Source organism: Gastrolobium bilobum, unplaced genomic scaffold (genome assembly GCF_033153095.1).
Source record: "Gastrolobium bilobum isolate Gb01-03AN ecotype WA unplaced genomic scaffold, APGP_CSIRO_Gbil_v1 utg7354, whole genome shotgun sequence".
Taxonomy (NCBI): Eukaryota; Viridiplantae; Streptophyta; class Magnoliopsida; order Fabales; family Fabaceae; genus Gastrolobium; species Gastrolobium bilobum.
The window spans coordinates 92,262-164,350 of record NW_026897788.1 but is presented as its reverse complement, the minus strand read 5'-3'; the positions used below and the strand labels follow the sequence as shown (position 1 = coordinate 164,350).

Here is a 72,089-nt window from a genome sequence, read left to right as displayed (position 1 = left end):
TGGTTGTTGGGAGATTTAATCGACTAAATCTCCCTATTTAATCAATTAAATCTCCCAACAGGCAACAAAGGGAAACAAGTCCGTATGATTTTTTAATCGATTAAGTAGGGAGATTTAGTCGATTAAATCTCCCAACAACCATTTAATCGATTAAAAATGCAAGTTAATCGATTAAAGAGGGACAAATTGGTGGATAGTTTTGAATCAGGGGCAAAATGATTATTAATTAATTAATGAGGGACAAAATGGTCAAATAGCCCAATAATAGAACCATAAATATTTCTCATGTAGTGAAATTGGTTGATAATTCCTTTTTACCCTAATGGTCACCCAATACATGATAAAGTTTGTGAACAGCAATAGAATATAGCAAGGAGCAGTCTACCAAAAAAAAAATGGAGCAAGGGGCAGAGAAGAATCAAGATGTGACGAATAACAAACCATATACACATATGTTTATGAGTAATTATGACGAGTGATACTGCCTAAAATGTGAGATACATTAAGTTGTTTGTTTGTGAGCTGTTATTTTTAGTTTTCTTCTCCTTATAAACAAAAGTTTAACAAAACATAATTTTGCAAAAAAAATTATCTTAAAAAGAGCTTTTTTTTATAATGAAAAAAAACCCTAAAAATTAAAAACTCAGAAGCTTTTTTTAAGATATATGTCAGCTTTTTGAAATTCTTATATTTATTTTTCAATTATATCTTTATTCTAAACTTTTATTTATGAATTTTATCATTTACCCTTATAATTTACTCCATTAACAAATTATTTCATCTCTATCACTTTAAAATCCAATAACAACATTATACAATTATCAAATAAGTTTTTAACTTTTTTTTTACACTTTAACTTAAAAGTAACTTAAAATATGCCAAACATATTTTAGGTTAGTTCATTTCAACCCCGTACACAGTGTATAAGTTTTAACCCACTCTAAATTGGTAATTTTTCTTTGGGGACGGTTATACTTACCACCAGGTATGTTTACCACCCTTACAACCAATCTCATCACCGTTAAATTTGAATTAAATTTAACGGTTCATAATTATTCCTTATAATCCTAATTTTTACTCTCACATTCCCTCTTTCTCTCTCTAGGTTTGGGATATGCACACATCTCTCTCCAAATTCTTCTCTTTACAACACTCTATCGAAATTGAAATTGAAGGTGAGTCCCCATTAACATTATCATTCAGAACCATTATCATTCAAATATCAAACATGGATCAAACGGAAAATTAAAAAACCGATTCTATGGAAGGAGTCAGAAAAAGAGATCGAAATTGAATTTAATTTAACTTTTATCATGGATCCTAAATCGAAATGAAAAAGAATGGATCGAAATGAAAAAGAACTGATTGATTCTGTCGAGATTTGAATAGTGTAAATTCAATTTCGATCTCTTTTTCTGACTCCTTCCATAGAATCGGTTTTTTAATTTTCCGTTTGATCCATGTTTGATATCTGAATGATAATGGTTCTGAATGATAATGTTAATGGGAACTCACCTTCAATTTCGATTTCGATAGAGTGTTGCAAAGAGAAGAATTTGGAGAGAGATGTGTGCATATCCGAAACCTAGAGAGAGAAAGAGAGAATGTGAGAGTAAAAATTAGGATTATAAGAGATAATTATGAACCATTAGATTTAATTCAAATTTAACGGTGATGAGATTGGTTGTAAGGGTGGTAAACTTACCTGGTGATAAGTATAACCATCCCCTTTTCCTTTTGCCCAAATGGATGAATCAACCCACCTATCATCATAGATAGTGACTTCAAATGGTAGGTGGTTATTTTCACCCCTTTGGCTTCCACCCCTTCTTCCATAGGTTGTTATTTTCAAATGATAGGTAGTGAATTAGGGAACATCAACTGAAATTCAGTAACTTCAATAAAGAAAGTGAATTGGATGATTATACTTCAATCCTAACTACTTTTATATGTGGTATATATTTTGAATGGAAGGTAAGTTTTTGTGTACAGCTCTTCTTCTTTTCTTTTTCTTTTTTCTTCAATATTTGATCTAGTTTTTACACTTAAAAAGTTAAAATTAATGAGGTGTTTCATATACTAGTATTTCAAACTGTACGAATGTACGATATTTTGTATAATTCTCAAGTTGTCAAGGTTTGAGTTAAATAGGTAATTTAAGATTCTAATATTTACTGTCATAATCAAATTATCGTACAGTTATTGAAGTGTTCAGTAAGAAAATAAAATTAGTAATTAATAAAAATATCATGCTTTTTATTCGAGAATATGGGTTTTCATATGTCCTGTGAGAAGTCAGCCTTGAAAATTACTGAAATGAAGATATACAGGTTATAGAAAAACGGTGTCCATAATAATCTCATAATTAAATAAAAATAGGTATATTAATATAGAATAAAATATTAAATGCCCGGACGAGAAATACTTATTTACTGAAGACTTTCTATATATAGGATATGATTGTTCTACGAGATATTTTGTCACACGATTCAAAACTTCGATGTTGGAATTTACGGCCAAAAAAGATAGAAAAAGAAGCTTATTGGTACCTATTTGAAATATATAAATTCAGGAAGATGTGCCGCTGTACTTATTTACTTGCTCCTAATATTTAGATACTTGACTATTATTAATAAAAAAAGAATGCGTTTACTAGTAAATCTCAAACTTACATTACACACTAAGTTAAATCACCCTACTCCACTTATTATTTAGGTGTTAGGACCTCATATAAAAAATGAAAAACAAATAAATTAAGAGTTGATCATATTACTATTATTTTAAGCTTACTATTCTTACTACCTATTTGATTACCCATTATATCAACTTGAAATCAATGGTTGAAAAATAAAATAAAAATTAATTGCCGTTATTTTCAAATTGATCCAACAATAACTAAACAGATAATAAAAATGATAAGACTAAAATAATAATAAGTATAACCTTCCCCAATAAATTATACCTCCATTAGATTAAAACTTAGCAAGCAATGTGACCCGTTAGAGGTTCGTGAATAGTCTCATGGAGGGTGAAGTATGCCAATTTAGGGATGCTCATATTGACAACGGCAAAGACCAAAGCACTGTAGAGACTTCCTGTGGTGCTATACATCGAAGAGGGAGTGTGTGTGAAGATAGTTAAGGTGACTCTCCATTGTGGCAGAATAACAACATGAAAGTTGGATAGAGAAGAAGATGTCCCTTTAATGTGTGAAGAGAGAAGATGAAATGCTGTCACCTAACCAGCCCGGGTGCAGGGGCAACAGTGCATGGGAAAAAAGAAAGGAATCTTATGCTACCCTCTAAGGGGGCGTTTGATTCGGGTTTTCTTATGAGATACCCAGACATCAGTCATTGGCATTTTGTTTGACCACGTTTGGTTCAAGGTATTTAAATATTTAACAAGCAAACTTATTTGTCCATCCTTTATCAATTGTTTGGAAAATCAGACGAAAACACAGACTTAAAATGCCACTTCGAATGTGGTATTGTAAGATGACCTGCTAAATTGAGAAAAGAAAATGAAAGACGTGACTGAAATACCCTTTTCTAACCTAACCTCAGATTGCACATCTCTGCCAAGGTCATTTTCAATTTCTCCGCTGCGCAGAGGGTATCGAAGCTCGTTTTCCCTTCTTCGTTGCACACATCTGTGCATGTTGTAAATAACCCACTCTCTGTTGCGCATAAAGTTCCTTGATATTATCAGGTGCTCCAATGAATTTTACCTACCGTGATTTGCAAATCAAGACATGCAACTTTTCACAGCTTCTAGGAACAAGTAAGTGTATCCTATATTAAATTTTATAGTAAAGGATAAGTTGTAGGTAGAGGAGTTGATTTGGTTTAGTGTATACGGTTGTTAACTGTTCATATTTTGCTAGTGGATTTGGGAGTGTGTACAAAGGAAGCCTGGGAGATAGTACCTTAGTTGCACTGAAGAAACTTGAAAGGGTTTTACCCCATGAAGAGAAAGAATTTATCACTAAAGTAAACACCATTGGCTCAATGCATCATATGAATTTGGTTCGCCTATGCAACTATTGTTCAGAGGGGGATAACATCAGTATGCACTGTTTCTTGACCAGAAATTAAAAAGGAGTTTCTTTCGTAATTTTATACCATTTTTTTATTAATATTTTACCCTCAACCAAATATAGACTTACAAAAAATTTTTTACCAGCAAACTTACTTTACCAGCAACCAAATTTTTTTCAATTTTACCAGCAAACTTACTTTTCCACAATTTTTCCAATAATTATATTTACCTGATAAAAAAAAAAATTTTATCCTCTACCAAATGCTTTCCGAAAAGATTTAAAAGTTGACTTTTAAGAGTGGATCCGAATGAGCTTATGAATATGGGCCGGACAAAACACAATGGCTTCCTTGAAAGTCGAAAAACACATCTTAAAACGATGGCTAGTTTTACTATCACCATCTGTAATTAATTCATCGGAACTAGTCAAACAACAAAAAAGGGCAAGCCAGCTGCTCATTGATTCATGGCAAGTACAATTATAAGACATTGAACTCGGAACAAAAAGTGATGTTCAACAGAGGGGGGAAATCGCAAAGACTGCTTTGAAAGGAAAAAAAAAATGATTAGCCTGATATTAGAATGACATGTACGGATTATGACTTTTTATTTTTTATTTATTAATTTTTTGGAGATATATTTTTTATTTTTTTCTGTTAGGAGTCATAGTATTGTTTAAAATAGATAGCATTATTAGTGGAGGTTTTTTTTTAAAAAAAAAAAAAATTAGACTAGGGAGGGAGAAATAGAAAGGTTAATTGTGTACCAAAGGCCGAGTTGGGAGGGGGATAAAAAGTAATAACATACAATTTGGCATTTTCAACATCATAAACTGATCATAAAACCAAACAACTACTTTGTAATTGTAAGTTTACCCTGTGTCATTGCAACAAGTCTCTTGCCTCCTCCATTCCTCCAGACTCCACGAACTGGCAGCTGCCTAGGAGGCTCCTTATTTCCATTTGATCTTTCTTGTACATTACTGGAAACAGGATCGTAATCATCAAGGTCTGTAACGGCAGCATCATCATTGCCAAGACGTTTCCTTAGGAACTTTGGCATCTTCTGCTGCTGCTTGTTACCACCTGCTCCAGTCCCCAGGTTTTGTTTTGAACCACCACCAGCCCCAGCTGACTGAGAAACATTTTTGTTCCGTTTCTCCATCCTTGATGGTCTAGCAGAAGATGAATTGCCTATTTCATCTTCATCAACTGAAACCTTTGACTTTCCTTTGTCACAACAATAATCATGTTCTGATAAAACATTTACTTCCCTATCAGAAGGCTTACACTTCAACTGCAAATTACTCAAGCCATTTATAGAATTATCAATCAGATTAAAATTTGTCCCATCCTCTCCACATTTCTCCTTACCTTTTCTGGAGTTCTTTTGCTTTTTAGGCTGACCACTGTCATTGCACAAATGAACTTTATCGTGACAACTTCTCGCATTTAAGTAGTAAGTTTCAATGAGTTCTTTTTGCTTCTGAGCATCAGGACAGAGTCTAGCTAGCTCAAGAGTAAGATGGGACAAGCCAAATTCATGCACCTTGGCAAGGAATTCCCCAGAATTCATTGATCCTCGTCGAAAACCAGCAGATGCTTTCCTAAAATCAATTAACTTATTATCATCAAAACCTACAGTGGCACGAATTTTTTCCAAAAGCAACTTATTGGCTTTCTGAACATCTTCTCCCTTCAGCACCAGCTGACCACTTGACTGAACCTCGTTATTCAAAGTAACTGAAATGGGAGGCAATTTAGTAGATTTTCTCAAAGACCCTGTGTCTACCGGGTTTGAAGCAGAAGCAGAGTGGTTGGTCGTACTAGTGCTACTGAAATTTCTCAATGAACTAGCCACATCAACTGGCATGATTTTAACATCTGCAGTTAACGGAGCCTGAGAAGAGGCTGAAGGGCCAGATGAAATACATCCATTAACTGTTGCCGACTTGCTCCGGGAGAAACAGTGGAAATCAGAGAATGACAGAGATGCAGGATCAGCTGCCAGAGTTGACTGGTGAGAACTGCTGCCTGATGAGGTAGGTTGATAAATTGTTGTGTGCCAAGCCTGAGAACTAAGACCAGAAGAAGTTCTTTTGTTTTGGTGGCGAAGGCAAGCTGCCATTTTTTTCTCCCTCCTTTCTTCTGAACAATTGTTAAATTTATGTTTACTCCTTCTTGCAGCTGATGGAAGAGGAGGAAATGATGATTCTTCTAGCATTCCATTCCTAGAGGTTTGGCCTAAATCATGATTGCATCCTAGAGATGACTCAGATTGAAGTGCAGCTAATATGTCAAAAGAATTAACATCAGACTCAGTGTCACTCGCCTTTACTTTGTTAAATCTCTGCACACTTGATGAAGCATCACTGATGTTTTCTTCAATGACTGTCCGAAAACTGGGTTGAATAGCCCAAAAACGTTGATTGACCAATGAATCATGATTATAACTATGCTCTCTGCCTTGACAATCATTCCCATTGCCCTGATGATGGCAAAAGCTTGTTAGTATATGGAAACAAATACGGACAGAAGTAGCAATCTGCCAAACTGTCGCTGTAAGGAAATCTAGAATACAGATGAATAAGGGATTAAAGCAAAACACGATTTTAATTTTCAAAAAGTTGCAGTAGAGGGAAAATAAACAACTAAGATATAAAAATGAAATGCAAGAATCTGAAAGTGCATACAAACCTGATGAACAGCATTGCGCCTGAAGAGAGATGCACAGCCTGTGTGTTCTGCAGCATTATGTTTCTGCAATATCAGGTTTAAATTATATAGCATTCTCTATATAACATATGAAGCAAAGTTAATAATCTGACTACACTATAGTTAGAGTAAAAAATAATTTCATATATGTTTAGCCACAAGATTACCTTCATCTCAGTTTCAGTAGCAAACACAATAAATTTACTTTCAACGCAAGCCCCATTTTCACATAAGAAATGCTCTTGACGAAAATGTATCTGAGAATCATGAATTTCAACTGAGAAAAGAAATTCTTAAAAAGGATCACTGGAAAATCATGAAATATCGCCAGGTAAGAAAATATAGAACTAGCCTCTAAGTGATCATAATCTTTGTAGTATTCATACTGTCCAGTGTGCAGCCTGCATTAAACGAGACAGAGGGGACATAAGACAAAGTAAATCACTGAACTCACCTAATCTTTTGATCACAAAATGCAAAATAATGGTAAACAATAACATTTTACCTTTGGCATATGTGGCAAGTATAGTGCTCCCTAGACATATGTGAGTACAGTTCATTTTCTCCATAGAATGGGTTCTGGCAAAATTCACACATAGGATGCCCCATGAACCCACCTCTTTCATATTCATTGCCATCAATCACTGAGTCACCAGTCTTTAAATGTTGATTCAGTTGTGCCTTATTATACATCTTTTGCTCACATATAAATATCTGGGGAAAAGCTAGAGGTTAGTAAAGGCAAACTGAATAATTGACATTAAAATCTCTATACCAAATAACAGTTTTGAAGAATTTGTAGAGCAGAATTCATATAAAACTATCTTAGCAATCAACAACAATGTACGAAAAAAATTTCACAAGAAATTTCCTAACAGTATCTTTTGTCTGTTTACAAATAGAGAGAGAAAGAAAATCTACAAGGCAAACTAATTACATACTATGTGCCCCCCATTGGGACTAGTGACAACTTCTATGTCAGGAACCAACTGCCCAGAGGCACACGCTTGACAGATTTAGATGCTTGCTTATATGTTTAAAATAAAAAATTGAGTTCCTATCTAAATAAAGATTCCAGAACTTCCTTTTTCTCTGTCATTTGTCCACTTTCTTCATTTTGTCCTTTTGTATTTTTAGTTTCTCATGTTTGGACTTGGTCTTTTGCCTTTCCCACCAGTTCTTATTTTAGCATTATACCTCTCACATAATGTTGTCTGAGTGAATCTTGATGGTCACAGAGACCACCAAAAGGTTGCGAGAGACCAAAATATGTTGTTGTAAGTGTGTAAGTAACATTTCATTTGGTATAAACGGATCAGCATAACACTTAAAAAGACATATACAACACTGAATTGAGAACATGATTTCAACTAAACATATCTCACCTTCCGACCTTCCAAGCACAGACTACACATGAACAGCCTATGCCGATGGTACAGATGACTTTCCAGCTGTTCGATGCTATTGAACTCAGCTGTTATCTTTGTTCCTTTGCTTTCCTTGTCATTTATCTTATCACAAACTCCACATGAAAGCCTGCACATTGCCTTTATTGTCCTGTAGTGATCTACATCATCGAAATATGCTTGTGTTCCTTCATGATACCAATATGACCCAACTTTACCCTCTCTTGGATTGGTTGGAAATACTGAAAAGTCATTTATCATCCTTGTATAATCTCCTAAAGCCTGTAGGGGGAAAACAAATAGAAAGGGACAATAAAATTATGATAAGGAAAAAAAAAAAAAAAAAAAAAAATAGCCAGCACTAAATAACACAAGTATATTTCAAGTACAAAAGCCATAAACTTGCAGTGTTAGAAGATTATTTGATTAAAGCACAAAAATTAACATGGTTGAATCATTTAATCATATGGTAACAAAACATTTAGTTGGATCCATTAGGAGAGAAAATATTGTCCTTTGGCATCAAAGTTGTTCTTAAACCCAAACTATTGAACAGTAGTAACTAAAAGAAAAATGGTGAGGGCCAACCTTGGTGACAAAAATAATGTTGGAGATGGACTTGCAGATACAGCAATGATTATCAGTGCAGATGAAACGCAGACGAATAACACAGGTCGAGCAAACCTCCCTATGGCCACAGGGTCCATATGCAGTCCACTCCAGTGTCTCAGCACACACAGCACAGCTATCATCCATGTCTGAGGATTTAACAGAAAAAAAGAAAACACCAATTCATTATAAATTAATTTTATGCTTTAATGTTTTGAATCGTGACCAGTCTCACTTGTAACTTAGAGGATCCATTCAGATGCATGTATTATCATCTTCATGGATTATGTAAAGAAATATTTCAACTCAAAAACTCAAATTGTCAGGCCACAATATTTAATTATTTATTAATAGAATTGGGTGATCCAAATCTACGAAGCACCGATACGGCGTTTTCGATACGTTCTCGATGGTACAGGATGTCGATTACCATACAAAACGTGTCCGATACGTTTCGGATACGCGCGTATCTGATACTTTGAAAAAAAAATTAAGGAGTATCGGTGCTTCATCGATCCAAATCATGAGCAGTTGATGAGGAAAACTCTAATACATGTAAAGAATAATTTCAATCCGAAAACTTAAGCTGTTTGGCAAAGGTTAGGTTACGGTAAGGTTTTATATCATATCTCTATGACAGATTATATTGCAACTCAACCTCGTAGATGATATTCTTCGATCTTCAAGGTTAAAGATTAACTTAGGCAAAACAAGCAGCGTTCTAAGTTGGTTTTGATTTTAACAAAAAAATAAAATAAAAATAAAAATAAAAATTAGTGAAAATGTTGATGAATTTGAAGTTTGAAGGAGAGAGTGGTACCTTGAAAGTTATCAGGTCGTGAGATATAAGCAGTGATCCACTATATGTATGACTAAGACGCAGATCAGATCTGTAACTGTAACTGTACGGAAAGCAAGAATTTCAATCTCTAGAGACTTTGAATCAGAGAGTTCAAAGAATGATATATTCAAACTTGGAAATGTGCTGTAATTCCTTACATGATGATGATGATGAAGATGAAGATATGTGTTTCTTCCCTTTCAAAAACCCAAACGGTGAAGTTAAGTCAAACGTGATTCACCAAAAGGTTCCAAATACAAAACAGTTATGTCCATCACCTCTGTTCCCCGCGACGTCGACCCACAGGAATCGGAAAATGAAAACGTGATTCTTCGTTAGTTCCCGCAGCAACACCAACACGAGTACACGACAAGGAGCCGGTGTCGTTTCCTCATGAATGGTACCGTATAACGATGGACCACGATGCCCTTCTTTTTTTTTACGTCGTATGACCCATCTTGGAAATAAAAAATAAAAAATAAAAATTTAAAGAGGCATTTAGTACTAGATAATTTTTTTTTATCAAAAAAATTCAATTACTAGAAATTTGATAGAAAAATAAATTTGATAAGAAAGTTGAAAAAAAGTTATTTAATTGGCCAAAATTTTACCAGAAAAATTAGATTAAATTTACCGAGTCTATATTTAATCAGAAATAAAAAATTGATTGGAAAATAATTTCAAACTACGAAATAATCCTTGTGACAAATACTATTGCTTAATAGAGGATATTTTTGGCCATGAAATGGTCTTCTTTCTCCCATTAGCCTAAACAACTTAAAATGTCATCTTGCAAGAGGTAGTTTTCAACAATGTTCTTTTTTCAATTTCCCACACAAATATAAACAGGCAAAGCGGATATATGGCAAATTTTTTCAAAAACTTCGACCAAAGGAAATTCAAAAAAGACACGTTGAGAAACATGGCTAACTTCTTGAAAAATCCGAACCAAACACCCAAACGGAATTTGAGGAATGAGATTGGGATTTTGCTACGAGTGGGTTAATAGGTCTGCGTATTTTGAACGAGGTTATAAGTTAAAATCTGTTTAAAAGAAATACCTTCATCTTATTGCCAAAAGCTTGAACATGCTTCATCTTCTATTGTTTCATTTTTTTTCTTGTTCTTTTCCTTTGATGTCACTGTACATTCAGTGCAGAAAGTTTCACCTTAGGTTATAGCTAAGTGCTGCCAATAATTGTAACCAAAAAAAATTGTTGTCATCGCCAATATATTGATGTAAAATGGTGAAGTCTCATTGTCTTTTAGGCTACACTATTTCTTTGATGGTTACACAATTATTTTTTAGAAATTCGGAGATATTCTTGTTCAATCTCTTTCGGCTATCATGTCCTTGCAATACGACTTCAAATGTTACCTCTTTATTGGAACAACGAGTATATTAAATTATGTTACCGAAAGAGTAATGAACTAATTCTCTATCAAGAGAAACTTTTTCCCTCTGATCCACAAAGAATTCCAAGGATTTACCGTACCCAAATATCGAACCCTAAGCACTACAAACCCCTAGTGCTCAAACTCGCTAGTTGAGCTACCCCGCTCAAACCTTAGCCCACAATTTAAACGGTGAAGCAAATTGATTCGGTGGCTACACATTTTAAATGGTGGCTATGTTTATCTATAAATATATGGCTTATTCTTCATTTGAAATTATTCCAAAATTTAAGAGAAAATGTTTTCTTATCATCCCAACTTAGATAGAAAAACACAAGTGTCTCTTAGTGTTATTTTAAATGAGGTATATTCTCCTAATATAAAAGAGAATGATATTATTCTTTCATTGTATTTTTTTTATTTATTTAGTGAAAAAAAAAATTGATCTTGTTCGTGATTTTTCTCAATTGAATTTTTCACGTAGATTTTATGTCACTTCAATTGACGTATTTATTGATCTCTTCAGAATTAAGATAAAGTTAATTATATTATTAGTGTCTAAAAAATGAGCGATTACATTTGCATAGCTCAGAGAGACTCCCATTAAATTTATATTTACCTTGTCAATTGGTATGGTTAATCGTGTCTTGAAATTCCAATTTCTTTTAACTCTATTTTAAGCATGATACTCTATTATCAATTAATTTAGAATTTAGATGAGTGCGGAAATTTGTCATAACGCGGTTTAGCTGCTGCTCTCGGTTTAGGAACTAGTTAAGCCATGCATGATATGCAGTTCATATTCATGTTTCTATGCGACGTCATGTGACATAATCTCAAGCGGAAGCATTCAAACATACAAATATAATATTTCTAATTATTCATGAATATACTTACCATGTTGATCTTAAAATTTATGAATTTGTACAATTAGAAAAGATGAAAGCCATATCACCAAATTGGTTTCTCCGCAGTGGAGTCAGCTCTAAGACCGTCCTGGTCCTGGAACTCGCTATAAGAGAGTAACTGAAAATTTATTTAAAATGAAATAAATAAATGAAATTGTCACTAATTTTATTCTAATCGGGAAATTTTGAAAAACCTTTTTTGAAAAATTGAGATCAAGTACGGATCCTTTTAACAATGATTATATTAAATTAATTATATAAATTATTAATAAATTTAAAAATACTTTATAATAAATAAATAAATTATCTTTCACAATTACTATCCCAAAACGACTTCTTGATGATAAAAAAATTCTGGACAATATGAGAAAGGTCATCCAAGAAAGAAACAAAACTCATAAACACCATGTATTTTTTTTCCCAAACATAACAATATTATGTTAGGATTGCAGGAGATATCCTTATGACACGAAAAATATTTTTCACTTTTTAAAAACTACTTTATTCTTAAACATATTTTTTTTAGATTTTTTTAATTATTTAATCAAAAATATTCAAAATGAAAAAGCCTAAACTAACCTAGGAGACAAATTATTCTATTAATCAACCAAAATTAACTTGAGCCAACTCCAAATTCACAATCTTTCCTAAACATAAAGTATACTTCTTCTTTTTTACCAAAAATGCATAAACCCAGCCTATCAAAATTCAAAATTATCTGGCTATCAAAAAAAAAAAAAAAAAATTATCTCTTTTTTTCATTAACATACACTAACCCAAAGAAGAAGCCATAACCACAACCCATCCTAAACTAAACAAATATGGAGTTGAATAATTTTTTTTAATTTCTCCAGTTCATCAATTACCTTATTGGTTTGTTCAAGCCGAACAAAATCACAAGGTAACATAACTGTTTCTATCAAATTTTTAACATAACTCCTTATTAAAGACTCAAATTTGAGCTTACCAAAAAAAAAAAAAAAACTCAAATTTGAAACTACTAGTTAAGTTAGAACAATCTTTCCAATATTTTTTTTGGATATGATATATCGGTTCATCGATTATTCCATTAGTCCGATGCAAGTCGAGTAGGATTACATTGACAGTAAAATTTTTCCTATCAAATTTTTAACACAATTGTATTCCAAATGATTTGAACTCAAAACCACTAGTTAAGTTGAAAACAACCCTTAAAAATTAATCCACGTATTTGTTAGTTAGAAAAAACATTCATAACCAAAATGGAATGAATAAAAAAAACATAAAGAATGTAAGAATGTACCATGTCAAAACAGCATAGATAAGAATATTTTTTACTCACACCACCATCATTTTGGGTGTGCATGATAATGATGGGGAAGATTATATTTACAAATTTTTTGTTTACAGACTCTTATAAACTACATTATGTCTGACCGGTCATACTTCAATCAAGAGTGTATGACCGGTCAGACTTAGTGTAATTTGTAAAAGCAAATTGTAAACGGATCCTTCCTCAATAATCATTATGTTCTTTGACATTATTTTTGGATAATTTTTTTTAATTTCTGTGCCTAAAAAGAGTTGCTGGAAAAAAAAATCTTTGATAAGACCTTTTATTTTTATTCTTAGGAAACATGATTCCAATTTGTAACAATTACTTTTAAATGACCAAATTTGTCAATGTATATAAAAATTTGTCAATGTAACAATTACAAATTTGTCAAGATCTTTTAACCAACATTTCAAAAAAAATGTATTTAACAAACACAATTATCCAAAATATATATATATATATTGGATAAATGTTATCTCATGGAAATACTTAAAAATATATAAACATATTTTTTATATATTATTTTATTATTTTAATACTAAAGAAATAAGTAAATACACATATATCACATGAGCCAACTCATTTTTCATGATATCAAATCATGAAATTTAAAGCACAAATAATTAATGTTAAATATGCAATATGAGTCATGTTATATGTGCTAATGAATCATATATATAATGTTATGTGTACAAAAAATTTAAAGCACAGATAATTAATGTTACATCTTACCAATGTAATTTGAATACCTCATTATTCATATTGCTACAAAATCAAAATCATAGACATGTGTTAAATTCTTGTCTTGATTCTCTTTTTGTGCATGGAAAAAAATAATAAAAAAATTATTTTTTATTTTTTTCAATTTTTATTCATTAGCTACCAGCTCATTTCTTAGGATAGAATAATAAATTAAATTTATCAAATACTATTTTTAATTATTTCTGCTGAATGAAAATAAACAAATAAAATAAAAAAAAACTTGAAATATTAGCTTTCACTAGTAATTACAAAGTTTCTAACACAGTACAATTTCATATTGCATTGTTTACGTTACTGTTAATGTGTATACATCTTTACAAAACAAATATCTTACTATTCGATGAAAGATATGCATAATTGTGTTAACGATTTGAAAGAGGATTTCAATCACTCAAAATTATCTCTAATTCTGGACTAAGTTGGCTCGCACTCAAAATTTGAGTACAAGCCAACTTAGTACATAATTATTTCGATGACGTGAGAGGTGACCTCTATTTATTGCTATCCATGTTGGTGTTTAAGGTTGTGTAAAATTGAGGGGATCTTTGATGACAATACCCGCAAAAGCTTCCACCATTGGTTCAAAGGTCTACAAAATTGCAATTACGACACGAAGGATTTGGCCAATCACGATTTGAAAACTCTTCTTTTGAGCTCTCACGACTAGATGTTCCTCTGCTTCTATATGTACTCTCATTGCTCTCCTAGCTCCTCAAATATAATGATAGTATGCTATCTTTAAAGAATTCTAACAATGTGGTGCTCAAGATGGATAAGAGCGCTGCCACCTCTCAATCAAAGTTTCTCAGAGATCAAATTGGGCAGTGGTGGAGCCACATATAGTGTGGGTGTGGCTTTGACTCGGGCTAAGTTTCTCAGAGATCAAATTGGGCAGTTGTGGAGCCACATATAGTGTGGGTGTGGCTTTGGCTCGGGCTAAATTCTAATAAATTTTACTTATTGTATATAATTATATAATTAATTATAATTTGGCTCTGCCTGGACTACAATTTGTAAGTTGGCCCTATGCGAAACTTAAAATATTTTTTGTGAAAGATTTGGGTAAGTTGTATTAAGTTATGTGTCTAATTTCCAATTGTATAAAATAAATAAATTGTCTTTAGTAAAATTAAAAGATATTTAATAAAATTATACTCTTCTCAGGGCTATTTGCTCAGATGTTCTGTATTTAATATAATTTAAATATATTATAATATGAACTAACTAAAATTAAAAAAAATAAACATATAATTTTTTGACCCGGACTCAAATTGGAGCCCGGCTCTGCCACTGACGACGTGTGTACCTCAAAGCTCCAAAGCACGGACACGTTACTTTTTAAAAATTTTGCGTGTCGGACACGTGTCCGACACGAACACGCGGTCAACATTTGGAGACACGTGGTCAACTCTCTGACACGTTTTTTCGACTCGCAATCAACTTTCTCCGACACGCGGTCAACTCTCAGACACGCTCGGACACGTTTTTTTTTTTAAATCTTAATATTATTTTGTTAACTAAATATAAAAGAAATAATTTGTAAATTAATTTTTTTCTCTTATGAAATTTGACATGAAAAATTAACAAAGTACGAAAAATTATTTATATTTATATTTATGTTATGAAATTTAAATATTTGATTAGTTATATGACTTATTATGGATTCTTATATGTATTAAATATAAATTATATTATATATATTAAATTTTTTATTTAATATCAAAACGTGTCCCAACATGTCGAAATATGACATTTTTTAGAATTAACTTGTCGGCGTATCGTGTCGTGTCCCGTGTCCGTGTCCGTACATCATAGCCTCAAAGTTGCAAACAAGCGAGGGCTGGTTTCGAATTTCGCTGGGCAACACTTTGTGACAGATTCTCACTTCCAAGTTAGGATTAGTGTCACTTGTGTAGGCATACCTCATGCGAATTTGAGAGTTTTATTTCGTTAAAAGTATATGATATAACAAGAACTAAAAAAAACTTTTGAGAAAATTATTTCTCTAGTCACCGGAGATAAAATTAATTTTTAGTGAGCTCAAAACGATATCATTTTGGATTATAAGATTAAAAAATTATAATGACAAAGACTAATATAATCATGTAATATATTATAATTACAAAAACACCTTAATTTCCGTCCTAAAACGACGTCGTTTTGAGCTTACTGGGAAATAACTTGAAGAAATCTTTTACCCACAAACTTTTGTTCAATATAATGCAACAGGAATTAAAATATAAATAAAGTATTGTGTTTGAGTTATTAATCTGCTTCTTCGTAATCATAATTAAAATGATAATATAAATAAATTTTAGCATCCATGATAGAGGCTGACACTAAAATACAGCACAGCAAATAATGTCCCTGTAAGAACCAAAGCACAGACCAGACAAATAGAAACAGACACAATATCACAGCCGTCAGCCACCCATAACAGACCTAATACGCACATACACACAAATAAAAAAGGCAAACTAAAGCTTGAACAAGTTTGACTGCACTCTATAAGTACTAAATAGTAGCATACTGATCCCAAAGCCAGAAAGACTCCTTATTGTCCATACTTTCAACCTTAACAAGGCTAGCTTGTCTATGCATGAGGTGGTGACCCGCCAGCACCAGGGAAAGTGGGAAGGGTAGGGGTACAGCCACCAGGGAAAGTGCAAAAGCCTGATGGACCAAAGCCTGATGGACCAAAGCCAACACCATTGAAACCTGGGCTTGGAAATAGCCCACCAATTCCAGGAAAGTTCTGGGGTTGATCCACATTCTCCTCCTTGTCACCCTTGAGTAACCTTCCTCCTTCCACATCTGAAGCAAGAACCATTAGCACAATGGCCAAGATCAATGACACCTTACCCATTCTCTCCATTTCTTGTTTTTGATATCTTATCTCCTATCTCACCCGCTCTTTCCTTTGTATTTTGAGAGTAATATATTATTAGGTGTATATAGAGACAATGAATGATACTAGACATCCCCTCCCCTTTTATAGTACCAATCCTTCTGGCCTTTCCTTTCAATGTTGTTGTACCACGTAAACATCACACTAACGAACAAAAATAAGGTAAATATGTTATCAAAAAAAAAAATAAAAAAAATAAGGTAAATATATTACTCTCTTTTTTCCATATTTGATAAAGGATATATCAAATGATCGATATATCCGTACTTAAAATATTTTTCATACTAACACGATAAATTTGAAATGTAATACAGATTTCTTGTTGGAACAATTGCTACAAGATGTATAATTTAAGTTCCTTTATTGTCCTCAGTTCGGGATTACATGGCACGCTTCAATTGAGGGTAATGTTGTACATATTGTCAAAATTGTCGTGTCCATGGTGAAGCACAACACACATAAATTAACTTTTTAAGATCATTTACTATTACTGTTGGGGAATTAAAGAACGGCCCAACTAACCAAAGATGAAGTTCGTAGCGAGGGTCCTTAAAATCTTAGGACGGCTGACAGATAGAGGAATTAATAACATTTCCAAATTCTTGTGCTGAGCCTAACCAACTTGTACATCTACCCAACTTATAGTCTGATAAGTTTCCATAAGAAGGGATGGGAAATGCAGTAGCAGTAATGACTAGCATTTATCACGGTAAATCAAATCCTGTTGGTTTAGACACACACAAAAATGTGGTGGATGTGTCCATTATTACTATGGTTATTTTTACTTTTTTAGTATTATTGTAATAATTACAATACTCGAAAGGACTTTCTGGTTTGAACTTGACAGGGTGGTTTCTGCAGATTTCATAACTTCATGAGTGGCACTGGCTCAGACAATTCAATATTTCAATGGACAACTACCTAGTTTTGAATAATTGAAAAGTAACTAATTGGAAAGGTAGGTTTGGTTGCTTTATGATTTTATCCTCTTATATAGTTGACCTTTTGTAAAATAATCTGTATAACATATTTGCTCAAATTTTATATGGTAGCAACTTGAGTTCAATTCATAAGATTTCAAGTATAGGCTACACGATAGGCTCTTCAACGCTAATTTGGATAAAATATAATACGCCCAGAAACATACAGGCCCGATGAAATGCGTCATGTCTTCATTGCGTATAAAGACTCGAAGGCGCAATGGCCTCATCGCGTCTAACCACCTTATATGACTTAAGAACTACAGAAGAATCCTATAATAAATTAAGATCCACCGTGCTATAAGCCAATACACGAAAGACGGCTCCATCTTGCCACTACTCTAAGAAGGCAGCCCATTATATAGGAGTATAGCCATAAAGACACCAGCTGAGACAGATAAGTCTGCATCCCAGGAACAACTCAATCAGAAGGCGTACCGCCTACCAAAGGTGGCATAAGACTTGCTATATTAACAAAGGGTACACACCCAGGTATAACAATCTAATCCCAATAAGAATATAACATAAGCATAACATTGATACTGACTTGAGCATCGGAGTGTCATTGCAGGTATCCCAACCAGAGCCGCGAGCCAAGGGAGCTCAACATCAATTAACCACAAAGCAGACATCTTCAGTCCACGAAGCACTACACCTAACCCAAAGTCTTCACTCTTCAACCGTGTGTGATTTGGCCCAGTCCATATTGTACCCGCCCATTATGTCTAGCTAGAACTTTCACTGCAAATGCAATATCAGGCCTGATTGCAATTTGCAGAGTATAACAGAGTTCCTTATGATGCTTAAGATTAGGAACTTCAGGTCCTAATATTTTCTCATTGATTTCTTTTTGGTCTAAATGGATCTGTATTCACTTTTAGTGAATGGACCATCATTGGATCACTTATATATTAACATTGGTGAAATAACCATTTTGGAATATGCTCGATCTGCAGGTCGAGACAATAATATGTTTGAGACCATCATTTAATGATCTTTGCAGCTCGATGTTAAACATGCTGCGAATTTCATTCTTTTCCACATCTGATATAGGAAATCCTTCAGGGATAAATATCGCCATCAAATGAGCCATATATATATATTGTCAAAACATTCATAAAACGTGTTTCAAATCTTTCAAAGACTATTAGGCAAATTAGAAAAACGAATTTTAATTATATCCATCATAGGTGAATATGTCTCATCATAATCAATCTCGGGTCTCTGAGAAAACCTTTGGGTAATAAGTCAGACTTTATATTTTATAATCTCATTTTCTCATTTCGTTTTCGGACAAATACCCTTTTATATCCAACAAACTTTACATTGTTAGGAATTCAAGTTATAGAGAATCCTTCGGGGCAACGGCGGACGCATGTTAGTGCTAGTGCCTGCACTTGCAGACACAAAATTTGAGAAAAAAAAAATTTCACATGAGATGGGTGTTTAAGTCAAGTAAAAAAAAAAAGAAATAGGAAGATTAAAGAAAAAAGGTAAAAATATGCTCAACCCAACCAACCCCTACAATTAAAAGCTTAAAGCTTAAACCCTAGCCATTGCTTTGTCTTTTTTTTATATATATAAACCTTATTAGCTCCAAATCTTAATAAACATAACATTCTTGAAATTCAATCTTCATCAAGTAAAGGAGAATCTCACGGGATTTTTCACGTTTTTTTTGTGAAACAAAAGTGGCCAACTTTGGATCAATTAGACATCGACAAAGGTGAGTTTTTGATCGATTAACTCTTACAATTATACTATATTTTACAAATATCTTTTTGTGGTGTTTATTTTTTTTAATTATCATTATCTATTATTTCTTTAAAACTTTGGTTGATTTACCGAAGCTTTACTTTTGAAGTGAAAACAAAAATTGAATTATGATCATGATCTTTAAAATAAAAAATAAAAAATTGTGCAAACATAAAGAAAATGTCTTGGATCCGCCACTGCTTCGGGGATATAAATATTATCATCAAGTGTTCCTGCAATCACGACGTCCGTTAAATGTATACATCTTAGTTGACGGGAGAATAAACATCACAATTGATGTAGGGTCTCTGCGAAAACCCTTGTTCATTCTTAATTGCCTCATTCCATTCATTCTCATTTGAATGTTTCTGGTTTTGGCATTCTTGAATGGTTTACAGTTCTGGATCCAGATTATCTCTTGAGACAGCAAGACTTACTGAGAAGGCAATAATGTCGCCGACGACGAATGATATTGTCATATTTTCTCCCATACCACTATAGTGTATTTTAACTTTTATCTCAACCAAATCTTTGTCGTTTCCCATGACATTTAGATTTGGGCGTTCCTTATTCCCGGGATTATTGTGGTTAGCAGCGCTGCATTTATTTCACCGGGTTCGCTTTCTTCAGGAGGCACGATGAGTGACTTATTTTCATTTTTCGCGGATTTATGTCTTTAGTCTCATTCACGCTTTTGACGTTATCTAGACTCAAACAAATTTTATGTCATTAAATTCTCCACAACATGTGGCTCATTTTTGGCAGGGGCATGAGACTTAGTCACTCTTTTGTGACCAGTAAGCATTTTTATTGCTAATGATTGCAAGCTAATGATATTTTGAACTTCAAGTTCAATTATACTTGTACGTGGCCATAATAAATCATTTTGGATTTTCAAAAAAAAAAATGCATTCAATTACATATTCTCCTCAATACTCTTTATTTGCAATCAATTAAAAGAACATTTTTGAATAGATATTATACACAACATAAAACGGTTAAACTTATAACCTTTCATTTGAATGCGTTAAAAAAAACATAAATTGCTCCAATAGTTTCTCATTCATTCAAAATATCCTTTATTGAATATCTAATTAGTGAATCATGTATTACTCAAGTTTCCCATCAGGGGCTTTATATACTTTATTCCGTATTGAGTCTCAAAAACTCACATAAATGTCAAACATTCAGATGACATAAGGACATATATGATGCAACAAAAATGCGCAGATGGGAAACATTAGGTTCGCATTCACGTACAAGATCAAGAGGGGAGTATGTTTAAAAGCATATGAGGCTAGTGAACTTCAGGTTCACAATTATTTGGGCATGTAACTATATTAAATTAATTCATCGAAATAAATAATCAGCTCTTCTAGAGCTATTGCAAATATTGTTGTACATATCATGATTATGTAATTGTATTTCATTCACTTCAAGGAATGACATAGAAATTGGTCAAAATTCTGTAGAATCAAATGAATCTTTTTGCTACAAATATTTGACTTTAAAATCATCATAGAATTAATAAAGAAATATTATTTCATTACCATGCTCCTGCTGGACTCGTTCCTTGATTACTTCAAGGTAACATAATACAAGCTCTTCTAGAGCCTCCAATCAAGTTTATAGAACTTGATTTAGTCATATCTAGGATGATATGTTAGATTGGTTAGATCATAGTCTAAAGTTATAGTTCTTCAGGAACAATACCATGTATATTCATAATAAAAGTGACCAAGAAAAATCATTTATTTCATGCAACCCTTCCAGGATGTATATAATAAAGGTTATTTTCAATGGCATAAAATTCACCATTTAGTTAGCCATATTTATTTCATTAGTCACTTTTGTTTGGCTTATTTCCTTATCATGATTTGATCCAATTTTGGATTTTCTATTATCCCTTCAGGGATTATATCATTACTTGTGCTCATTGCTTCCGACAATACTTTTGAACAACGGATATAAAATAACAATTATTCTCACTCATTTCGGATATGAAAAAAATACTATAATAACTATATATTAAATGAATATTCACAATGATTCAAAACAGATTAATAAATTGCATAACTGACTAGATTGCATTCAATTATAAAAATCACAAATACTACAACGGTAATAATCATTATTGTCTCATTTAATACATACACACATAATCATATCAACTCACAAATTAAATTATTGAATAACATTTGTAACTTAATCATATATATATAACAATTGTAACCGTTGTTTAACGGTTAAATTTTAAATAAAAGGCAAACTAATAGTCATCAAGAATTAAAATGCAATAAAAATAATAATTATGACATTAATTTTGATTCTCAAAAAAATAATGCATTTATTTGTATATCATTATTACTTTTTATCTGCATTTAATTAAAAGAATATTACTGAATAAATGAAAATAAAATATTAGAAGCAGAGAGAAAAGAAAAAATAGAGAATTGGTAGAAGTGTATACATATTTTTACACTGTTCAAATTAATAGATGCACATTAACATTAAACTCTATTTTTATTTTATTTGTATAATAAAATATTTATTTAATGAGGAGGAAAAGACAAATCCAGTAAACAAATTAATCCAGCTAGTTGGCATATACAATGAATTAGGCTTACCAAGCCTTGTCAGGCCTGCTTACTAGATGTCACACATGGACCCAAAAAAAAAACTTACAAGGCTAGTCGAATTAAGATTCAATGAATTAGGCTGAGTAAGCATTTGGATGTCATATAAAGCCTTGAGTGAAGGAAGTTATTATCTTTTATTGCAGTTGATGGGAATTTATATTTGATCTTGATGATTACTTTTGTATTAAATATGCAATAACATTCACACTTTTTATGATGATAGACTAGCTATTAATTTTTCATTTAGTTTCTAATTGACGCTGGTTTGGCATATACAATATTGTAAGGCATTTGCAAATTACATACAAACAATATATATTATCATGTCTCATATTAAATGTCTCCCACCTCATTATTTTATAAGCTTCTCCAAATCGAACACCAAACTTATTATTTGGTAAATAATTTAAGAAAGAAAGTTCAGTAAATTCTGGTCATCAATATACTAAATATTGTTGCTGAACATAATCATAGTAATATTCGTGCTGAATATAATCATAGTTCAGTAAACCAGTCAACTTCAAGGTAAATAGGTGCAATCATGCTATAACAGTGAGATAGCAAGAGGTAGCTTGATTTTCGTTGAAATATATTAGACGCAGACATAAATTTCATCGATGTAAAATCAATCAGGGATTGCAAATTTAATAATTTGAGAAAGGAGAAAAAGAAAAGCTTACTAGTGAGATCAGCGAACAAAGCTGCATAAGTACCTTGAGTGGCGTTGATAGCCACATTGAGAATCCAAAACCCGATAACGAAGAAGGTTATGGCCCAAGGCCGGTTACTATGTGTCGCTAAGCCACCATCCGATGTTAGCGGCATAATCGATTATGAGATAGAATCGGCTGGCGTTGTTCCGTGTTTTTCGATGCCTCTCTTTATCTCTAGAATAGAGTTTGATACGGTAGAGTATCACGATGATAACGTGTTCTAAAATTAAAGAATTAAAGAGAAGTAAGAGAGAAGAGACACAAAAATAAGGCATAATAATGATTCTCATTCAACTCTATACTCTCCAATACAAGCATGTATATGGGGATACAATCATGAATGCTGAATTGATGCTCCATGAGTGTGGTGGTTACAGAATCATAAATCACGAATTACACTTTTACTCACCATTAGTATAGGAGTTACAATGAGAAGTCAAATAGTCATCTACATGAATATTTTGCAACACTTATGTACACTAATTCCCCCTTTATTTTTTTTCTCATCCCGTAATGAATATCAACATCAACAATATTTTTATCCTAAATTAATTAGGGTCGGTGCAAGATGAACCCAAATAAAAGATATAAAAAGGTTGAAAAAAATAAATAAATAGAATAGTGAAATATATATATATATATATATATATAAAAGTAAAAAAAGAAATGGAAAAGAAGAAGAGGGGGAAATGAAAGAAAAAAAGACTAAAAAAGGACCATATGAAACATAGGAATAACAACGGGTCTAACCCTTCTCTATTCCGTTCTAAGGCATACCGTCTGCCAATCTATATCCCACTACATTAAATATTGTTTTACTACATTTCTCCAAGTAAGTTTTGGTAGACACCTCTACTTTTTTTGTATTGAGCTCTTGGTAACTTCAGTTCTTACGAGAGCATCCAGAGACCTTCTCATTACGTGTCCAAACTATCTCAATCTATGTTCTCTCATCTTTTCAGCCACCGATAGTACTCCTACCTTTCGTCGAATATCTTCATTTCTTAACATCCTCATCCTCATCTCTGAATATATAATTTTTTTTGAAACATGGAATATATAAATTTAAAAAGAAAACTAAATGAATGGAAACTTTACTTACACCTAAGAATTAATTTCTTCATTTGTATAAGGGAAAAATGTGTGTCATTTTAAAGGATGTAAAGTTATATCATTATAAAAGAGAGAAAGAGATAGATAAAGGAGGAGAGAGAGTTGACAAAAAAATAAAGGTGTGGATCTCAGCTCTTTATGAGAGTGAAATGATATAAGTTGTGTCATTTAAAAAGATAAACATTTTTTCCCAATGTATAATGACTCGAAATTCACAAATAAAACGGATCAATTGATAATTTGAGTCAAATGGAATGCACATTATATTTTATAATATGTATCGTTCACAACACGACAGTTCCTCCTGGTCTCACCCTGATTAAAAATGCAGAAAACAAAAGAATGTCTAAGTGCCATACGCATCACAACCATTAAATAACGAACAATTTATAGTTTTGAAATGTACTTACATTTCGTTAGGGATAAATAGGTGTGCACCCAGGATTCAATTTATCATGAAAACGTAGACATATATACCATATGAAGCTGGTAAAACTTAGATACCAAAAAATATAATGAGTTAATTGGTTTATGCAAATTGCAAAATTAAAACCTTAAAAAAAATTATAATGTATTGTTTAAATCAAGTATTAAAATAGGGGAACATCAAATAAAACGGTCCCGTAGCTCAGTTGGTTAGAGCGTTGGTCTTATGAGCCGAAGGTCGCGGGTTCGAGCCCCGCCGGGACCACTTTTTTTGCCAACCCACTTCGGTGGGTGCAAACTTCAATCCCTTCACTATTTTTCAAGTGTGTTTACGAATAACATTAAAATATCGGGAGAAAAACTAATTCATTGAAACCATTTATCATATTATCGATTCGGTTTAAAATGCAAAATTGTTTGATATATTGATTTTTTGTCAGGATTCTTTTAATATATAAATCCGTCAAATTTATCAAGACATAATTATAAAATAATTAGAATACAATAAAATATTTTAAAATGCAAAATTGTTTGATATATTGATTTTTGGTCAGGATTTTTTTAATATATAAATCCGTCAAATTTATCAAGATACATAATTTTAAAATAATTAGAATACAATAAAATATAAATCCAATCATTAAAATACAAAGTCAAAATTTTGAATACAAATTTACAATACATGTCCAAAAATAATACACATAATGAGATAATGTGAGTTTTAAATATTTGATAGTGATTGTTAGAAAAAGATAGGCAAGAGCTAAGAAAACAAATTTACACCAAAAAAAAAATATGTTTGGCTTTTTTTTTTTTTTTTTTTTTGTAAATAAAGAGGGGCTAAGCCCCAGAAACAGAAAGAAATTACAAATCAGAAACTAACAAGCTAGACATATTTCTAGCATCAGCAACTATAAGTTCCATCAACTGAGGAGGAGGATCTTTAAAAATCTTGAAATGGAGATTATTAGTCTGCCCAGCTTTAGCTAACCAATAAGCACATTTGTTGTTTTCTCTCTTGGTATGAACAAGATGAATAGTCCAATCTGCTTTTAACCATAATCTCAATCTGCTAGTGACTTGAGAGTCCCTAGGATCTTCATGCTGCTCCTTTAACATCTGGATGGCTTGGCTAGAATCACATTCTAGCTCTATTCTTTTTAATCCTGTTCCCCAAAGCAGTTCCAAACCTTTCAGTAATCCCCATAATTCTGCATCAAGAGGATTGCAGGAACCTAAATTACAATAGAAGCTTCCCAAAAAGGATCCATTGTGATCTCTTAATATACCACCACAACTAGCTTTTTTCATGCCACTAGAAGAAGCTCCATCACAATTCAACTTAACCCACCCTTGCTTGGGGGCTGTCCAAACGCTATCGTTGGAATCACCACGGCGCTGATAAATTCGGGCTTGCAGAATCTGTTGGACAAACATCCAAATTGAAGCCTGTGATTGCTCATCATGACAGAAATGATCTTCATGGATCTCCAAATTTCTCCACTTCCACAAAAACCAACAAGTAGTAAAGAAAATATCCCTCCAGTCCTTCACTTTATTGGAGGACCACATGTTATCGATATTTAAAGTCAACCAATCCTGCAAATTCGAATTCATAAAGGAATTGAGTATCGAACCTGTAAACCAAGATTGCCAAATTTTCCTAGCATGTCTACAATCACGAAGATGATACTCTTATCTTACATGAGAGTAGTTCTCTCGTGTTACAGAGAGAAGTCATGTGGAGCCCACCATTAAAGAATTAAAAAAGAATTTAAACTTATTTAAACTCAAGTACTATGCAATCTGGTTGTGGAGGGGTTATAAGGGATTCAGCAGGAAATTAGATTGTGGGTTTCTGCAGGAATCTAGGATGAACTATGCGCTTGTTTAGTTGGCCTAAATCTCAGTTGGAACAAAAGATTTAAACTTATTTGGTTGGAAGGGGACTCATTGGTGACTCAACATCTCATTAGAAATGGTTGTAGCGAAACACACCCATCTTTTCCTTTGGTAAGAAGCATTCAAGAATTGGTGACCAGAAACTAGAAGTTGCACATCTCTCATATTCATCGTGAAGGAAACAGTATAGCTGATTGGCTTGTCTCCTATTCTTATGAGTTTAATAATTTTAATTGGCAAACTCAAGTATTTGATGATCCTCCACAAGGATGCCTTGAGAGATTATTCTGTGACTCTATAGGAATAGGGTGGCCCAGAATTTGTAGCTAGCTTTTTGGTTATTGTTTTTATCTTCATGTTAATTTCCAAAAGAAAAAAGAAAAAGGAAAAAAATGAGTGGAATTTTCGAAGAGAGATAACATGAAATAATATAAAATGAGAGTAATATTTTCCTTAGTATTAATAGTAAACTTTCAAAAAGTATTGGTAACATAATAATTTTTTATATAAAATATTATTTTAAAATATATATAAAACACCGGTTCAATTGGAAATGGATTAGTTTTTAAATTTAAAAAACTATCCTTATTTTTTTATTTCTTACTTTCGGCTTTTTTTCATATTAAGCTAATAAGTTCGGTTTTGAATACTAATAGTAATAACTGCTCTCAAATACAAAAACCAAAACTCTTAAAAACATAAACCAAAAATAAATAAACATATATCATTAGTATTACCAAAAATAAAAAACCGAAAAACTACTCTCAAATAAGATCTTTAGTACAATAACACATATAATATAATTATTCCTGAAGAGAAGTGAGAAGATAATATTGTTAACTTTCTTAGGGAGACCCTTTCAATTAAACAGATTAGAAACGGCCGTAATAATATCTTACAGCGTAATATCATCACTTCATCATCCAGGTGCATAAAAAATGTTATAGAAAGCACTGAAAACTGAAGGAAAAAAGAAAAAAGAAAAAAAGAGAGATGTACGTAAGGAACTATGAAGTGTGAATTAGACACAATCGGAGGCTTTATGTTAGTGAATTTTACATACTATTTCAAATGGCATTGAAATTTGAGATTACCTATCGATATGCCCCATTATTAGGTGTTTGAAATTCATTAGTCTCCTACTAAAAAAAATATAGAAAAACACTTGTGGGGGAAAAAAAAATAAAAAAGTGAGTATATTGACCTTGTGGCCATAACAAAATTAACATGAATTAGTCTACATTTATTTGTTCTAGGTAGACTGTAAATATTATTGTAAGAGTATGGGTTCAGAGATATCTATGAGAAAAATATTCAATTGGCTCAAGACCAATCTATCAATCACTGCGCACAATCAATACGCTTATAGCCGAATTGTAGGTGTATTCTCGATGTTGACTAGTGACGGACCCAGAAAATATTATTTATGTCCGCATATTTAGTGATAATTTTTTTTAAATAAAATTTTAAATGCATTAAAAAACAAAAAATATAAATAAGAAAAAAAACTTCAACTTAACATAAAAAATTATTCCCAACACCTTTTTTTTATCAAGCTAATTTATTGTATGACATCATAAAATATCCAATAAAATATATGTCATCCTATTTCATCCCACTGTATTCCATTCATTTTCATTCCATCCTTCATTATATATCCAAGCAAAGCCTAATCTAACCAACATCATACTTTACTATTATACTTAAAAAAAAAAATTCTGGAATTCATGTCTGCACTTGCAGACATGGGCTACCAAACAGGTCCGCCTCTGGTGTTGAGTATTTAGGTTCAAGAAGTGTGTACCTGAGAGACTTCCACCCTTTATTTATAAGGGGGGTTACTTGTAGGTTTAGAGTCCTAATAGGAATGTGATTCCTTGATCCTTCATTATCTAGAATATTGTTTGGATAAGTCTTATCCTTATTGGATAGGTTATTGAGATATGGATCCGGTCCATAATAGTTGCCTCTCAGTCCAGCAGTACGAAAGCTCGGACTGCTAGGATGTAGAAATATTAGCTCGACATCAACCTTACCAGGGTGGTTTATCAAGACCTCAACGCAGGAACAGTCATGTATTTAATGCGCTGGGGCGAGGTACTCATCCGACGTATAAAAATTTCCTGAAATTTGACCGGAAGGCATTTTAAATCAAGTTGTGGTAAAAACCTCAACAATAATGTCAAGGAGAAGGTGGTACCTGACTGCCGTCACATCAAGGTGACCTCTTGTTTCAAGTACAGCCTTGACGGTTACGCAAATCCATTTGTCACGTAACTATTGGTGGTTCATGCATCGTGGAGTGTCAGCCGTCCTTATTTTGCCCAGGCTATGATTGCACTCATTAAATATGTCCTTATAAAAATTAGTTCATGCATTGTGGAGTGTGAGCCGTCCTTATTTCGCAAATCCATTCTAAAAATATTTGCATAATGCGTGTAGGAGGGACAATAAAAAAGAGAGAGACCTAAATGAACTATATCCTTCCGGATGACACAATCAAAATAGTTAAAATTGAGTTTTTATTTAAAAGCAATAGCAAAATAAAAAATCGTAAAACATAATATTGTAACGTAAAAATTTATAAAAAAATAAAAGCAATTAAAATATTGAAAAAAACATTTTAATAAAAAATAAGGATAGATTATTCTACCTACCATTTTTTTTTGCCTATCTTTGTCTATCATCCTCTAATATCGTTAGATTAGAATTTTAACTAATATTTATCTTTTTTTTTTTGAGATTTTGATCTAACAGTATTGAAGAATGGTAAATAAATATAAGCAGAAAAAATAATAGGTTGAATAACTTATTCTTACATAATATCGTAAAAATATAAAGCTCAGTTGTAAAATGAGTTTTTAACTGCCATAAGCGCGACAAATATAACTCTCTCTTCTTGCATATCAAAAAAGGAATAACTAGAGTTCCTAACAGAGCTTTCGGTAGAGTGTCGGGTTATTTGTAAACCAAATAAACCGAGCAAAGAAAAGGAAATATGAAATAGTGAGAGTAGGAACAAGGTGAAATTGCAGAGAGAGAGAGAGAGAGATGGTGATGGTGTTAAGAAGCAGTGAACAAGTAATGCGCTCGACTGAATAGCCTGATTCTGATTCTGATCGAACTCTTATTGACCTATGCCGTCAGCATCAGCATCGGTGAGTCTCTTTCTTTCTATTCTTACATCATCTCCAATTTAATTTCGACTTTTTCGACTCTCTTAGTTAAACGGATTCGGGCTCGATTCTCATTTTTCTCAATGATTTTTGATTTATAATTTATTCATGTCTTATCATTTGCCTAAATTGTGTGGAAGTTAGTTTGCACTGTGTTATGACTTATGACTTGTAAGACACTTAGTTACTTTTTCTGTATCAAGAAGCATCATCGGTTGTATCAATTTGCTTTCTCTCGCAGGCTTGGTGATGATGGAACCAAAGTAAATTATACCCCAAACAAGTTTATTTGATTGGATTAGTATTATTCCAGAAAAAATGGGAACTGAAAACCCTGGTCGTTCAAGCTTCCCTTCAAGGCCACCTTTTGGTGCTACACAGACCATGACACCTTTTGCACCAAGTAGTTCCATGATTGGATCAGAACGTCCTTCTTTCCAACCCACTCCTCCTTCTCCTCCCTTGGCCTCTACACCATTTTCAACACCTGGACCTGTGGTTGGACCCGGTGCCCCCAGTTTTAGACCTGAGCCACCTCCTCCTGCTGGTGGACCTTTCCAGCGTTTTCCAATGCCACACTTTTCCTCAACTTCTCCTGCTCCTACTCCACCCATGGGGCAGCCATCAATTCAATCTTCTGCTGTCCAAGCACCATCTTTTCCACCTTCTCTTCAGCCTCACCCACAGACACCTTTTGTTCCAATGGGATCTCCCCCGGGTTCGAATGTTCCTCCTTCGGTTTTTCAGTCATCTTTTCCTGGATATGCCCGGAAACAGACGGGTGCAGAAATGCAAGCTCCACCTATGCATTCCTCTCTCCCTTCCAATCAAGGAAATTATGGACCTGTCCCGCCTGTAGCATCCTCGCCTTTTCTACCTCATCAAGGGAGTTATGTTCCGTCGCCCCCAGCGGCTGCTCCGTTAGGTGTCCATTCCATGCAACAACCAGGATCTGGACCGCCTATAGGTGCCATTCAGGGCTTGACAGAAGATTTCAGTTCGCTTTCAATTCAAACTCTTCCTGGTCTCATGGAGCCATCGGTTGATGCTAAAGAGCTGCCAAGGCCGTCGGATGGTGATGTGGAGCCAAAGTCTATAGCTGAGATGTATCCCATGAACTGTAATCCTAGATATCTACGACTTACGACCAGTGCAATACCTAGTTCCCATTCATTATCTTCAAGGTGGCATCTTCCACTTGGAGCAGTTGTCTGTCCACTTGCGGAACCTCCTGATGGGGTTAGTGCACCATTATCCTGTTTGATTAGCATTAACTCGTACTGGTCATGTTATTTTTCTTTGTGCATTTATGTTCTTTGGTTTCAGGAAGAGGTGGCTGTTGTTAATTTTGCTTCAACTGGTGTGGTACGCTGCAGGAGATGCCGCGCTTATGTGAATCCATATGTGACATTTACAGAAGCTGGAAGAAAGTACCGCTGCAACATGTGCACCATGCTTAATGACGGTACTTTTTACTTTCATATTCTTTACAAATTTAAAAGTAACAAAAGAAGAAACTTGAAATAATCAAATCTCTATTGAGAAGATATTAATGTTATTGAAAGAGACCAAAACTTTAGTCCATCACATTTTGAAATAAGAACGAGCTTGGTGGTTCTGAATATTCATTAATTTCTGTTTTATTCCTATTTGATTGAATATGTGCTCAAAAGGATAGTTGATAAAAGCATGCATATACTTGGCTTGTTGCCTTCGTAAGATGGATTGTGGTGTCAGTGTCGTGGAGGCCAAAGTTTCTCTCAGACTTTGCTCACTCTGTATATTTGTGTCAATAGAGCTGTGTTTGTTACTATCCTGATAAATGGACTATAACTTCTCAATAATGAGAACCATACTGGTAACCTGCGTGCATAATGAAGGACTTCTATGATGAAACTTGCTTGTTTTCCTTTACTGTAGCTTGCACATATAATTTGTTTAATTTATCTTTCTTAAGATGCTAATATATTGAGTGTTATTTACAGTTCCTAGTGAATATTATGCACAATTAGATGCCACTGGCAGAAGAGTTGATTTGAATCAACGACCCGAGCTTACAAAGGGTACTGTGGAATATGTTGCCCCAGCTGAACATATGGTGCGGCCTCCTATGCCTCCAGTATATTTCTTCCTCATCAATGTTTCCATATCTGCAATTAGAAGTGGAATGATTGAGGTAAGCACTTCACTTCTAGCTCTTTAGTCTTTAGTAGCCTTTGTTTTATCTATTGATTCCATTCTTTTGAGTGGCAATTGTTTGTTTCATATGAAATCTAGCATGTACACAACTGAAGCTTGGGGGCAGTGTATAATTTGTACTGCATTCTAAGGATGTCCTGACCAGAATTTTCAGGTCCGATTAAAAAAAAAATTGTATTGATATGCAATATTTGGTATTATTTTTGCATGAAGAGTTGGACTTGGAACCCAGATAGACACTTGCTTGTGATAAATTTTGTTTTTTACTACCCTGAAGAAAAGAGTGGTGCTACAATGTATTTTATCTTAGATTAGTTTATTTTGATAAGCAAGTGATCTACTCGCCAAATTCTTGTTAGTGTAGTTTTCATTCTCACTGAGGTTTCTGCATTACATCTTGAAGATTATTGTAAGTAATGTTTTAGTAACAGGACTGGACCAACTGGTTTGACTTTGAACTAGCTGTATTAAATATCCAGTTAACCTCTAAAAGACAACCGTTGAACTGGTAATAAAGCGTCCAATCTGTTAAAATTGGATTGATCTGAACTGGAATATGTTCTGTAAAATCATCTGGTCTAAACCGTGTCATGTTTCCGCCCACAACCATTGAGAACAGCAGCTGCAGTGTACCTGCAAATCAGTCCTTGCTTCAAAGTACCACCATTAGAGGATGCACAACAGAAGAAAAAGAAGAGATAGGATTGGACCATGGGGGGAGCCCACATACCGATGGAGGAAAGAGGAAGAAGAAAGGGTTTTATGCTTTATGTGCATGTTTGGGTTATTTATGTAGAATTACTTTTGAGTAGAATGCATTTTAAAGAATTAGTTTTGGAAGAATGAGTTTTATGTTTTGGAATATTTGCCAAAAGCAATTTTGAAAGAACGAGTTTTGCTTTGATATTGTTGAGTAAAATTACTTTTAGTGTAAACACACACAAACTTTGTAATATGTACAAAACTGTTTAAAATATTTAAAACTTGGTATGGACAAATTTGTCCAATTATACCAAAAATGTCCAAATGACATTTGCCCAGAATTAACAAAATGTTATGTCTTTGGTCTTGACAAATGTTTTTCTGGGCAACTTCGGTTAATAGAATGCATATTGCATTTGGGGTTACCATACAACTAGTTTGACCCAAAATTACTTTCTATAGTGCAAAATGAAGTGTCAGCTGCAGAGTGCATTTTGGAGGTATTATCCAAAGCTGTAGTATTTCTTGATGTTGATGTTATTGTTCTTAATGCAGGTTGTGGCGCAAACAATCAAGTCATGCTTAGACGAGCTGCCTGGCTTTCCACGAACACAAATAGGGTTTGCAACTTTTGACAGCACAATTCATTTTTATAACATGAAGGTTTGCAGTACTATTAGTATTGCCATTGTTAATATAGCTCCACCCCTGCCTTATTCGGCCAAACTTTATGCTAATTATTCTGTGTTACACTCTTCCAGTCATCCTTGACTCAGCCACAGATGTTAGTAGTCTCAGATCTGGATGAAATATTTGTTCCACTGCCAGATGAACTCCTCGTCAACTTATCAGAATCAAGAAGTGTGGTGGAAACCTTTCTTGACAGTTTGCCATCCCTGTTCCAGGACAACGAGAATCTGGAATCTGCTTTTGGTGCTGCTCTTAAGGCTGCATTTATGATTATGGTATGTTAGCCCCTTTTTTACCTCCTAATTTGAATTTTTTTTAATTATTTCCTATACTAGTTTTGTTTTTCATAGGTAGTGTGCTTTCTTACACCAAATGCTTTGGATATAATTTTCTATTAATTGAAACAGTGGTAAAATATATTTTAAAAGTTTAGTTTCTACTGTACAGAATGAGAGGATAAATGATATCGAGATAGGGAATTCTTAATCCAATTCTAGAAAATCCAACAAACATGAAATTATAATTGGAAGACGCAATTTAAATTTTAATATTCAATTCAAAGCTCCAAATGGGGCTTTCAAGTATATTGCTTCGCACACGAAACAGCCATAAAATCGTTGAATAAATCAGATATATTATAGAGATTAGAGAAGCAACTTGCAGTAATGGAACTCGTGGGTTGCTTAATTTGAAGGACTATTCACTTGGAATTTGTGGAATTTCAGTACATGTTTTCCCATGCATTTAACAGGTCCCTCTTTCTTCTGTATTACTTTATTGTGACCTTTTCACACCTCTTTATGCAGAGTCAACTTGGAGGGAAATTGTTAATTTTTCAAAACACTCTCCCATCTCTTGGTGTTGGTCGCTTGAAATTACGTGGAGATGATTCTCGCATTTATGGCACAGATAAAGAACATGCATTAAGATTGCCGGAAGATCCTTTTTACAAGCAAATGGCTGCTGAATTTTCTAAATACCAGATCTCAGTGAATGTCTATGCATTTAGTGATAAGTACTCTGACATAGCCTCCTTAGGTAACCATTCACAATTTCTACTAACTTCTCCATGCCACGCTTTAAAAGAAAGATGCTAAACATGTTGCTAGGAATTACAAGACTTTTTATTGATATTTGTGAGATGATTCTTTGTTGAAACAGCATTGTTTTATGATGGCTTGCTTCAATTTTTATGGTTTTTTTAGAAACTAATTTTGATAAAACTTGCTTTCTTTTCATTTTCATTTTGACATGCTTTTGGAGTAGATTGCAAACTTGATGACCGGATAATTTTAGTATCCTATAAAGAGTTCTACAGTGTGCATAATTTTTTTATTTTTTTATAAACAGTGTGTACATAATTAAATCGTCACTTCATTTGGACTTTTGAATAATACATTTAATTGAATGACTACCCTAATAATACTTGGCTGTGCCGTTTGATGGTACTGTGTGATTAAGGATGTGTGGAATATCAACTAATACTGTCGCTCAAAGATGTGTCTGCCTAAAGGGTTATCTCCCTTTCTTTAATAACTACTTAGTTGGCATTAGCAGATTATGTGATTATGCATACTCATTGGCAGTAAACAATGCATGGATTTTGTTTTTTCCTGCAATTTTATTAAATTTTCTTCCCTTATATAAGTGGTCTTCTGAGCACATACTCTTGCATGCTAATGATTTTATAGGTGACAAAGTGACTATCTGCTTATAGTTTACTATCTGTGCAGGAACTCTGTCAAAGTACACTGCCGGTCATGTGTATTACTATCCAGCTTTCCAATCAGTCATTCACGGGGAGAAATTAAGAAGTGAGTTAAGGAGAGACCTTACCAGAGAAACTGCCTGGGAAGCTGTAATGCGAATTAGATGTGCAAAAGGTATTTGCATTCATTATGTCTTGCGAATTTTTACCTTGCTTGTCTTCATTTTTTCTTTTGTCTCATGCAGCAAGTATATAAGTACATAAATACATATACAATATCTGATAATTGTCTTTCTGCTTCTAGGTGTCCGTTTCACAACTTATCATGGAAACTTTATGCTAAGGTCCTCTGATTTGTTAGCACTTCCAGCTGTAGATTGTGATAAAGCCTTTGCCATGCAGTTTTCTCTTGAAGAAACATTATTGACAACTCAGACAATGTATTTCCAAGTTGTACTGCTGTATCCTTTCTTCCATAATGCTTGAGATGAGTTATAAACTTACAAGGCACACATAAGTTTGTCTTTGCTGATAAATTTGAATAATTTTGTTTTATTATACTCCCATTCAAAATCGATACACAATGTCATTCTGATGCGATCCATCCCAATAAGAAATATAGGAGGGTGTATCGTAGGAAGAGGTGTAGAGGATTGGTGAGTCAGCGTTAGTTAGTTGGTTAGAACAGTTAGTGGCATGAGTGACATCTATAAAGCAGAAGGTAAGAGCTTAGAGGAAGCATTTGGAATATTGGCTGGAACTTGGGTCTGGGAGAGTGTAGAGCCTCTCGAATTGCTCTATGTTATCATCTCTTTTCAGTTGCTTGCATTCCTTTAGTTCTGTCAATTTGTAATCACTTGTATCAATTTCTTCAATTCTATGTACTGTTGAGACCATTATAGTAATAATACAGATAACAGATTTCTCATTCAAATCCTTTGTTTGTATTCTGTAATTGTTTGTTACTGGTTGGGTCCTTATGACATTCTTACGGTATAGTCATCTATGTTGATCAACTGGCTTGTCTCCCCCATCACATTTTGCATTACGAGATTCTCTTTTTGACCATTGGAAGATTGTTATTTTTTCCCCAATGAACCATGAGACTCAATTTAATTACAATCAAGCTGTCTGGCTTGTAGTTGGGATCTACGATGATTCCTGTTGAGATATATAAAACCATTAATGTAGCCTCACCCAATAGCTTAAGCTTTTGGGTTGAATTGGTTCTTTACATGGTATCAGAGTCGTTCGATCCTTGCCGCCCCCCACTTTCTTTCAAGTGGAATTTCTTTGTTCGCATAGGTAGGTGGGCCTGTGCATTGTCCACTCTTCAAGCCCAGTGGGCTCTCGTGTGAGGGGGCGTGTTGAGATATATAATCCCACATTGGTTGTATGTGCAACTAATGTGGAGTTTATAAGGCCTTAGGCACTCCCACCCTTTGAGCTAGCTTTTGGGGTGGTGTATCCCAAGGTTCTTTACATGGTAATGTGGGACTATATATCTCAACAATTCCTATTTGAGATATTGTCATCATGCAATTTTTTTAGTGTGTCCTTTTCTTCCTTTCTTTTGCTCTTGCAAAAGGAATCATGGGAAAAAAAACTTAATTTTATATTTTTAAAATTTTTGTAGGACATTCAGCACATCCTACAATGCTTATTTTTACTATTTCTCCTTCGCTGTTTTACATCTAAGTGAATGTCATTGCTTGTTATTCAGTTATGGGCACTATGGCAGGATGATTAGAATGTGAAACTTCAAAAAAGGGTTCCATCCCTAACAAATAAATAGATATACTACATCTTGGGGAGAAAGGCGTATGAGAGTACACACAACAGCAGCTCCAGTAGTTACAGACTTGGGAGAGATGTATCGCCTGGCTGATACTGGTGCAATTTTATCTCTGTTTAGTAGGCTAGGTAGGGTAATATGACTTCTATTCTAATGATATCATAGTATGGATCGTAATTGCTTTTGACTTTTTAAACAGTTCCTTCATATTTGCAGCAATTGAGAAAACTTTGACCCAAAAACTTGAAGAAGCACGAAGTGCTGTGCAATTAAGAATTGTGAAAGCCCTCAGAGAGTATCGCAGTCTCTATGCTGTGCAACATCGTTTGGCAAACAGAATGATTTATCCTGAGTCATTAAAGTTCCTACCCTTGTATGGATTAGCTCTTTGTAGATCAACACCTCTCCGTGGAGGGTATGGGGATGTTCCACTGGACGAAAGGTGTGCAGCTGGACACACAATGATGACTCTACCAGTAAAAAGGCTGTTGAAACTTCTCTATCCTAGTTTGATTCGACTTGATGAATATCTTCTGAAGGTATACATTCACTGCCTTCGAAAAACCACCAGTAAAATGGCTTAATTGTCAGCTCCTTGAATTATTTTTGTTTCTGTGGTTTATTTTCAGGGTGATGGCTTTAAAATCTTTGATAGAAGGTTACCTTTGACTGGTGAGAGCTTGGATTCTAGGGGCCTTTATATATATGATGATGGCTTCCGGTTCATTTTATGGTTTGGGAGAGTGATTTCGCCTGATATAGCTAAGAACTTACTTGGGACAGACTTTGCAGCAGAGTTATCAAAGGTATGGTATATTCAATAGAGAGAAGGAGAGAGGACTAGAGAGTATAAGAGTTTATCATATGTCATAGTCACTTTAAGCATTTTCATCTTTTTAAACATTTTTATCTCATTTTGTTAAAATTCTTCTAGGGTGCTTTTTGGTTCTTATTAAAGCTAGTTATATGCCCATGTTCTTCTCCCTCTCTCTCTCTCTCTCTCTCTGTGTCTGTGTGTGGGGGCACATATAGACATTTGTTGAATTATGAATAATTAGCATATTGGTCTTGCTTGGCAATTTTAGAAAAAAATGATAGCAACATGTATTTTATCAAGTTAACGATATTTTCCCACATTTGAACTGAATAGTATATTGTATGTTAAGTTGTTAACCTTAAGTTATATCAATGGAGTATACAGTAGTTATATTTAATATGATATTCTATGTGCATCAGCTTCATGATAAAAATATTTAATCAAATGGATTTTGTGTAAAACACTAAAACTTGTCCTTAATGAGTTTATTCAGTCAGGTGAGATTTATTTAGATTTACGCTAATGTTGATGGGTATCTTAACCTATTGAATAACTTAGTAGAGAAGATATATCTGTGATGTATTCCTCCTATGTTTGTCTAGTTGAATAACATTCATCATCCATCTGGTGCGGTGCATATATTTTTTTTCTTTTTACAGGTCATTCTTAATGAGCATGATAATGAAATGTCAAGGAGGCTGATGAAGGTATTTGAGAACTTCAGAAATACTGACCGTGCATATTACCAGTTGTGCCACCTTGTTAGGCAAGGTGAACAGCCCAGAGAAGGATTCCTTCTTCTCTCAAACCTTGTTGAGGACCAGATGGGTGGTAATAGTGGGTATGCTGATTGGATGCTACAGATTGTCCGACAAGTGCAGCAATCATAATATATAGGTACTGATTGTAGTCTTCTATTAGGCAGTTTTAGTGATTGTAGAAGGCAGGGATTATCTTGTGCCAATCATCCCTGTTATATTATGAATGGCACTACAGTTCCCAGATGTAATCAACATTGCTTACGGGCTGTGAAGCAGTTTTCATAATATATCCTTTGAGTGGAATTTGGATCACGTAAATCTCTTTTCAAAATTGGCTTTGTCAATTAGTGTCATGTTCAGAGTGAGATTTGATTCTCCCACGTTTGACTGTTTCAGAAATTGAAAGTCAATTTCTTGAGAAATACAGAGAATTCGGGTCCCTTTGATGTTTTAAATAGGAGGAAAACTTTATGTAGAATTTAGTTGTATAGTATTTCAGTGTGTGTATATATGTAGTTAGTATCCGTTTGAGATTGATACCTAACGTGATTTGAAAGTAATCATATATCTACATTGTATATTGATTCCCTTTTTAACATTCTTCCTTGGCTTAATATGCAGGGCTTTCGTCAGGCTTGTTTCTTGTCTCATAACTGAAGTAAGGACCATTTCTTTCTACATTGGAAAGAAATTGAATCTAAGCTTGGACATGCACCATGCAACGTAGATGCTTGACTTGTTTAATTGGTCTTGATAAGGGTGCTTTAGGGCGACTGGGCGTTTGATAGAGGAAAAAAAAAAAATTACCCGAAAATCTCGATTTTCAGAAATATGATGAAAACATTTAATTTACGATAATATTCGAAAATTAAAAATTTAGAAAAATTCAGTTTTCCGAAAATTCTGAAAAATATAGGCTACCAAACGAGTTGTTTCCTTTTGTATCAATTAGGTGAACTACATCTTAGTGATCAGATTCAAAGTTCTTTCCTGTCTTGAAATATAGAATAAAACTCTTTTTTATATACGTTGTCATTTTTTGTGGTATATTTCCTTTTTTGATTCTTTGATTGGAGGGGAAAAAGTAAACAGAAATAGAGAAGAGATGGCATGTCAAATCAGTCCGCCAATTCTTGAATTTTGTTTGGTGATAATTTATTCTGATATTTAAATATTGGAACTTTTTTCTTCCAAATCGTGACTTACGAAAACCTCTATTGTTTTTGAGCGAGTGTTCTTATGAGTCTATTCTTGTGATAGATATAGATTTTCAGATGATAATGTCATGCATATTTTTTTATTGATATTAAATAGATGGGGCATTGTGAAAATTTCTTATCTATAAAGAGGGAGATAAATTAAAAAAATTTACGTCAAATTGTCATGTAAAAATTTCACATAAAATTATCCATTTCGATTTTGTGTTGTGTGTGACATTTGGTTGCTTATAATATCTGGTCTTGTATTGTCGGTTCCTAAAGTTATTGCTACCACGACGTGTATTTCCACTAGTAATGCAAGAACCAAATTCTTAATAATGGATTCCATCTTTTATTGCATGTTGCTTATAAATAAAACTCTTACATATTGAATTTTTTAACTCTGAAACTTGATTAGACGAGAATAAATAATGAATGTAATAAATGCACTATATTATTGGTAAATAATTATTGCCGTACAATTACGTGATGAAATTGTGTAAAAACTGTGTATTATGAGTTGGCTAAAAAATATTTGAAAGAGTTCAATTATTGTTACAAAAAGCTAGTGTAAAATTTTTATTTTATTTAAATAAAAGTACTTATCCAAACTTAACGAAAACAATCTATATCGTGTGAAAATTCGAAATGTAGTTAACTGGTTCACTGCGTACAAAATATTTTGTTGGGAAAAGTCTTTTTCGGAAATAAAATTATCTAATGTAACTACTTTCTGTAACTCAAAACAATGTGTTTTGAAGTTTGAGAAAAGAAAATACAGAGTAGTATGAAATTATGCTTGTCTTTAATAATATAATTTTTTTAAAAATACTTTATTCTTTTCCAAATTTTAAAATAATGTCATTTTGAAATCTTAAAAAATAACTTTATATTTTACAAATAAGCAAATGTGATCTTATATGCAATGACATAAAACCATAATAATTTCTCCTATATTTTTCATTTCTAGTAAGAGAATAAAATTTAGATATTTTTAAAGGATGTTAATTGATTTAAATTTTTTTATTTTATTTTATTTGCAGTAAATACAAAGTTCTAAAGTCAAATCTTACGTTCATCAAGGAGAAAATGTTTTTAAATGGAAAAAAATTATCTTCTTTTTATATAATTCACACTTGGAAATAAAGAAAAAATAAATAAACAAGAGTGCTTCAATTATATTAAAAAAAATATTGTGCTTCGAAAATTTGGCTGCTGTTTTTGAAAGCTAGTACAGTTTATGGTGTCGACTTAAGAAATAATGTGATTAAAATATTTTTTTATTATCATTGAAAAACTTGATAAAATATAGTATTTGATCAATTGTTAGTAGTTTTCTGTGGTCTTTTCTCTATCATCCCTATTCCCCTATTATCCATAAATTTTTATTTCAGTAAATTGAAATAAATATTCGCCATTTGTTTTTTCAGGTTTCGAGCTAGATATAACCTGGAAACTTTCTTAAATTACATAAACTTTCATTAAATTTTGCCTTGCATATCTGTAACGACTTTTTCTTTTTTTATTCATTTTTAACACTTAAGTCTCTCGGTTTCTTTATTTTTTTTAGTTTTGTACAAGCTGAGGACAAACACCCAAAAAGACGGTTTCTTTATTTTCAAAACTTATAAAAATATTCTGTCTTTTTTAATTAAAAAAGACAATATACTCTATGTATAACATTAGACTCTCAGGTTTATCCATGTGTATTGATAGCGAAATGTTTTTCTCATATTGTTGCATATGAATTATTTTATGTTAGTGAAATAAAATTATGAGAGACCCATAAATAATTGAAAAGAGAAAAAATAAAGGTGAAATTCATTTTTGTTATATATCTGTAGGAATTTAATTTATCTTATGTTGAATGAGATAAATATAATCCTTATTAATATACAAAGGGAAATATAAGAATCATGTTGCAGGAATGGCACTGTTTATTCCTGCAACAAGGATACGGCGTCGTATCCTGACTTTGGTCTGACTTTTTTTTTTAAGCGTGGGACCCACACTTAATTTGTATGTGTAGAAAAGTGCTATTGTCATGTCAAATGACAAAAAGGGAACCATATACAAAACAAAGTACCAAACTATGTTTACCCAACAACTTTCTAACATTTCATTTCGCCATGGAACAGACGCTGAATTCTTATCTGGAGAATTGAATTCAAATTTGTGGAATGTGGAGCTAACTCCATTAATTGAGTTTGACTATAAAATGATGAGGAAAATTAGTTCTTGGTTATAGACATATTGACCTTTTGCTAGCAACAGACAACAATGCAATTAATTGATTATTTGACTATAGCCCAGACAATAAGTGGTCATAATTCGGACATGTTATTTTAGCACCGCCTCTATTATTTTGAATTAGAACCCGGCACCACCTTTTTCAACGAGAGACTTTTTTATGTTACAGTATAAATTTCTTAGAATTATTATGATTTTGGTATAACAATCAATAACTTATACCCTGTTCAAATAATTCTCTCATAATTTCACTCACGAGTTAAAGAATTTGGATCCTCTCATGTAAAAAAAATGATATGATCATATGAAAAATTATAACCACATAAAAATAGATCAATGGTAATAAAAGAAGAGAGAGCAAAAATATTAAAATTGATAGTTATAAAATCATAACTATTGATTTATCTTTGTATGATTATAATTTTTACATATGACCATATCATTTTTATTTTAACGATGAAATGATCCATTTTTCTAGATAAAATAAAGAGTAATAAAAGTTTTATCCTCCAAGTTCCCAACTAATTAAATTATTGTTCTGTTTAAATTTAAAGAGAGTATATTTTGAAGTTTTACTTTAATTCATCTTCGGTTTAAAACTTTTCCTATTATCAAATTCAGAAAATATAACTACACAAAAAAAAATTATGTTTCTTTGCAACAGTCAATTAATAAAACTGTAAAATATGTAACCTACTATGCAAGTTAAAACTCAATATACACTGTTACCAAAAAAAAAAAAAAAAAAAAAAAAAAAACTCAATATACACTTTTTTTTCATCCATTTTTCCTTTTCTTTTATCTTAGTGAAACATACATTAACTCCTTCCATAACAATGATTTTAATATTGTGGCAACATGTTTAAAAATAATGTAAAAAACTTTACGCCAATATGAATCATAAATAACTGTATCCAATATTTAATGGGAATTAAATTTCATACAAGTCTTTAATAAATTAAAATATAAAATAATCACGTGATAAACAAATTGACTTACTGTTTGATGTATTAATGTTCAAGATACTTTTGGTTACATACATATTTCCCCAAAACTGTTTATAATTTAAGGGTTATGTTTATCTCATTTTACATGAGATAAACATCTCTCCTACACACACAAAAAGGGTTGGGTCCCACCACTTTTTTTTCTCTCTCCTCTTACATGTGGGTCCCACTTACACTTTTGTTTCCACAACATAAGGTAATTCTTTTCCTACAACATAAGAAAAATATATCCCATAATTTAATATACTAAATAAAATGCGCTACTTATAATACTATAATTGTGATGGGAACTTCCTCAAATTAGTACGTAAGCGATTCATAAGTCAATAGGTTAAGTTTGGGGGAAAAACTACTCTTATGCAACATAAGAGTAATTTATCTCCTATAGACCCATCGAAAATCGTGACACTCTTTTTTCTTTTTTTTTTCCTTTTTTGAAAATAGTGGATCCTACAACATATGTCTCTACAACATAAGGTATCTTCTCTCATGTAACATGAGATTAGATGAACCCTAAGTTTGGAGCTCGACACTCACATGTTGGCCTGAAGTCACAAGGTCGTCCAACACTTAAAAAAATTAAGAATGCAAAAAGAGAGACAGAGAAGAACACAACAATCTTTTAACGTGAAAATTCTTTTTGGGTGTGGCGAAGTAAAAATTATGAGACATTAGTCCATAAATCTTTCACTAGGTAGAAAAGAAAGATTACAAATAGTCAATTTTCCCTAGTTACATTGAAGGTACAATCAAACTTCACCAAAGATGGTGGTAATCTCAAACGTCTATAAAGAGGTCACTCTTCAAACTTTTCCTCTAGAGGTACTCAAAAAATTCTCTAACTTATTACAAAAGGTCTTCAAGTGTATATATAAGGTGAAGGAAACCCTCTACTTTCTTCTAGAATCTTCTTTAATCATTATGGTGGTGGAGGTGGTTGGGCAAACATTGAGCCCTGCACCAATAAATATGGTGTATGCCAGAATTAATGGAGGAACCACACCAACAAATCTCCCCACTTCTGACTTTAATGTGTCGGGTTCTACAGCAGCCCAACACCTTCGCAACACTCTTCAAAGTTTCTTGTTGGTACCGACTTGGTCATCATGTCAGACCAATTCAGGTCGATGTGCACTTTGATGATTCGAGTTGTCCATCCTCCACCACATCTCCGATCTAGTGATACCTCACATCAATGTGCTTAATGCGGGAGTGATAGGTCGAGTTCTTCGCTAGATGAATAGTGCTTTGAATATCACACTTCAGCTCGTATTTGTCTTGACATGGCCGAGTTCTAGAAGAAACTTCTTCATCCAAATCATCTGTTTACAAGCCTTAGTCGCGGCTATATACTCGGCCTCGGTCATCAAATATGCCACACATTTTTGCAATTTTGATTGCCAGGAGACAGCTCCACCTGCAAAAGTCATCAAATATCTTGTGGTTGACTTTCTAGAGTCGGCATCTCCCCCTAAGTCTTCATCCGCAAAGCCCTCCAGCTCGGCCTTACCTTCTCCAAATCGGACGCATAAACTTGTCGCTCCTCTGAGATAATCGAAGATTCACTTGACAGCTTCCCAATGCTCCTTGTCGGGGTTAGACAGATATAGGCTCACCATTCCAATTGTATATGCCAAGTTGGTCTCGTACTGTAACAGCCCGTTGTACACCGGTATTGTTAACATTGATTATGATATTAAACGCAGTTACAATCACAACAATTCATTTATAAAAATGCGAATAAACTTTTCCCGTTATTACGCGAGGATTTAAAACAATAACAAGCGTAATAATTAAAAGCTGTGACCGTAACTGTAAACTCTTGCGGAATACTTATTTAAACTACTTCTATGTCTTATTTTACTTATCATAAGTTACTAAGGGGTTCCCATAAACCCACTTAGCCAATTACTAACTTTTACGTTTTTACTTACCCGAACATGGTTCACTAATTAAATTACTGCGAATGCACCACAAAAATTCAGACCTTCCACTCAGGTTATATTTTTTTCTTACTTAATTCCCTTTCTAAAAAGCTATCACACGCTATGATCGGAGCACGTTTGCTCCGGATATCGCCGTTTGAAGTTGGATAAGCAAAACAGCCAACCAACCCCAAAACAGCTCAAAACCTCTCTCACTCCTCCTCGATTACTGCAGAAAATTCACTCATCCAATTGCTCTCAAATTTTTATTCTATAAACTAGACACCTCAATCTTCGATTTGATATATCATACGCTTAATTTGACCAAGAAATGAAGCAGGAATAAAATTCCCAAAACTGGACCAAAACAGCCCCCAAGTGCAGGGCAAAACAGGGCAGTTGTGTTCACTGACTTCCACAGGGCTGCGCACAACCTATAAAATTCTAATATTTTTACACAATGTAGGGGACATCTCAAGCTTCAAAACGGCGTATGGCACGTCCCTATCGGACCTCTATGGAGGGAGATATGCTCTCCCGAAGTTCACCTAAAATCTGCCAATTCTACAGAAAATTCGCCAGAGTTTCCTTTGTTTTTCCTTAAATCCCCAAATTTACATAAGCTTGCTAATACCACAAATATACCTAATAATCCAATGGGTGGCACACACAAGGACCAGCAATGCCTTGGGGCTCTTACAACCCACAATATACAACAATTCCATATCATATACAGTAGTATACATACATGATCCATAACTCTATATATATCATATCAAAAAGGTGACTCTGTGCCATAACTACAACATCCTACATCAACCTACATAAACATAATACATCACAGTGTCACAATATATACAACAGACTCCCAAAATAAGCAGGCAACATCTATGCTCAGATCTACTCATCAACCACGGGCCTCTTGCCCCGAGAACGATCGTCAACTGCTGCGATACCTGAAATATATCCCCATAACGCGGGGTGAGAATGAATCTCAATAAACTTGGGGTTTATGGAGCAGTCTCCACCCAAGAGTCCACTTCCTGCAAGAAAATATCAAGTACCAAGACATAGATAACACCATATAATCCATATTAGAATTTCTGTATCATATATCTTTTCTAATAATTCTCATTTATTCTTATAATGTACTTTCTTATTAATCTTAAGTATGTTCATGTCTTATGTATGAATAAGGCTTCCATCTTATATTTGTAATGTCGTATCATATTCAATAGCATACTCATAATGATTAGAGAACTAAAGTATTATCGGCTATACCTTATGTATACCGTGATCATATCCATAATTGTTTCCTCTGTTCAGAAACCATAACTTACACTTCCAAGGCTTTATTTCATTGAAGATCATATCATATTAACTTATCATAACATAAATAATATCATATGCATGCACTATATGAATGCAACTACGCAAAGTATCAATATTAACAACAATTATATCCATACGGAAACCATAATCGCCACTGATCATGGCGGAACAAAAAGGCTGAGAAAACTCCTAACCGAAAGCTTACCTGTCGTCTCTTTCCTGCTGCTAACTTGCTATTTAATAACCCGTACACTTGGTTGTCTACAAGTTGTTCGTCCACCTACTTCATCTGATTACACTCTGTTACCGTACATATAAAAGTACCATTAATTTCCAATGAAACATACATTACTTGAAATCCGAATAATTATATTCATATGTTAATTTCATAACCAACTTGACAACTTCATTTCCCTTGACAGTTCATGCCATCCCATAAGTTTACAACTTAATTTATACTTCATGACTTAGAGTCTCAATTAGTTAATTAATTTACTAATTTATAGTTAACATTTCATACACTTTTAACAAAGCTTCACGTATCTTAAACCATTTGAATCATACTTACTTATTCTAGGAAAATGCTATAAATCAATCACTTGAATTGAAAACACATAATCTATGCCCATTATTCCTTTATGGCCGAACTCTATATATAAACACATATACAATTCTTTTGGTTGTCATGTTTAACTAATTAGCTTAATTCTTGTGAAAGCATTCATACACTATTATTCCATTAACTTGACATAAAACTAACATCAATTTCCTTAGCCATTTAATACATATTGGTCGAATAGTTACATATACATATACTCATGGATTTACCATTTCATCTTAGTTAATTCCTTGTTTGATCACTAAGTAGTCTTATATAAACTATTACATAACTTTTTCATCAAAACTCTAACATAAACATAGTCTACATCCTAGACTTAATTAAGATTTCACACTTTATGTTTGGTTCAAATACTAGCCAATCATCATTAAATGTCCTAAGGATCATTGTTTTACATAACCAATGAATTAAACACTTAATTTGCACAATTAATTCTAAAGGGCCGAAATACACACATTTTTTACAGCATCAACATCCTGTGCCATTTTAATCACGAAAAATTCATCTTAACTCCGATTCCCCTGAATTTTGGATATGTTATAGTAGACACTTAAGGCTTTAATTTGGCGCAAACCACAATCCATTTGAAGTCTTGTAGCTTCAGATATGAATTTTTAAACATAACAGCCCCTATGTTGATCCTAAAAGGTCCATAAAGTTCTTTTGAAATTCCTATACTTCATTCTTTTTACAAACCAACTCTAAATCATATTACACTTACATTTCCACATACAACTTGATTAAACACATCCTTTAACTATTTTATCACATGATGACCGATTTGCCTAGCTCAAGGTTTAATGAATTCTCTTTCAATTTTTCTATCACTTGAACCTTTAATTTGTCATCTCAATTTCATGTATTTCACTTAGGAAATATTACAAACACTTGGTGTGCACATCTTTACAACCAAAATCTGAACCATATAGAGTTCATTAAACTCATCCCTTATGTGATTTCAATTTCTTTTTGTAGTATAGAAAACCAATCCATCACAACAACTCATTAACCCACGTAAACATCAATAAAACCACTTAAATTCATCATTAAACCAACAGCCCTATATCATGAATATCATCATTATTTCTAAGAATTTAATCAAGGGAGTGAAGGTTTAATACCTTAGATAGCCTAACCAATAACTATTGATGACTTCCCTAAGCTTAGAACTATGGAATCAATCCATTTTCTCCTTCCTTTCATGTGCAGGCGCTGCTGTCCAGAGGAGAAAAGAAGAGATTTAAAGCTTCCCAAAGTTAGAAAAATGGTGGGTTAGAATGATGGGGTGCTAAGCTACCTTTCCTATGTTGGAGTCTGGATGAAATGGTGACAAATCATCAAGTTCTCTCTTGCCCTTTCTCCATTGAAGCTCACGAACTAAGGAAGAAGAAAGAAAGAGGAGTGCAGCGTGAAAAAAAAAAAAAAGGAAGAGAAGGGACCGCCTAATTGAAGCCAAGTAGTCTTAGTTTATTTATTTATTTATTTTTTTGACAACATGTCACTTTCTCATTGGTTTAAACAACCAAACTACTTGCTTGTTGCTTTCTTCTTAAACTCTACGGCCCACATAAGTGATAAGAAAGGAAGGAAGGCATAAAAACTTCATGAAGCAGCGTACAACAATTTGGTGAATGACTTTTAATGAAACTTGGTGATAAAGTACTCAATTCCACCAAATATAGATTTGTCAACATTAAATACTATTGGTTCTTTAATTCTTCATTTGACTAATCAAGTATCATCTTAAATATTTATTGGTTCAATTCTATCAAATTTCCTCATCTTTCTTACTAAAGTTACGTACATGGCAATTTAAAGAAGACATAACATTGCAACTTAAATAATTAAGACTAAGAATTTTGTTTGACTTTTTACTAATCAAAACTCATCTTATTGCTTAATAATTAATCCATCTTTTCCTTAATTTTAACAATTAATCCAAGTATCATTTAAATCATTTAAAGATACTTTGAACTTACTAATTTCTCTAAACTAATTAATTATTCAACCTAAATTATATTTAGGCCTAATTACCAAGGTAAACCCAAACTTACTCCATATAAATATTTATGTTCTTAATTATATCTAATAATTATATTTGAGTCCTATTAGACTTGTATGACATGAACTATATTCTCTTACTATTTTTCGTATGAGTCTATTAATTTAACTCCCACAATTTCATTGAATAAGTATTTAATCTAGTTAACCACCTAATTAATTCATTTCTCTTAATTTACTATTGAGGGTTGTTATAACTTCCTCAGCCAAATCTCCATGAAGAAAAGCATTCTGGACATCGAGTTGGAAAATATGCCATTGTTTAGCTACGGCCACTGATAGAAATGCTCGCACGCTTACCATTTTTGCTACAGGGGAAAATGTTTGGTTGTAATCTTCTCCTTCGACCTGATTGTTTCCAGCAATTACCAAACGGGCCTTGTATCTCTCGATTGATCCATCAGCATTGTGCTTAATGCGGTAGACCCATTTGCACGGTATGGCTTTCTTGCCTGGAGGAAGTGGTGTAATACTCCAAGTTTTATTTTCATCAAGGGCAGCAATTTCCAGCTGCATGGCTTTTTTCCATTGAGGGGATTGTATTGCTTCTTTAAATGTCTTTGGTTCAGAATTGCTATCAACGGCTGCAAGGAATAGCTGATGTTTCGAAGAAACACATGCATTAGTGACAAAATGACTTAGAGGATATGAGATACCTGAGGCAATTGGAGACGGAAGTGGACGTGAAAGGGGTGTAACTACTGTATTGCAGATGAAGTCTTGCAAATGAGAAGGCATACATCTGGTGCGTTGCTCTCGGCCAAGTGCTATAAGGAGCGGTGCAGGTGCTGTCAGCTCAATAGCAGGTGGAGGGTCAACTGTAGGTGAAGCATGCTCTTAGCCAGCTGCTATAGGCTGCTGTGCAGATGCTATAGGCTCCGTAACAGGTGGAGGATTAGCAGTAGATGGAGCAGAAACACTCCCCATGTCGCCAAGCACTGGTGTAGACAATTCATCATAATCAGTGATAAGTGGTTGAGTTGGAGGAATTAAAGTAGGAAAAGCAGCAGGTGATGGGTCTTCAAATGGGAAAACATCTTCATGGAAGATTACATCACGTGAAACAAATATTTCATTAGTAGCAGTGTCCAGTAGCTTCCACCCTTTCTTGTTAAAAGGATATCCAACAAAAACACATCTGCATGCACGAGCTTCAAATTTATCACTCAGTTTGGGAACAATGGTGGAGTAGCATAAACAACCAATCACTCGCATGTGATCATATGTAGGAGATGTGCCATGTAACACCTCATAGGGACATTGTCTGTCGAGTAAAGGAGTAGGGGTTCGATTGATGAGATGGGCGGTAGTTAAGATGCATTCTCCCCAAAGATAGACAGGGAGGTGACCATCAAACCGTAAGGCCCTTGCCACGTTGAGAATATGACGATGACGCCTCTCCACACGTCCATTTTGCTGCGGAGTATAAGTGCAAGAGAATTGATGAAGTATCCCTTGAGTTGAAAGTGCATTCTGAACAGAGGAGGATAGAAACTCAGTGTCGTTATCCGTTTGAATCCGTTTGACAGGTGTGTTATGAAGATTGCGTGCTATGTTGAGGAATTTTATTAGGCAAGTAGAAGTTTCATGCTTATCGTGCAACAGAAAAACCCAAACATGTCGACTGTAATCATCGACAATGGTTAAAAAATAACGAGCCCCAGTGGTAGATGCAGTGCGATGTGGCCCCCAAGTATCACAATGAATTAAATCAAAAGGATGCAAACATCTCTTATTATTAATTGGAAATGAGCTTCGTGGTTGTTTAGCATGACAACATACATCACAAGGGTCTAATTTATTTGGAGAAGAAACAAATGGTAACAAAGACAAATAACGGGCAGAAGGATGCCCCAGCCGTCGATGCCAGATTGTTGGAGAAGCTGTGATGCTGACGGCATTGATGTTTGCAGAAGAGAAGCATAGCAGATACACCTCATCACGTTCCACACCCAGTCCAATCGTCCTCTTCCTCTTTAGGTCCTGCAGTAGACAGACAGAATTAACAAAGAGAGCAATGCAAGATTGGTGAAGCAATTGAGAAACTGAGATTAAATTGCATGTCAAGGATGGGACATGGAGAACATTAGACAGACGAAGAGAGGAGCCTAAAGTGATGGTGCCACATTGCGTAGCAGTAGTACGAACTCCATTTGGAAGGCCAACCGAACAAGGAGATATGGTACGTAGGTTGGAGAGATGAGAAATATTGTTTGTCATGTGCTGGGAAGCTCCACTGTCGATGATCCAAGAGGGGGAAAGGATCTTACCATGGAGTTTGTCAACGGATGATTTGGAGGAAACAGCCAAGGTCATGAGCTGTTGCAGGACTTCAGGAGTAAAATCAGCCATAGGGATGGAAAGTGATGAGGATACAGTAGGTGCGGGATTGGCATAAGTGTTTGTGGTATGAGCTGCATGGGCAGAAGATTGTTGGGAACGGACATGGGATGAGCGTCCACGACCACGCCCACGACCGCGTGTAGAAGGAGGGCGTTCTGGGTAGCCAACCAGCTGATATCACTTGGAAACATCATGATAGGGTTTGCCACAATAGGTGGATGTTACTCTCGGTTTGGAAGAATCATTTGTAGCTTTGGAGGCAGTGTTTGAAGTTGCATAACCCAACGCATCTGCAGGGACGTCAGTAGTGCGAACAATAGCCTTGTGTGTTTCTTCTTGGCAGACCATGGAAAAAACTCGATTGATTGTGGGTAATGGAGTCATGTTAAGAATATGAGTGATCAGACTCCCATAGGTGGCATGATCAAGGCCCATGAGGAATTGGTAGACACGATCTTTGTCACACGCAGAACTAATGGATTTGGTGAAGACACACTTATCTCCAAGAACGCAGGCATCGAGTGTTAGATTGGATTCAAGCTCATCCCATATGGAACGAAGCTTGGTATAGTAGTCTGTGATGGATGCACCAGTTTGCTTCATAGTAGAGAGAGTGGCTTTTAGATGAAATATGCGAGGGATGTTGGCTAGAGTATAGCGTTCATGGAGGTCATCCCAGAGACCTTTGGCTGTGTCAAAACACTTGATGAAGGGCTGCAACTGTGAACCAATCGTGTTATGAATCCAACTGTTGATCATAGAGTTACAGAAAGTCCAGGCGTAGGCTTCGTCGGACGTTGCATCTGCAAGAGGCACGATAGACCCATCATGAAGCCAAGTTTGTTTTTGGCTTTAAGGGCATTCTTCATAAGTTTTGCCCAATTTTCATAATTAGATTGACCATTAAGGAGGACAGTAGTAAGGATGGATCCTAGGTTATCGGAAGGATGGAGATAGAAAGGTGATTTTGGATCGGAGACTTTGAAAGTTCTATTTGCGGAAGACATAGTGGAAAAAAAATTATGGATCGTCAAGCTTTTGATACCATAACATAAGGTGCTTGAATCAGCAACTTGCTTTCATTCAATGCTTGGGGTCAAATATATACACGCAAAAGATTACAACAGAAACAGCTACAACTAAGGAACAGTGAAGCTAATTACTTGAAAACAGGAAAGCAAATAAATCTAATCATATCTGATATTAACAATACAATCTGATAATAATCTAAACTAACTATATTAGTTGTAACAGAAAATAACAAACTCCTAATACTATAGCAAGTTAGCAACCGCATTTGAATATTGTGGTGACTTAAACAAGGCGGCGATGGCTGCAAGACATAATAACTTAGCACCATACGATGGTTCTTGAAGCATGTTGGAGGTAGAGGATGAGAGCTTCTATTCCATTTGTGCAAAGAGCAACCAAAAATCTGATTCCCGCTCGAAGGAAGTAAGATCCTTAGCAAGCTCATGCAATTCCATAATGAAGATGAAGACGATATTTCAAATGAAAACACCAAATATTAGGAAAGAAATTCTTATCAAAAAGAGAAAAGAAAATATAAAAGAAAATTAATAAGATTACTTTGTTGAAAGCTTGTCTCCCGCATTTTATTTTATTTTTTGGTTTTACTGATCAGGTTAGCAAATTTTTTAAAGTGATACTTTGAAACTGTTCATTCTTTCTTCTTCTTTTTCTCATCTTTTTGGTGCTTGAGTTTTTGTCTCCGATGTTAGTTATGAGACACCTAATACTGAAATAGAAAATATTAGACAGTGATAATTTTCTTATAATAAATTTTGTCAAAACGAGATAATATTGTGATTAAGTTTTACATCTCAAGAGAGGCATCGTAAATGAGTATGGAGAATAAACTTTTTTTTTTAATTTTATGTAAATTCAATGTGTACAAAAAAATTCCTATTTTATAGAGCTAATCATTTCACTTGTAAAAGTGATTACAATTGGCAAAACAACCGTGGTTTTAAAATTAAATTTTTGGAATAATGCACTTTTGAAAGGTATTTTACCAAACTAGCGAAGTTAGTTCCACACGAAAGGTATTTTGAAAGGTATTTTTTCTGGATTTTATTTTGTGTGTAAATTTTTTTGAAAAAATCATTCAAAAATACCATCTAGGAGATGGTATTTTAGGATTTCTATGGCAAGAAAAAATTTAATACAACTAAACATAGCATCAAGAAAATTAACCCAATATGTTCGGAAATATGTTAGTTTACCAAACAACTCTTTAGTAACATTTCCAGAAAAAAAAAATTTCTCCTTTACCAAACGTCCCCTAAGATAATAGTTCCACACATTTCCAATGATCATACTGGCAACTGGTTATGTATCATAAACGTGTGAAATTCGTCCCGCATGCATTTCGTTCGGAACTTTTTGGAATACGATTCTGGGCAAACAAAAAGTTGATTGACATAATTTTATCACCAGTCTGTTTATGAAATGTTTACAACCAGCATGAATGATAATTTAATAACAAGGTGGTCCTGTACTAACAGTATCCAATACACCCTTCAAAAAAATTGGACCCACGTTGCCACAGACTTCAAATATCGCCAATCATATGACAAGATACTGACTATGGAGCCCACCTTGTTTGCATTTCATACAGCATCAACTTCTCTGTTATAGTATTTGCCGCAACTGCTCTACCTTCCAAGATAAATCTTCCACGAGCATAGTATGTCTATAACTAGTTTATTCATAAAATAGTCAATGATTTAACTCAAGTATAGCAACAACTCCTAGCGATTCAACAGCTCCTGACGGCATCCTCAGCATTCACAAGGCTAGCAATTACTCTATTGAAGCAATTTCCCTCTGCAAAGGATGAAGGCTAACCATAGTTTCTGATATATGTTACTACTAGGGAAATCAAACTCACATCTGATTAGTGTTAGCTACTGTAGATGGCGCTTCAGCAAATCCAGTTGGAGTTTGTGGTCTTGGGATGATTCCAAAGTCAGGATGAAGCATGTCCACCCCATTCCAATCAAGACTAGCTGATTTGTTTGAGTTCAGGAATTAGGTATATACTACTTCAAAAAAGACATACATAAGACAGAAGAAGAAAAAGGGAAAAGGATAAAAAAGAGAAAGGCATGAAAACATTTAAAAAGAAGGATACAATCTGTTCTCCATATATCGGTTATGCTAACTTCAGCATCTGATAGAAGCCAATAATCTGCGTTGTTCTACAAAAATTGCCAAGAATATCAGCAATGCCAACGCATTCCACCAAAGAATCACTCTTATCTAACCGTTAAATGCTAAGCATTGAAAAATGACTGAAGGACCACAAATAACTTTACCATCAAAATAACTTAATCATTGCAACAAGATTTACACTAATGCAGCCCATAATCCCAGCTTGAAGAGGAGAGAGAACCTCACATCACATGAGTCAGTTTAAAAAGATTAGAACAAATGCTTCCTAAGATAGGCTCAATTGCTCAAATTCAAGCTGTTAAAAGATATTAAGCTTGTTCCCTTCTGTCTAAGTCTATTAGTATTTAGTATTCACAGATATGACAAATAAAGATTCTGACCTCAATTCCCACCTTGAGTCCAAAAGGAAGCAAAGTGGCATTAGAAATATAACATCCAATATAGAATCCCTGAACTGTAGCAAATAGTCATGGTGGACCATTTGTACATTGAGATTAAGTTTTCATACCATAGATAAAAGCATCTTGACTATGATATACTTACGTTTGCCTCTGAAGGGACAATCTTCATCATGCCTCCAGCAACCTCTTGTGAAGCATTTAGATCAGAGCATGTATGAGAAGAGAGCTCAGCTTGAGGTTCAAGTCCTTTTCCACTGCATTCAGCAGGAACCATTTCTGTCACAAGTTGCTCATTGGACCCTGAACTTGAAGCAGGTGGGAAGCTCATAGGGGGCTCAGCACCATTAATCTCTTCAAATTTCTCTTCAAATTGGCTGAAATTTTTTCAGAAGTTTCAACAATTAAATGGAAAATGAATTATCAGATAGATTAACTAGAGAACTAGTGGAAAAATACAACCACAGCAAAGTATTAAATATCAGATAGGATACAGAGTAATAATTGATTTCTAGAAGGACAACATAAGAGAAAATAAATAAATAATACAACCTGAGGCAGTTATACCTGATAAGATAGAGATCAATGGGACCCATTGTGCTTCTAAGAATGATTCTATATCTCCTCTGTGGATAGTCAACAGCCTGATGCATATAGAAGCAACAATTCTCGATCATTCAACAGAAACACCAGTTTTAAAAACATCACGAGCCTTCCATCAATTTATACCCTAAACTTACCTCATCAGGATCAGGGACCTCCAGGGTGGTTCCATGTGGAGCTTTAACTGCTATAAGAGTTTCATTGTGCTGCTTGCAGAAAAGCACTAGTATTAATAAAAAGTAAAACCGCAATAATAATCAGCCTGAAACGGAGGACACAGCAATGTTCATAACGACAATTGATAAGGTGGGAGCACAACGCAAAAAATAAAATAAAATAAAATCACCTGGAAGCAAGGTAGGCCTTTAATATCTTCTTCAGTCACAAAAAGCCACCTAAAAAGAATTGAAAATTGGTATAATTTATCATTTAGTGATAACAGTTTATTTTTCCTTATATTAAAGGAAGAGGGAAAATGAATCTATGAACTGAATGGGGAGAAGATTACTTCTGTTTGTTTTCATCGTCAATCAAACTCCTCAGCCTTTCTTGCATTTCCCTGCCAACAATATAGAAGGAACAGCATTAGCCACCAATTTTAAAATAGCAAATTGCTGCTTTTCTAAGGCATAGCAACCATATAACCTTATTTGGTCATCTAATCTCTGCTCTTCAAAAGAAAGTTTCTCAACTTCTTCCTGCAACACAAAGCCACAAGGCCACCAGCATAATTAACAACATGCTCTAACATGCAACTAAGTCGTCATAATCCTTTTTAATATTATTTTTTTAATATAATGAATCATGATAAATATAGAACTTGACCAACAAAGGTCTTGATCCACTAAATGTGAGTGCTGCTATAGACAGTATGGATGGCTACAAAGATACATGAGCCATATATCAATGACACTGATAATTCTATAACAACTAATTCCTTGGGTGTCAATAGGTCCTTCACAAGAAAACACCCACATCACTTACCTTAAGCATAGAGATATCAGTATCCATCTCACCAGATGTAGAAGATTCAACTCCCCTACATTTCACAAGGTTTGATGTCAGAATTTTGCTCTGATGCATACATCTAAACTTCAAAAGAAGCTAAATATACTATAGAGAAATTGTTAAATATGTCACATATTACTTCCAATGTATTCTGTTCTTGAGTTTCTTTTCGATGAGACCAATGCCTTCCAAAACATTAGTTATGTCATAAATCCTCCTCTTTTGCACCTGTAAAAGAGGAACATTTAAATTCGTATATGACAGAGGAAGAATAAATATAAGATATTTTGGTCAATCATTTAAAAAAAGAAAAAGAAAAGGACCTCCAAAGTTTCTGCTGCTTTATTAAGGTCAAGAATACCATCCTCTGCATGCTTGACCAAATTGATGAACTTTTTTGTTAAGAGACCTGTGAAGTTCTGGTATAATTTGGTCATTCTTTTCTCATGGAAATAACTCCGTTAGCAATACCATATCAGGAAAGTGAAATGTAAATAGCTTATTGGTTAAGATTACTTCCAAAATTACCTAAGGAACTGTCATAACGACAGCTGCCGGCGGGAGTAAGAGGAGAAGGCGAACCTGCATGTCATCAGAAACTGTCTGATTAAACATAATATATTATGGCTGAAGTACAGCAAGGAAGAAGCAAATCACAGTTTGCACATGAATTGTTTCGAAGCACTAAAAGCTTCTCAAATAGAATAGTGAACTTAGTTCAACAAGAAAGATAATGTGGAAAAATTCTCACCAGCATTTGGGATGGGTGTTGGAGGACATGATCTGCCTTCACTGGAAACCTTTGGCTTATTATGTGTCCTTCCGCCTTTAGCAGACACAGGAGTTTTGAAGGGACTATTCACTACGTTAGTGTATCCAGGGCTGTTAGTCCACTTCTGGGAGTCACCTGCATTCTCATTCATTCCACTCTTCCGCTTCATGAACTGGCACAACCATCAGGTTCCGTAAGCGATAAGTAGCAAGGAAAATAAATGACCGATGATATCTACACACTAATATATAGGTGACATAGAGATCATATAATGCAACCAATCAAGCAAGAGTAATAGTTTATCTTTTAATATGTACAGTGATTTATAATGATGCTAACTACAACTTTCCTTAAAATATCAACAAAAAAAGGGTAAAGACACACACTAAAGCAATTCAATCTCATCACATTAAGCCACAAAAGAAAAAGTCCATGAGCAAGCATTACCAAGTGGCTCAGACTTAATGAACTACACATAGCAAAAAAGTCAATTAACAAGAATAAACCTGTATGCAAGACTGCAAGTGAACACATCAATCTACAACCATTTAATCCGCCCAAAATCTAACGGTTATGCAAATAAGCACTAGCTACCTTGACACATGATCGACAACAAGCAAGGACCTTCTATCGACAACCTATTACCTCAAAAGCAACCCAAACTGCAGATGTTAAATTCCCCCTGTATCATCCTAATTATTGCATAGAACTACCACATAGACAAAGACCAAAGCTTCGGAAAAAGGTCCCCAACACTGATTAACGAATTGAATTTGGTCTTTGGATCCAGGATTGGGGAATAAACTTGACTTTTCCGCATGAAATTAATAAATAAATAACAGAATCAAAATTTCGCTCCACTAAACCAAAATCAAAAGCATATGAAAGTGAATCCAACAGATTCAGGAAAAAAGGAAAAAAGATACAACGAAACAAACAAACGCATACAAAAAAAAAAAAAAAAATCACTTCAGATTTCGAAGCCACAATTTTACTAAACACAAACAGAAAACGAAATTAAGAACAGAGAGGCAAAAAGGAAGGACTCACCGGAGATCTAACAACGACAGCCTCAGCCTCTTGATCGGCGACTCCCCTGGAGTCGGAAGCGGAGAAGCTGTGGTAATCATCCGGCGGAGCAAATGGCGGCTTCGTCGTCGCGAAGGCCAGGTGGCGCTTCAACGGCGGCCGGTTCGTGGCGCCGGCAGCCTCCCGCGGAGGCGATGCGCGGCGGTTAAAAGCTCCAGCGGCGCCGGACATGGAGCGGAAAATCCGAATTGCGGTGGGAGTTGGAGGGAAATGGCGAAGGATCGGAGAGGACTAGGGTTTTAGAGAGAGAAAGTGGGGTTTAGAGAGAGAAGAAAAAAGGGTTTGGAGGAAAATAGAGGGAGTTAAGGGCGTAGAGGAAGCGAGAGCAGAAAACGAGGGAAGGAGGGAATTTTGTTTCGGATAGATGTGGAGGGAACTTCATGCGCAAAAAATGGGAAAAAAAAGCAATATTAGTTATTACATATATTTATAATATCGTCCTTGTCTTTTTACATTGTTGTGAAATTACCCCATGGATTCTTCTCTATGCTCAAAAAAATTTCAATATTTTGTCAAAACAAAAAAAAATATTAAACAATAAAACTTTTCAATCTTCTCTTCTTACGAATTACAATCATTAGCGTGATATGTGTTAATACAGTCATTTCTTCTTACAATCATTCATATAATTATCTCTTTCTTAATTAATATTTAAAATGCATTTGTACTTAATATTCCTATTCAATATTTTTTTCACGCACTTTATACTTCATGTTTCACTTTAAGACCCCCACGAAATGTCTGATTCTTACAGAGTTTGAGATTGTGAAATGTACTTTATTTGTGATACTAACATTACTATGAAACAAATTATGATATTCAAAATTGATCCTGCTTTTTATACGTGAGTATCATTATTAATTTCGTTCATAATATGTAGTTCTCAAATCATATGTTCTCGGAAAATCCAACTTCGAGTGATGATGAGATAATAATTTTTTATTGCTTCCAATTTTGAAGCAAATTGACAAACTTTGTTTTTTTATCGAGTTAGTAAGGTCTTAAGAAAATACATCAACGGCCAGAGAGGATTATACGAAATGCGCCAGCCATATCAGTAAAGGTTAATTTTTTATTTATTTTTTTATAAACTACAAGTATCTTTCACGGGAATAATCTTATTCGGGATAGGTCTAGGATTAAGGCTTTAACTCCTTCCAAAAATGATATGTTAATATACTTATTGCTCTCGACTCTCGAGTCATGGCTATGGACTCATATATCTTCCTTTTTCATGAATTTAACATACGTAGGAATTTGCTCTAATGCCTCCACCAATGGTATGTTAATATGGAGTTGCTTGAGAATGTCCATGAACTTCTTAAATTGCTTATCTTGATTTTGTTTCTGCAATCTCTGAGGAAAAGGAGGAGCAGGCTGAAATTTTGGCACATCAGGTGTTATATACTACATAGGTGTTATAGCACTCGACTGAGCTACTATAGCAGGTTCTGCAGACTTAGAATTTTTTGCTTGTTGTTCAACTTCCTTCCTCTGGTCAGGTTCTGTCTCATGTTCTTTTTCTGCATTTTCTTGGATTGAGTGGGCCCTTTTAGCTTATGAGGTCTCACTATGACCTCTAGTTGATCAACCAACCTTACATTCCTTAACTCTATGAATTTGCAATCTTCCTTGCCTTCCCTCTTTGGTATTTCAGTATTGCTTGGAAGACTTCCTGGTGGTCTACTACTCAGTGCATTTGCAAGTTGTTCTATCTGTGTTTCCATGCTCCTCAACATGGCAACTTGACTTTGGAGCATGGCTGCTTGGCTCTGAATTATTTGATCATTCTTTTGCACACACTCCTTCATCCAAGGGTCCATGTATGCTGGAGGTTCAATATTTTTTTGTCTGGACTGTTGTTGCTATTGAAAATCAGGTGGAAATGGTGCTTGTTGGGTGGTTTGTTGTTGGTGGAAAAATATATATTCTGATGGAGGACGTTCCTCTATTCTAAATTAGCAAGAGAAAACAGATTTGTTCCCTTACTTCCAACCCAAGTGCGCAAGTGCACGCATCAAGTAATAATGGGTGTATTAATGCCCAGATTATCGTTCCCACGAGGATAGAACTCTAAATAATTCCTTAAACTATTTTATAAAGAATGAAAATGAGAAGAAAAGGTAGTGATTGAACTGTCTGGTTAAACGTTCCCTACTGCCTTGACAATGTTCCTCAAGAATAGTAAGTTCAGTCTGATGGCAAACAACTCCTCGCGTCGTTATATATGTGATCCTTCTTGATAAGAGAAGGCACAACAATAGTCATGGGAGGTTGATAGATACAATGGTTGAATAGATTAAAAATAACATAGTAATAACTATACTCAAGAGACAACAAAGTGGATGGTTTTAAAACAGTTTTAACACAAGGAACGGATTTACTGCTCCATTCTTAAATAGTTATTTTCTCTGCTCAAGACTTAGTACTTTTTGGCTTTGTCCCAGTTTCTTAACTGCCAACTCTGATTCCTCAGCTCATGGACTAGATGGCTCACAAGTTTCCATATTCCTATGGCTCCCTTGACTCCAACAGATACTTGGTACAGAACCTTAAAATGGACGAGGTGACCCCTTATTCCTAAGGTAACCAATAGTGTCGTTGCCAAAACACTACCTTTCTCCACTGGTTAAGCTGTCTGTAATCCCTTCCTTAAAGAAGTTACTTTCTCAGTATGTGTTCAATTTCCATTGATACACAATGAATATAGCTTACTTAGCTAGAGAAATACAAAAAGCTTCAGTACAAGAGTTTTGGAAACAATTCTTTAAGAAATTTGCAGCTTATCCGTTCCACAAATAGTTTAGCCCATGGCTGTTACTTTAAACATAATTATTCTAAACTGAAGTCTCATAGACCCGAGATTCAGTTCAGAGATAACAAGTGGAAAGGAGAGAAGAAATACTTATATTGAAATGAAATAAGAAAGATTACAACAAAATATAAAGTGGAGAAGATGGTTGATGCTCGTGAGGAGTCTCAAGTGAATGTTACAGAATAAAGGAGAAATGTTGTCACTTAACTATAGCTACCACTATACAAAATTAAACTACAAATTAACTAAATACTACTAAGTGATCTCTTCTTAAGGAATTCGATTCCTTAGGAATTCGATGATGTCTTCATGTTTGGTACGTCCTATTTATAGGCAGAAGAGTGAGTGGCGATATTGTAAAATTCCTTGGAGTTGGTTTCTTGACTGTATGGACGGGGCGGTGGCAACAGTGTTTGGAAGCTTGCAACTTGCAGGATGGGACAATTTTTGTTGAGATTTTCCATTTCTTGCAATCCCTCATGTCTTGCTTTCTTCTCAGCCAATGAGAACCATTTATTCCCTACTGTACATGTTTCTTTGTGCTTAATTGATGCACCGCCTCTGCTTTATGGAAACTTCATTTTATGTTTCTTGCAAAGTGATCAGAAGCATTAAATGAGTAGAGCAGGTGCAATAAATGCTCTCAATCTGTTCCCCTTTTAATATGTTTTCCAAAGGGTTACGTCATCATTTGTTCTCCCACTGTGTTTTTGTCACAAAGATGTAAAACAAGTGATTTTCATGCTGAAGTTGTTCATCAGATGAGGGAACAGATAGTATTTTGCCATCAAAATGGGCTTAGATGAGAACAAATTTACGTCCCATCAGTGCTCTTTGCTGTTGAAATCCTAATTGATCAGAGTTCTACACTTGATCTTGTTGTCCCTGCAACTACTGTTACTACATTTGCTATTTTGTGGCACATATAAGAGATTGGGATGTTGCTTCCACCCTGGGTTATATGTATTTGAATAAGAATTGAAGTTCTTGCTGTAATTTCCTACAAAAAATACAGATTCAAGGTTGTTAGGACAATCAGTATATGTATGAGGTACATTGCAAAAATTGAAAACCAAGACTGTTTGTAATTGCAAAGAACCACTTCAACCCAAAACCTTGAAGGTGTTGGGTGAGGGCCTTTTTAATGATTTATATTATATTCTCTAACACACCCCCTCACGCAAGAGCCTTTGGACTTGAAGCAAGACTTCTGCTAACAACTCTAAGTGAGGAGCGAAGCCATGTCCGACGCAAACCCTCAAGGGACCAATACCGCAAAGAAGCTGGCAATTTCTGACCAGCGGTCAGCCTTCTATCTGAGCAATGCAGATGGACCAAGTATTTTGTTCACCAACGTGGTGCTGAAGGGAGAAAAAAATTATGATGTGTGGGCTAAGGCCATGAAAAACGCCCTCAAAGCGAAGAACAAACTTGGATTTATCAGTGGTGATGTGAAAGAACCTCCAGAAAGTGAAGTCGATTAGTCTTTTGCTTGGACATAATGCAATTCGATGCTTAATAGCTGGGTCCACAATACAATTGATCTGCAGTTGCAACCTTATATTCAGTATTTCAACACAGCAAAAGAACTTTGGGAAGACCTGAAAGAGCGATATTCAGTTGCGAATATACCACGACTATATCAACTCCGCACCAGTCTTGCTAATATCAGGCAAGATGGAACCAAGGTTGGCACCTACTACACACGTCTGAGGGCTATCTGGGATGAGATAGATGCAAGCAAAAACCAACCTTCTTGTACGTGTGGAGCCAAAAGTGTCATGGCAATTTATAATAGTGATGAAGCTGAAAATGAAAAGGTTTACCAATTCCTTATGAGGTTGGATGATAATCAATTTGGTGCGTTGAGGACTCAGATTCTCAACTACCCAACCTTTCCCAATTTAAATCAAGCTTATGCAGCTGTGGTTTAGGAGGAGACGCATCAGGATATGTCAAGAAAGAAGGATGAGAGAGCTGAGGTGGTCAGCTATACTGCTCAGACTAATATAAATTCTCAGGCAGGATACAATCGGAGGATGGTACTACAACAACAAGCAAATCGTGAACGACTCACATGTCCTCATTGTGGGAAGACTAATCATGATCCTTCTAGATGTTAGACAATCATTGGATATCCTTCTAACAAATGAGACAGTCATGGAAGTGGCAGGGGTCGTTCATCAGGGGTCGTTCCAACTACGAACAGGCTCGAGCTATGCAAACAAATGGCGAGACGCAACAGGCCCACATTGTTCAAACCATGGGAGAACCTCAGCAAACTAGTGCTTATACCACGCTTACACTTGATCTTGTTACAAAGTTGGTTTCTTTAGTCGATCCATCTCAATCAAATGAAAAACTCAAGGGTAAGTGTGTTAATTTTCAATGGCTTGTAGACAGTGGAGCTTCACAACACATGACAGGTTCGAAAGATTTGATGCAAGACATGAGGACTATATCACCTTTGCCCGTGAGTTTGCCCAATGGTACCATGGTTCTAGCAGAGCAACGTGGGAATGTGGTTCTTGATTCATCTTTTATTTTGCATGATGTTTTATATGTGCCACAGTTATGGTGCAATTTGATTTCTGTGTCCCAATTATTAAAAGAAACAAACAACAATGTGATCTTTTCCGACAATGGGTTGTGTATTGCAGGACCATATGCTGAGCCAGACGATGGGACTAGGTGACAACCGAGCAGGGGTCTATGTGTTTCACTCTGCCCAACCATTTGTTGCTGTTGTTCGCACTAGAGAAACCGCATAAGTATGGCACATACGATTGAGACATGCATCACATGAAGTTGTTTCTCTGCTTCCTTTTTCTAGTAGTTTGAATAAAGAAAATCAAAATAAGGCATGTGATATTTGTTATCAAACCAAACAAGTTCGTACTATGTTTCCTTTGAGTTTTAGTAACAGTAAAGCATGTTTTGATCTTATTCACTGCGACACATGGGGTCCTTATAAAACTTCATCTTACTTTGGTGCTCGTTATTTTTTGACAATTGTCGATGATTACAATAGAGCTATTTGGGTATACATGCTTGCAGATAAAAGTGAAACCTTTTCTAGGTTGCAAAAATTTATTCTCATGATTCAGACTCAATTTCAGAAAACAGTTGAGGTGATTCAGTCTGATAATGGCACAGAGTTCAATAATAATAATTTAACCAAGTTATACACAGATATGGGCATTTTAAGTCAAACGTCTAGTGTTCATACACTGAAACAGAATGTAAAGGTGGAACGAAAACATAGACACATACTTAATGTGTCCCGTGCATTGTTGTTTCAGGCAAACTTGTCGGTTGAATTTTGGGAAGAAAGTGTCTTGGCAGCCATCTATCTTATAAATCGAACCCCATCTAAGGGTCTTGGAGGTCGAACCTTGTCTCCATTCTAGCAACGGGAGCAAACACCTCGTCATAGTTGATTCCTGCCTTTTGCTTGTATCCCTTTGCAACAAGTCGCGCCTTGTACTGTTCTATCTTGCCTTGAACATTCATCTTTTTCTTGAACACCCACTTCACACCAATGGGCTGACTTCCTTTCGGCAATTTCGCTAACTCCCATGTCATCCATGGCAGTTTGCCACTTCTTATCTCGCACCGCCTCTTCAAAACTTACCCAAAACTTTAAGACATTGAGTGAGAGCCTTTTTAATGATTTATATTATATTCTCTAACACACCCCCTCACACAAGAGTCTTTGGGTTTGAAGCGTGATATGGCACAAGCCCATTATTGGTCTGCCTTGTGCTGCACAAGCCCATTTTTTGGTTTGCCTCGTGCTTTTCTTAATTCCACTTGAAAGTGGGGGGCGGTGAAGATCAAACTGTGACCTTATGGTCACTCAAGCTCTGATAACATCATAAGAGTCACTTCAACCCAAAACCTTAAGGTGTTGGGTAATGGCCTTTTTAATGATTTATATTATATTCTCTAACATTAAGTTATGCCATTTGATTAAAATATCAATTAATTAAGTTGTACCATAAACAAAAGAGTAATCTTGAAAGGGTACATATTCATATACAATACGCCCTCTTTGTGTAGGTAGCCGATGACCATGAATCGTTACACTTATCAATATTTTGAAATTATTAAACAAAGATTACTTACAATCGACAATTATAGGAAATTGGAAAAATCTTAATGTTGAATGGGAGGAAATTTAAATTGAAAAATTAATTTAATCTACAGACGTATTGTATGTCTATTAATAAAATAATCATGTGATGCCTCACCGGATGAGTATGATTGGACCTAAATAATTCCAAGATTTTAATAAAGTATTTTACAGCTTATTACCCAATAATACTAAGTTATTCAAGAAAATTTTGAAATTAAACAATAAATTTTACATTCAACAAAGTTTATGCTAATTCTCATTAAAAAATATTGAATGAGTGAAAGTTTTGAATCAAACAATTAAATTTAAACCTGCGCATTTGTGAATTTATTGATGAAATAGTTATGGCTGAAGTCCTAATGAATAAGCATAATATAATTTCGTTATATCGAACCTCGGTAAATTTAAAATCTTAGAATATTGTTGGTGGAAACTTACCAAGTGAAAACTTTCAAATTCAGAGAAACCATGGAATTAACAATGGGCAATCCTAAGCCAAATCCGATCGAGATGTCGAGATGTATGAATCCATGGGTCTAAGTGTCCATATAGATCCTATTCATGGATTAACGAAAATGTGCAAAAGCTCTATTCATTCCTGTTCGAAATGCAAGCAGTATTCATTCTTATGTGAATGGGAATGAAAAACAAGAGATACTCTTTCTCGAAATATGGACAAATGTAAGGTTGGGTTGTTCGCCCATTAAAACGGTAAGTGAGCTGGGTTCAGAACGTCGTGAGACAGTTCGGTTATAGCCCAACGTCGGCAATACTTAGGCGTTAAAGATAATTTTGAAATTAAACAATGGTTTCTACATTCAACTTTTATGAAATTATTAACCCTCTCAATGATGCTCTGTTAATTTTATGAAAGACCCAAATAACAATTTTAGTTATCACAAATGACTTGCCTAGCACAAGCTTTGTGAGGGAAACTAAAAGATTGTTAACAATAAATAATAGTAGTTAAGAAAATCTACTTGTTCTAAGTCTGTTTATTGTATTACTTGTTTGAAATTATGCGCCTTATATGATTTTCAAGGGCCATCGGGGGTGCATCAGACACCACGCGACGTGCAATGCTCTTTCAGCTGCTGGACCTTACCTTCGACTTAGACATTTCTAGGATTAGCAGTCTGTTAAATAGAAAAGATAACTCTTTTTTAGGTTCTCGCTGATGTCTTTGAACTCCTTAACGTTGTTGTCAATTGCCATGTGCAAGTGTCGTTTACATGTAACCTTTCCCTTGTAGCGACCTTTAAAGTTCTCATTTAAATATTTGCTACCACAACTAAGATTTTCTCTGACAACTGCTCCGCCTATGCTCATGCCTTGAGTTTTGCATCAATCGCCGCAAACTCCTACACTTTGATCTACATAAATGACTTGCCTAGCATAAGCTTTATGAGGGAAACTAAAAGATTGTTAACATTAAATAATAGTAGTTAAGAGAATCTACTCGTTCTAAGTCTGTTTATTGTATTACTTGTTTGAAATTGTGCGCCTTGTATGATTTTCAAGGGCCATCAGGGGCGCATCGGATACCACGCGACGTGTCATGCTCTTCCAGCTGCTGGACCCCACCTTCGGCTGAGCCATTTCTAGGATGAGCAGTCTGTTAAACAGAAAAAATAACTCTTTTTTAGGTCCCTGCCAATGTCTCTGAACTCCCTAAAGTTGTTGTCAACTGCCACATCCAGGATCATGAATTTTAACCCTAATCCCTTTTGGAGTGCGTGCTTAGAGTACTATCAGACGAGCTTCCCTCGTCACTTAGGATCGACTAACCCATGTGCAAGTGTCGTTCACATGTAACCTTTCCCTTATGCGGCCTTTAAAGTTCTCATTTAAATATTTTCTACTACAACTATGATTTTCATTGATGACTGCTCCGCCCATGCTCACGCCCTGAGTTTTGCATCAACTACAGGAGACTTGACTCAAGTATAACGTGTTTAGAAAAAACGTTTGAAACTTTTCATATTACTTTAAGAGGAGGGTTATATTTATAATTTTTGTTTTATAAACTATACTATGTACTAGGGATAGTACATTATGTGTTGGAATGTTCTACCCCTAGTACATTAAAAAAGTTTGTAAATAGAATTTTTTTCTTTAAAAATGTATTCTTGATATGAAATTTGTGCTAGTATCTTTGGTAATTTTAGAATAAAATAAATTTTATATCGAAATTATGATTTAATTTCTCAATCACAATATATTTGGAAAAATCTAACTAATATGTGTTAACCAAAATATTCTCATAATTTAATATTATATTATTATTTTATCAATATTTATATACCTTTATTGATACTTATGCATATAAAAATAATTTTTATCAATAAATTCTAACATTACTTTGATCAAAATTGATTTGTACATAAAAATTTACCAAAATAAATTACTATTTATAAAATCACTTCTCAACAAAATCAAATTTGAGAAACGAAGTTTAAGCAAAACAAAATTTACAAATTCTAATACAAACCCATACGTAAAGTTTGATGAGAAGAAAGATGTGCTGAATAGCGCGACAGGCCTTGGGCTTAGAGGTGGCAAAGCGGGCTGCCCGCCCCGCCCCGTCCCTGCCCGCCAAAAGTCCGTCAAAAAGCGGGCTGACCCGCCCCGCCCCGCCATTGAAAGTGGGCTAGATATCTCTGCCCGCCCAGCCCCGTTTGGGCGGGCTGCCCGCCAAGCCCGTCACATTTTACACTAAAAATAAAAAAAAAAAATCAGCCCGGGCGGGCTGGGCGGGCAGCGGGTCTAGAAAACTCAGCCCACCCCGCCCCGTTTGGCGGGCGGGGCGGGCCGGCCCGGCGGGCTCGGCCCATTTTGCCAGCTCTACTTGGGCTTGAGAGGGGGGAAGCCCAGTTATAACTTAAATGCAATTTTTTTTCGAGTAAATATCATTTTTGGTCCTCAGCAAATTTTATGATGTCCGCTTTAGTCTCTTGCAAATAAAAAAGTTATTTGTGGACTAAAACGGATATCGTGAAATTTGACGAGGATGAAAAATGATTTTTTTTTTTTTTGTTCTTTTCAGGATAGAGTTTATACGAACTGATCCGGTTTTAAGTTTGTGTGCGAGAGGGATAAAGAGATATGCCCACGTTCTTAAAATAATTTCAATTTTGATAAATAATTATTTTATAATTTTTTAGAAAATGGATTTTTTAAATACCAATGACGGAAAAAATCATAGACTAACAATATAAAAAGTCGTGAAATAATGTTAATTATAAAAAATAGTTCATTTTACTGCATCGTCTTTCATTGAGATACTTAAAATATTAATATCAATTTATTATTATTTTCTCTCACTTATTCATATTAGGGATAAAATTTAAGAAATTAATATTTCAGTGATTTTTTTAAAAACAAGAAGGAACAAAAATACTTTTTAAAGAGAATAAAATATAATAAAAGGATTAAATATTTTCTTTATTGAGTATTTTTTTTTTTATATTTCTGTTTGGTTAATCAATTGCTTTATATATTTTAAACTAAATATAATTTTAAAATAATACTATTTTAAATCATTTGTATTTCTTAAAAATTTTACTAAATTAAAATAATAAAATACTATTCATTAAGGAAAGATTCATTAACTTGGAACTAGGGGTGTTAACGGGGCGAACCGAGCCGAGCTTTGGTCTTAAAAAGTTAAGTCTGTGTTTAAATGTGTTAGCATGACATAGCTTGTTGCCTGTTATAAATATAATTATCGGCCTGTGGCCTGACTTATTTACAAAAAATAAAAGCCTGGTTTAGCCTGTAAGCCTGTTTAAAAAAATAAAACAACAAAAATTTATTCAAACAAAATATATGATCCACAACACTAATAATTTCACAAAGATTCACAAATTCAATGTATATCCAAAAAGCATAATATAGAACAAAATCATTTAAAAAGTCTGTTTAACCAATAAAATGGGGTGAAATGGATTGAGGAGCGAGAGATGACTATTATGAATAATATAAAAATATAAAATAAAAATAAAAATTAATATACAAGGTCATCCTGAGAGGCTTTAAGGCCGAACTTTTAAATTAAAGCCTAAAGCCTTTTTGTTATACGAGCTTTTATATAAATTCAAGCCTAATTCCAACAATCAATTTTAGACATATAAACTCAGCCGACCCAAAAGCTTCTTAAAAGTGTCTGATTTGTTCTGTAACGCCACAACGTATGGCCCAAATAGCATTTATTTTTAATTTTTAATTTTTAATTTTATATGTTGTCACATGTTGGGTTAGCATTTCTCAACCAACCTCGTTGGTATCTTCTCAGCTTTCACTTCTTTATCTTTAAAAATCTCAACCAATCCTTCAATCTCTTCTAAACCTCATAGTTCCCTTCAGTTCCTTTCTCTTCCAATTCAAATATTCCAATGGCATGTTCAGCTACCTCTGCAACTCTGTCTCTCTTTTCTTCAAACCCCAAAGCTCTCTTCTCTCCCAAACCCACTCTTTCCACCCCGAACTCCTTCAATGTCACTGCTCTTCCAAGACCCTTCTCACGACCACTCTCCATTTCCATCAATCGCGCCTCTCACTCTCGCCGTAGCAACACCTTCCTCGTCAAGGCCTCTGTAAGAATTTTCATTACCTATTTTGCCCTTTTGCCTCATTATTTAATTGAAGTTACTTACTCTGCCTCTGAAGTAAAAATATTGTTTTTTTTTTTTTTGGGGGGGGAAAAATAAATAGAGTGAGCTTCCATTAGTTGGGAATACAGCACCGGATTTTGAAGCAGAAGCTGTTTTTGATCAGGAGTTTATCAAGGTAGAATATAACTACTAATTCTTAGCTTGCGAAAATGTTGTTTTGTTTTATTTGGTTATTCTTTTTTTGTTTTTTTATTAATAGCATTGTTATTTCAGGTGAAGCTATCTGAATACATTGGGAAGAAATATGTTATCCTCTTTTTCTACCCATTGGACTTCACATTTGTTTGTCCCACTGGTTAGTTGACATCTTAGTAAACTATAATTAGGTTGAGATAGTTGTGCATTTACCAATGACGAGCCTCAAATATTTTTTGGAGGGGGGCAAAATTATAATGTAGATTTTTTCTTTCAAGTTATAACTATTTATATGACAAAGATTTGTATGAATTTTGAAGGGGGCGAGCAATAAAAAATTAGAAATAATGGTCACTTTTAAATGTTTATATAAAGGTCCCTTTTTTCTTATGTTGCGGCAACCGAAATACATAGTTATAATTGTAAAGCTATTTTTTTTTTCGCTCTCGAGAAGTTGTATGCCGAAGAGGAGAGAGAAAAAAAAAAACAGTTTTCTGATTATAAATATGTATTTTCGGGAATACATAGTTATAATGGTTGCATTTTTTTTGCAGCAAAAGAAGTGCATTTCCCTTATATAAATTTGCACAACTATAAAGATTTTGAACGACCTTACTAATCCCTCCCTCGCTCCACCACTCGCATATACTTTTCTTTCCTTAAACTTCTGCTACTTGTTTGCAGAAATCACTGCTTTTAGTGACCGGCATGCAGAGTTTGAGGAACTAAATACTGAGATATTGGGTGTTTCAGTTGACAGTGTGGTGAGTTGGTTTGACCTGTTATTTTTATCATTATTGCTGACTTAGTTAATGTATGTGTATATATATATATGTATTTTTGCCTGATGTTGTATTAGCTGGTGAAGAAAATAAAGCATATGCAAAGGATTAGGTCTACTTTCGGCCTTCATACAGTTTAAGTATTGGTTTTAAAGGGATAAACTATGCTAAGAGCATAATTGGTAAAAGTTAAAATTTGCTGTGTACTGTGTTTTTATTTATCTCTGAAAGCTTGCTGTATAGAGTAAGAGTATGGTCAAGAGGAAATTACTTCATAAATAAATGAGAAGGGAAATATCTGAGTTTAAACTTCACTCAAGCTTAGATAATTGAAATTTGATATTCTTGATCTATGGATGTAATGAGATTCATGGTACTCGTAACGTTAGGCAAAAGAACTTTGCATACATGTCCTTGAACAACAAGGTTCTTTGTGTTGGAATCTAATAGGTTCTATATGTTTCTCATGTCTGTGCCATAGGCATAGCCTATCTAACGGGAACTCCAGAGTTTGTTTCTTCTTGATTAGTGATGCTGTTATTATTATTGTAGTTCTCGCACCTTGCATGGATTCAAACTGATAGAAAGTCAGGTGGTCTTGGTGACTTGAAGTATCCTTTGATTTCTGATGTCACCAAATCCATATCGGAATCTTATGGTGTTCTTATTCCTGATCAGGTATGTTCTGACATGAAACTAGTTCTCAAAATTGTTACTTATGTAAAACTGGATTATAAGAAAACAGCAAAGGTCTAGTTTGTCTGTTGTCTCTTCTCTCTCTTAACGGACCCAGTAAAGGTATATTATGTTTCTTATGAGGCAGTGTCTACCCTTTGTATAATTTGCCAGTTATCAAATCAAGTTTTTATTTGGTTTTTTAAGGCCTTGAACTACGCCGTGCTTTTTCCTTTCTCAACCCTTTTATTTTATGCTTGAGTTTCAATGTTCTCTGGAATGAAATTTAGGATGCTTTCTAGTAAACAGCTTTAGTAGGTAGCATCAAGTGGTCAGATGTTGGTATTGAAACTATTGCCTTTCATTCCACTTTTTGGGACTTGTTTCATAATGACTCCAAATATATCCAATGATATAGGGAATTGCATTGAGAGGATTGTTCATTATTGACAAGGAAGGGGTTATCCAGCATTCTACCATTAACAATTTGGCAATTGGTAGAAGTGTTGATGAGACAAAGAGAACACTCCAGGTAATTTTACACTTAATTAGGACAAGACCAAGATTGAACGATATTTAGAATATTTCCTTCTTTTTTTCCTTTTTACTTTCTATCGTTTCCATAATTTCCTTTCCCCCTTTATGTGCATTGGTCTTGCAGGCCTTACAGTATGTGCAGGAGAACCCAGATGAAGTTTGCCCTGCTGGGTGGAAGCCTGGGGAGAAGTCCATGAAACCAGACCCTAAACTTAGCAAAGAATACTTTGCAGCGGTGTAACGAGTATAATAGTTATG

At 34.4% G+C, this 72,089-nt stretch overlaps 5 protein-coding genes, 1 long non-coding RNA gene and 1 other non-coding gene across 9 annotated transcripts in view; 4 read left to right on the top strand and 3 right to left on the bottom strand.

Annotated features, from left to right (window-relative positions):
• Positions 1-4,743: 4,743 nt before the first annotated feature.
• On the bottom strand, positions 4,744-9,972 carry LOC133310342 (uncharacterized). Its single transcript, XM_061511259.1, has 9 exons — positions 9,767-9,972; positions 9,588-9,669; positions 8,747-8,916; positions 8,138-8,440; positions 7,258-7,466; positions 7,105-7,153; positions 6,920-7,009; positions 6,735-6,797; positions 4,744-6,525 (listed from the first exon to the last, which is right to left on the bottom strand). Exons 3-9 carry the CDS (start codon positions 8,912-8,914, stop codon positions 4,891-4,893), a joined length of 2,517 nt encoding a protein of 838 aa, XP_061367243.1. The 5' UTR covers positions 8,915-8,916; positions 9,588-9,669; positions 9,767-9,972; the 3' UTR covers positions 4,744-4,890.
• A 14,741-nt stretch (positions 9,973-24,713) lies between these two features.
• Positions 24,714-24,787, top strand: TRNAI-UAU (transfer RNA isoleucine (anticodon UAU)). The gene has a single exon. It is a non-coding gene; the product is annotated as a tRNA-Ile (tRNA).
• A 4,597-nt stretch (positions 24,788-29,384) lies between these two features.
• On the top strand, positions 29,385-39,259 carry LOC133310333 (protein transport protein SEC24 A-like). The gene is made up of 14 exons (XM_061511247.1): positions 29,385-29,582; positions 29,842-30,839; positions 30,927-31,065; positions 31,586-31,776; positions 33,057-33,164; positions 33,263-33,466; positions 33,998-34,229; positions 34,925-35,074; positions 35,204-35,360; positions 36,695-36,822; positions 36,911-37,233; positions 37,324-37,500; positions 38,171-38,408; positions 38,894-39,259. Exons 2-13 carry the CDS (start codon positions 29,919-29,921, stop codon positions 38,399-38,401), a joined length of 2,961 nt encoding a protein of 986 aa, XP_061367231.1. The 5' UTR covers positions 29,385-29,582; positions 29,842-29,918; the 3' UTR covers positions 38,402-38,408; positions 38,894-39,259.
• Positions 39,260-45,235: 5,976 nt separating this feature from the next.
• On the bottom strand, positions 45,236-48,040 carry LOC133310351 (uncharacterized). Of its 3 annotated transcripts, none has more exons than XR_009751446.1 (4): positions 47,902-48,040; positions 47,726-47,816; positions 46,191-46,285; positions 45,236-45,609 (listed from the first exon to the last, which is right to left on the bottom strand). It is a non-coding gene; the product is annotated as an uncharacterized LOC133310351 (long non-coding RNA). The 3 variants fall into 3 exon arrangements; XR_009751445.1 differs by having other exon boundaries at positions 47,726-47,819; positions 47,902-48,036; XR_009751447.1 differs by lacking the exon at positions 47,902-48,040 and having other exon boundaries at positions 45,236-45,696; positions 47,726-47,848.
• A 5,511-nt stretch (positions 48,041-53,551) lies between these two features.
• On the bottom strand, positions 53,552-58,071 carry LOC133310344 (transcription factor E2FA). The gene is made up of 14 exons (XM_061511262.1): positions 58,038-58,071; positions 56,967-57,150; positions 56,744-56,797; positions 56,539-56,624; positions 56,355-56,443; positions 56,192-56,246; positions 55,853-55,905; positions 55,716-55,766; positions 55,554-55,602; positions 55,345-55,413; positions 55,172-55,248; positions 54,750-54,981; positions 54,166-54,232; positions 53,552-54,040 (listed from the first exon to the last, which is right to left on the bottom strand). The coding sequence occupies exons 2-14, from the start codon at positions 57,136-57,138 to the stop codon at positions 53,919-53,921; spliced, it is 1,176 nt and encodes a 391-aa protein (XP_061367246.1). The 5' UTR covers positions 57,139-57,150; positions 58,038-58,071; the 3' UTR covers positions 53,552-53,918.
• A 4,331-nt stretch (positions 58,072-62,402) lies between these two features.
• Positions 62,403-62,825, top strand: LOC133310330 (uncharacterized). The gene has a single exon (XM_061511244.1). It carries the CDS (start codon positions 62,403-62,405, stop codon positions 62,823-62,825), a length of 423 nt encoding a protein of 140 aa, XP_061367228.1.
• A 6,486-nt stretch (positions 62,826-69,311) lies between these two features.
• The window catches only part of LOC133310332 (2-Cys peroxiredoxin BAS1, chloroplastic-like), a 2,989-nt gene continuing 211 nt past the window's right edge, over positions 69,312-72,089 (top strand). Inside the window, exons 1-7 of the mRNA XM_061511245.1 lie at positions 69,312-69,624; positions 69,743-69,817; positions 69,916-69,997; positions 70,522-70,601; positions 71,172-71,297; positions 71,713-71,826; positions 71,956-72,089. The exon at positions 71,956-72,089 is cut by the window's right edge and continues 211 nt beyond it. Of these exons, the coding sequence (XP_061367229.1) occupies positions 69,424-69,624; positions 69,743-69,817; positions 69,916-69,997; positions 70,522-70,601; positions 71,172-71,297; positions 71,713-71,826; positions 71,956-72,072 (795 nt within the window). The 5' untranslated portion in view covers positions 69,312-69,423 and the 3' untranslated portion in view covers positions 72,073-72,089. The remainder of the gene's footprint in view (positions 69,625-69,742; positions 69,818-69,915; positions 69,998-70,521; positions 70,602-71,171; positions 71,298-71,712; positions 71,827-71,955) is intronic.

Bases quoted from the DNA above. Each gene is read 5' to 3' on its own strand.
- LOC133310333 (XM_061511247.1), top strand. From the start codon at position 29,919: ATGGGAACTGAAAACCCTGGTCGTTCAAGCTTCCCTTCAAGGCCACCT. The intron at 31,066-31,585 runs GTACTTTTTACT...TGTTATTTACAG, and splicing joins GTGCACCATGCTTAATGACG to TTCCTAGTGAATATTATGCA. The intron at 33,467-33,997 runs GTATGTTAGCCC...CTCTTTATGCAG, and splicing joins AGGCTGCATTTATGATTATG to AGTCAACTTGGAGGGAAATT.
- LOC133310344 (XM_061511262.1), bottom strand. From the start codon at position 57,138: ATGAATGAGAATGCAGGTGACTCCCAGAAGTGGACTAACAGCCCTGGA. The intron at 56,247-56,354 runs GTAATATGTGAC...TGTGAAATGTAG, and splicing joins AAGAACAGAATACATTGGAA to GGGAGTTGAATCTTCTACAT. The intron at 55,414-55,553 runs GTGATTTTATTT...TTCTGCAAGCAG, and splicing joins AAGGCCTACCTTGCTTCCAG to CACAATGAAACTCTTATAGC.
- LOC133310342 (XM_061511259.1), bottom strand. From the start codon at position 8,914: ATGGATGATAGCTGTGCTGTGTGTGCTGAGACACTGGAGTGGACTGCA. The intron at 7,154-7,257 runs GTAAAATGTTAT...CGTTTAATGCAG, and splicing joins ACTTGCCACATATGCCAAAG to GCTGCACACTGGACAGTATG. The intron at 6,798-6,919 runs GTAATCTTGTGG...CTGATATTGCAG, and splicing joins CTACTGAAACTGAGATGAAG to AAACATAATGCTGCAGAACA.
- LOC133310330 (XM_061511244.1), top strand. From the start codon at position 62,403: ATGCTTAATAGCTGGGTCCACAATACAATTGATCTGCAGTTGCAACCT.